Source organism: Eubalaena glacialis, chromosome 9, assembly GCF_028564815.1.
Source record: "Eubalaena glacialis isolate mEubGla1 chromosome 9, mEubGla1.1.hap2.+ XY, whole genome shotgun sequence".
In the NCBI taxonomy this organism is placed as follows: domain Eukaryota; kingdom Metazoa; phylum Chordata; class Mammalia; order Artiodactyla; family Balaenidae; genus Eubalaena; species Eubalaena glacialis.
In genome coordinates this window covers 11,367,152-11,423,041 of record NC_083724.1, presented here as the reverse complement: position 1 = coordinate 11,423,041, position 55,890 = coordinate 11,367,152, and the positions used below count along the sequence as shown (strand labels likewise).

At 51.0% G+C, this 55,890-nt stretch overlaps 1 protein-coding gene and 1 non-coding gene across 2 annotated transcripts; both read left to right on the top strand.

Annotated features, from left to right (window-relative positions):
• Nucleotides 1–2,803: 2,803 nt before the first annotated feature.
• OLFML2A (olfactomedin like 2A) lies at nucleotides 2,804–30,037 on the top strand. Its single transcript, XM_061199944.1, has 8 exons — nucleotides 2,804–3,065; nucleotides 11,726–11,989; nucleotides 16,622–16,729; nucleotides 18,865–19,074; nucleotides 20,933–21,179; nucleotides 23,315–23,545; nucleotides 24,619–24,804; nucleotides 25,791–30,037. Exons 1-8 carry the CDS (start codon nucleotides 2,934–2,936, stop codon nucleotides 26,393–26,395), a joined length of 1,983 nt encoding a protein of 660 aa, XP_061055927.1. The 5' UTR covers nucleotides 2,804–2,933; the 3' UTR covers nucleotides 26,396–30,037.
• An 8,113-nt stretch (nucleotides 30,038–38,150) lies between these two features.
• On the top strand, nucleotides 38,151–38,254 carry LOC133098504 (U6 spliceosomal RNA). Its single transcript, XR_009702200.1, has one exon. It is a non-coding gene; the product is annotated as a U6 spliceosomal RNA (small nuclear RNA).
• Nucleotides 38,255–55,890: the final 17,636 nt, after the last annotated feature.

The following is a 55,890-nucleotide window of genomic DNA, read 5'->3' as shown; positions in this document are numbered from 1 at the left end:
AAGGAAAATATCTAAGGAGAATGAAGGATCTGGGGGTGGGGGGAGTGCTGAGGTCAGAGGTAGACAAACAACCTGTCAGAGCTACAGCTAAGAACAAGGAAGGTATGGGCTCCATCATGAGGGCCTTGTCCTGTGGTGGGAGAGACAGACACTAATCAAACAAAATAATCACATACCCACAATTACACGTAAGTGCTACGACTGAGAACACGCTTAGAAGTTCCTGGTGCTATGGGAGTGTGTGACAGGGCTCATTTTGGTCAGGGGCGGTGACCGGGGGATAATGAGCATTGAAGATGGAAGGATGAGTAGGAGTGAGTCACACTGGGTGGAGAGAGAGAGTTTCAGGGGGAAGGAACAGCCTGTTCAAAGGTCCCGAGGCCATGTTGAAACAGAAAATTCATTGTGACTGGAGCCTACCCAGGGACAGAGTGCAGGAGACAAGGGTGAAAAGGAGGAAGCCAGAGGAAACCATGGGGCCATGTGGGAGAACAGCCAGCAGGGGGGGCAGAGTTCTCTGATGACAGCAGCCTTGCTCTTCCAGGACCTAGCCAGAGAGTCCCAGCCAGGCTGCATGGGGAGAAAGGGCTGGGAAAGGGAACCCCCCCACCAGGTTCTGTTTGTTTTAAGTACATTTTGTCTATTATCTGAATAGATAGGAAACACATTGCAAAATTCCCAGGTTGCAAAAAAGTATTCAGTGAAAAGTAAGCCTTTCTCCTTACTGGATTCCCAGCAGCTGGCTCTCCTCCTTATCCATTAATTGTGTCCATTCCCAGATTGTGCACATAAGAACACACACCATATTTGTTTTGTACACTAATCTAGCCCTCCCCAGGGGATCTCTAGTTATGAAAGAAGCTAATTTGTACTGAACACCTACTGCACATGATTCTTTAATTCAACTGAGAGTTATGGACCACCTGACCTTGTGCTGAGCCAGTGGTTCTCAAATTTTAAATCCCCTGGAGGGCTGGTTAAAAACCACAGATTGGGGACTCCCCTGGTGGCGCAGTGGTTAAGAATCCGCCGGCAAATGCAGGGGTCACGGTTTCGATCCCTGGTTCGGGAACATCCCACATGCCGCGGAGCAACTAAGCCCGGGAGCCACAACTGCTGAAGCCCACACGCCTAGAGCCCGTGCTCTGCAACAAGAGAAGCCACCGCAATGAGAAGCCCGCGGACCTCAACAAAGAGTAGCCCCGCTCGCCCCAACTGGAGAAAGCCTGCGCGCAGCAATGAAGACCCAACGCAGCCAAAAAAAAAAAAAGAAAAGCAAATTGGATCATTTCACAGCCCTGATTTTAAAAAACCTTCTTTAAAACAAACAAACAGATTGTTGGGACTTCCCTGGCGATCCTGTGGCTAAGAATCCACGCTTCCACTGCAAGGGGCATGGGTTCGATCCCTGGAGAGGGAAATAAGATCCCAAAAGCCGCGCGGTGGGGCCAAAAAAAAAAAGAAAGAAACACACAGATGGTTGGGCCCCACCCCTGGAGGAGCTTCTGCTTCCTTAGGTCTGGGTTGAGGCCTTATATTTGCATTTCTAACCAGTTCCCAGGTGATGCTGAGGCTGCTGGTCCAGGGACCACACTTTGAGAACCACTGAGCTGGCTGCTTGTGGACGAAGTATGTGGACAGGAAGGCCTTATTCCTCTCCCACAAGAGAAGGCATGAACAGACACAAAGAAACACATACCAACAATATAGTTCATAAAGTGATAGATTCCATGAGGAAAATGAAGAGGATGGAGGAGTGAAGGAAGGGGAAGTGCTGGAAAGTAAGGATAGGGTAGGCGTGGAAGGTAGCAACACTGGAGGGCACAAATCAGTGTCCCTTTTTGAGCAGTTGAAGTTTACAAAGCCAGGCAAACACACACAAGAGGAGCCTTCTTGGGCTCAGGGGAGGGGTAATCTACAGACGTAGTGAGGAGCGGTTAGAAAAGGGGGTCCACTCCCCCTCCCCCCCACCCCCCCACGGCGTGCACAGAGGCAGAAGGACTTGCAGAAGTGACTGAGACGTCCGCGGTGAGATCCGAGGGCAAATCCGAGAGAGGAGAGTTGGAGAAGGGGGCGTGATCAAGAGCCGTCGATTCTGAGAGGGTAGAGACGTGCCGCTTTGGGTTGGGTTGCAGGAGGGCCCAGAGACCCCAACGAGGCATTTCCATAGTGAGACTGAAGACCCCTGGAGCGAGGGGATGAGCAGGGAATTTGAGGATTGGCGACCGCAGATGGCTCCTCGGGAAAGTTTTGTTGCCCAGGAAGCGGAGAAACGAGGCGCTCCCTCAGGCGGATGGGGAGGGTGTTTAAAAGGTTGGAGGTGCTGGAGTTTAGTTGGGGGTTGATGGGAGGGATCTCGGAGGGAGGAAGAAATGGAACATGCAGGAGAGAGGCGTCTGAGCCTTGAGAAGGGTAGAGCTGGCAGGGTCTGGGTGTTTAGACAGCTCAAAGGTTCGCCTGCCCTGGAAACATCACTCATCTGAAATTTACAACCAACTCCAAAAGGAAAGCACTGTTTTCCCCATTTAACAGACGAGGAAACTGAAGCTCAAAGAGGTGAAGAGACACGTCCAAGGTCCCACATCTCAAAGAACAGGACCTCACTCGGTGTAGGGAGTCCGCGCTCCTCTCACTGCCCCCGCTGCTCCTGCGGGCTCCGAACAAGACCCTTTTTTGTCTCCTTGCAGGGATGCCCTTTGGAGAGCCGCCCAATGGCAAAGAGGCCCGGCTGAGAGCGGGCCCGCGGGGTGGGGTGCCCCCCCTTCATCCTAGCTCCGCCCCCAGCGGCGCGGGAGGGGGCGCGGGGCGGGGAGCAGCGGGCAGACGCGGGGCGCGCGGGACGGGTAGAGCTGGCGGCGGCGCCCGGCTAGCAGTGCGGCCCGCGCTTGCCGGCCTCCGCGCCCACTGTCCGTGCCCGCCTTGCCCGTCCCGCCATGGCCGCAGCCGCCCTCCCGCCCCGGCCTCGGCCCGGGCCTGGGCCCCGGCCTGGGCCCCGGCCACTGCCTCTGCTCCTGCTGCCTCTGCTGCTGCTGCTGCGTGCCAGCCCGGTGCGCGCTGACAGTAAGGTACGTGCGGCCCTCCGACCCGGGCGCAGCTCGGCGTGTAGCCTGGCGCGAGGGGGCGCTGTGGCTGGGGGTGCGGGCTAAGCATGATGTCTGGGCCAGGAACAGAGGACCCAGAGAGGGAAGACTTAACAGGGAGGCCGCAGGGGCAGGGACCCCGGGAGAGGAGCTCGTGGGGGAAGAAGGGCTGGAGATAGATGGCAAGGGTGCTTGGGACCCCGAGCCTCTGGAAGGGGCGCTGGACACAGTCCAGTGCGGGGAGGAGGTCAGTACTGAAACCCCGGGCCAGGGAGAAGGGACGCTGGGAGCTTAAAGGCGGCCCAGACAGGGAGATGCAATCCCCAGCCTAGGGAGGGGATTCCCGGGAGCGCTGGGCAGGGGCAGCCTGGCGATCTGGCTCAAAGTTTCCATGGGAGGCTGACCCACGTGGGGACAGACCCCTGGGTAACTGCTACCTAGCGACTCCTAGGTTTGCAGCAGGACCTGGGCCAAGGCTTTCAGGCCATACGGGGGACCCAATGAACCCAGCTGGGCTGGCCACTCTCCTGACCTCTGGTGTTCCTGCCAGAGATCTGATGCACCCTCCAGAAGACACGGTGTCTCCAGAAGTGACTGAGCTGTTCTCAGTTATGGCTGAAAGGATCTGCTCTGGTGTCCGGCAGACCTGGGTTCAAATCCTGCCTCCATCTCTCAGCTAGGTGACCTTGGGCCTTTATGATCTCTAGATTAGTGAGATCAGGCCTGGATAATGCTTAGCACCACTCTGGCACCTAGTGGGTGTCCAATAAATGATACTGTGATTTTAAAATCTTACCACAGAGACCCCAAAAGGGAGTGTGATCCAGAATGTAGAGAGGAGAAGCACTTAGGGTCAGTCAGAGCAGGGACCTCTTGAGGATGTTCTAGAAATGACCCGGTGAGGACTGGGTTGGGACTGGGGGCAAGTGAGAGGCAGGAGGGAGGTACTGCAGAGCATGAGAGTAAGAGTGACTTCTCTTGATGTCTCTCCAGCCTCTTTCCTGGGTAGGAGGTGAGGCTGCCCTGTCCACAGGCAGGTAAAGGGCAGAGGTCACTAGCCACATGGTAAGTATATGAGCAGTGGGCACTGGCAGACCTTCAGCCTGAAGATTCAGCTCAGGGTATGCAAACAAGTGAGCTGCAGTCCTAACCACGTGCTCCAAAGACAAGGAGGGAATGAGTATCATTCCCATTTTACAGATGGGGAAATTAGGATGTATAGAAAGACAGCTAGCTTGTGGATCAAAAAACCTGGGTTCTGGCCCTTTGTTGTTTTTTGTCTGTGTGACTGTGGGCAAGTCACTGACTGTTTCTGGACCTCAGTCCCCCCATCTGAAAAACATTGTCTCCCCAACTTCCCTTCCATATAGGGCCTTCTAGGATTCCCTGACCTGGCTCAGGTAGGGGAACAAGTGAGCAAAAAACCCCAGATAATCTGGTCAGCACTCTGCCACCTCTCATCTCTCTGGCTGGGAGGAATATTTGGTCTCGGGCATCCTCTGAGCCATGCAGAGGGCTGTAGAGGTTGTGGGGGAGGGCTCGCATTCAAAGCAAAGCAAAGACAAAGAAAACCCAACACCCTGTTTATGTAGTGAGTCAGCCAAACACTTGCTAGGTTGGGGGGGTGTGTGTGTGTTTATTTGTCCCAGGGCAAGCTGGGGCTGGTGGGGTGGGGAGGCACATCCTAGAGTTTGGAGGATGAAGCAGCTGGGGGATTCAGCACAGCCCTCCCCCAGACACCTCCCACCCCACACCACTCAGCCAGCTGGGAAAAATAAAAATCAAGTGATGGGTGAATTTACTCTGCATTCCTCAGCACAGCCGGACTCCTGCTGGCTCTGGAGAGAGAGCTGTTTTCATTATCACCCTCCCTCCCCCAACAATCCTCCTTCCTCTTCAAGCCTGTCCTATTTTCTGAGGGTGAGGGGAGAGCCCTTTGGAAGGCCAGTCTGGGACTTGAAATCTATCTAGGGCCCTAAAGGGTTAAGTTGGCCCCTCCTCAGACTTCCTGCTCCTGGGCGGTCCAGCCTCGCCTTCTGCCCAGTACTTTCAGGGGTACAGGGGCAGCTCAACCCCAGTACTCACCAAGGAACTCTGTGGTCTTGGCCAGCTCCTCACTCAGTGTGTTTTAATTTTGTGTTTATAACAAGGTCTCTCCTAAGCAGGACTTGGGGTTTCCATCTAAGGAAGTGCTTTGCCCATCTTGGGAGTGGGAGAAGGAGTTCACAGCTTCCCTGGCATATCTGAGGGACTGCCCAGTGTGAAGGTTAGGGTGGACAGACGGGTAACCACATGAAACCCAGTCACAGCACGAGAGACCTCTGGGAACCTGCTTTTTGCTGCGTGTCCTAGGAATGTGGCTGAGAATTCCCCATCTCTACCTCAGTTTCCCCATCTGTGAAAGGGCTGCTGGCACCTCATGTTCCCCATGCATCCTGGGGTGGGAAGGGGGTCTTTGGTCAGCCCTGCTGCTGATCAGAGGCCCGAAGACAGTGGGGAGGCCAAGGCCTGTGGGAGCTGGGCCAGGGGAGCAGGAGGGGCTAGCACAGGCAGGCGGTGGTGTCCCAGGCTGGATCAGATGTTCCAGGCCAGGCCGGTCCCGAAGGCTTAGGTGTTGCTGCCCCTCCAGTCAGGGAGTTTCTGCCTGTGGGTGTAACTGGAAACAGGCTCCAGAGCAGGCAAGGGCTGCACAGTGATGGAGTCCTCCTTCTGCACACAAAGAGTGTGGGACCGAGTGAGGCCCCACGGGGTCTCTCTGCAGGGAAGGTCTTGCTCCATCTCTCCTATTGGCTGGGGCATGCGAAGAGCATCCTGGCTGCCAAGCCCCCTGCCCAGGATTTACATTCAGGATCTCACACAACACTCTAAGACTTCAGTGCTCCCTCCCCATTTGACAGACTTGAACACTGAAGCTCAAAAGAGTCAGGTTGGGGCTGCTGAAAAGTCCAAGATAGGGAACTTGGGGAGTTTGGAGATCCCTGGGGCTCCAGGATTCTCAGCCTTTAGTGGGCATCCAAATACCTGGGGAGCCTGAGAGAGTCTGAGTGAAGGGATGTAGAGTAAGGACAGGGCATCTGCATTTTCCAAGTCATTCCACCCCAGGTAATTCTGAGGCACATCCCCTAGTTGAGAACTCATGGAGGTTTGTGGAGCAAGAGAATAACAGATCATCAAAAAGGAGCTTTTGGAAGGTTAATCCAGCAGAGAGGAGGCTCCTGTATTGCCCAGGTAGCAGTTGATGCAACCTGAGCTCGGGCTGCGGCCGGGAAGTAGAGACCAAGAGACTGAGATAGGAGATATTTAGAATGAAGCATCCATTGGAAGAACGTGACTGATGGGTTCCAGAGTAAGAAGGAGGCTCAGAGACCTGGGTTGGGCAGGAAGGTAGGTAGACACGGGTTTGGGAGAAGATGCTGGGCCCAGTTTTGGATGGATTAAGTTTGGGGTACCTTTGGGGTGTATCCAGAGGGAGGTGTCCAGCTGACCATGGGCTCTAGGGGAGGTCTTTCCCTGCAGGAGGACATGGAAACTGCCTCTCAGTGAATCTGGGCTGGCCATGAGAGAATAGGGAAGATTCAACCTCAAGGTGACACAATTTGAAACTGTTCTGTTTCTAGAACATTTTATCGGTTGAACCCCCTCTTCCCCATTCTGGCCAGATTTATCCATCTCTCTTCAGAAATATCAAGTACACCTTCTCGCCATCTTATTGTGGAATTTCCTTGCAAATTGCTAGGGAACTTTTTAAGCACAAGCCACCCACACTTCTGGGGGCTTTGGCAGCAGTGTGTGCTGAGCAAGCCTGCAGGGAGGGATGGGGGGCTGAGGCAGCAACTCCAGCCCTCAGGCCAAGGGCAAGGTGGGTCAGGCCCAGTGGGAGCCCCATTTCCCCTGCCCCACCAAGACCTGATCCAGGGCCAACATCTCTATCCCAGCTCATTTGCTGGTGGAGAAGCCCTTGCCTGGTGATTATTGGTGGTCATAGGAGGAAGAGCATGTGAACTAAATTTTGGAGTCAGCCTGTGCTGTGTGACCCTGGGCAAGCCCCTCATCTTCTCTGATGCTCAGATTTCTCCTCTCCAAGGTGGGGTTGTGGTGAGAGCAAAGAGGTAGAAAATTATGTACAAACGTGAGGGAGGGTTATTGGGAGCAACTTCAGTAGCAAGTAGACAGCAGTTGTTCTATGCCAGGCACTCTGCATGCATTGACTCATTTTAGCCTCAGGACAAGCTTATGAGGAAAGGACTGTTATCCTCCCCATTTTACAGAGGAGGAAGCTGAGGCTCAGAGGGGTCAAGGTCATGCGGGGAGGACACGTGGGAGCTGGGATTTGAGCCCAGGCCTGGCTCCTTTCCATGGTGCTCTGCCTCCTCCAGTCAAGCAGCACAGGACATAGTAACCACAGGAGGTAGGGGCCTGCCTGGGCTCCTGGCAGCCGTGGCTGGAGCAGAGGCCCTCTTCCGACTCCATTCCTGACTCCTGGCCTGTGTCAGGGCCTTGGCCGCCCCCATCAGGACGTAGCACCTCATCTGAGGAGGGAAGGAATGTTGCAGTCTGATGTGGAGGCCGCTGCTGGTGGGGATGGGCGTTGGATTATGGGTGAGTCCTGAGGAAGAGGCCTCTCTGGCCTGGCCACACAGAACACACCCACATCCCCTCACTGGGCTCTTACCCCCACCTGGGGGAGTGGGTGGGGCTGGCTAGGGGTTCCAGCAGAGCCGGGAAGGGGGCCCAGAAGTCTCAAAGAGAAGGCAGGCTTACGGTAGTAGCAGCGATCTAAAGAATGTACAGCATCCGAGCCTGGCTGTCCGCGTTCACAGACGGGGAGAATTGCCCAGCAGGGCCCAGGGTACACTTTGCCCACAGACAACCCAGGACAAAGCTTCCACCCGTAGCCACCTCCTTCCCCACCCTCCGCAGCCTCCAGGGGACAAGTCTACCCACCCTGGGCTCTGATCCCCTTGAACGAGTCATTTGATGGCTCCAGGGCTATTTCCTCATCTGGAGGACACTGCTAAGAATATCTACCAATGCACCCACGTGGAGAAACAAAGGGAAAAACAAGCCCCTGTCAGGATTCTTGGTGGTAATAATAACAACTACAACATATTCCTGGTATTCCGTCTCTCAGTTCTCACACAGTCCTTTGTTGGGTACGCACTAGCAGTACCCTCATTTTACAGATGAGGAAACTGAGGCACAGAGAAGTTAAGTAATCTACCCAAGAGCACACAGCTGTAGGTGGCCCATGGCTGTGTTCCTAACCACTGCCCCACACTTCCCCAGCACTCAGTGAGTTCTCAGTAAATGTCTCCTCCCTGGGCTCTGCACCCCAGGCTTGCTTCCTCCACCCACCGTCTGAGCACAAAGCAGCCTGAGTGAGTGTCCCGTGATGCAGATCTGACCCTGGCTCTCTCCTACTTAAAACCCTTCATGAATGGATAAAGAAGATGTGGCACATATATACAATGGAATATTACTCAGCCATAAAAAGAAACGAAATGGAGTTATTTGTAGTGAGGTGGATGGAGTTAGAGTCTGTCATACAGAGTGAAGTAAGTCAGAAAGAAAAACAAATACAGTATGCTAACACATATATATGGAATCTAAGGGGAAAAAAAGGTCATGAAGAACCTAGTGGCAAGACGGGAATAAAGACACAGACCTACTAGAGAATGGACTTGAGGATATGGGGAGGAGGAAGGGTAAGATGTGACAAAGAGAGAGAGTGGCATGGACATATATTCACTACCAAACGTAAAATAGATAGCTAGTGGGAAGCAACCGCATAGCACAGAGAGATCAGCTCTGTGCTTTGTGACCACCTAGAGGTGTGGGATAGGGAGGGCGGGAGGGAGGGAGATGCAAGAGGGAAGAGATATGGGAACATATGTATATGTATAACTGATTCACTTTGTTATAAAGCAGAAACTAACAAAGAAAACAAAAAACAAACAAACAAAAAAAACCCTTCATGAATCCCCCGAATTTTCAGGAATAAGTCCAGATCCTCAGCCAACTTTCAGGGCCCTCCACGAGCGGGCTCTGCCACCCCCAGCCTTAGCTCCTGCCACCCAGGCTCTCTGCAGGCACCAGCCAGAGTCAACCTCCTCCAAGCCCCCAAAGTGCCAGGCCCTTGCTTGTCTTTGCATATATGACTTGCTCTCCCTGGAATGCTCTACTCGTGCTTAGAGATGTCCCCTGGGGTGCCCTCCTCTGAGCAGTCTTCATGGGTGTCTTTTTCTGTGAACTCAGAGCTCACTATATCAGCTTCTCTCATGGCTGAGAAGGTCAAGGATGTACCTCTATTTCTTCTGCACCTCCAGCTATCACCCAGAGTCTGGCTGAGGCCAGGGTTTCAAACAGGTGTCTGAGGGCTCAGAGCAGAAATGGAGTGCCTGCTGCCCTTCCCCAGAGGGCACTGGGACACTCATGGGGGCTGGGCTTGGCAGAAAGCCCAAGGGAGCCTTGAACTCACCTGGGTCCTGGCGGCTTCAGTGAGAGCTTAGTAGCCATGAGGCCTGCGGTGTTGGTTTGTTGATTGAGCCATAAATAGCTGTGTCCTGAGAGCCTGGAAGCCCAGGATGGGCTGGCTGAACCAGCTAGGGCAGTGGCTGGCTGGGGCTCCGAGAGCCCGGCTGGTGTGTGAGGGCAAGGTAGGCTGGAGGCGGTGACTGAGTCTGGCACCTACCGCTGATCTCACCAAGCTGACTCTTGCAGGCACAAAGTCCTGCTGCCCCAGGGACCAGTGACCACACTTAGACACTGGATATGTGGCCTCCCAGGGTGGGATCGAAGGAAAAGGGAGGAGGGAAGGGAAACCACTAAATGGAGGTCATGTATCTCATTTGAGCCTCACCATGAGGAGGCCGGGTATGGAGAGTCATCCATTTTACCACTGAGGGAATGAGGCTCAGAGAGGTTATGTAACCTGTTTAAGGTCACACAGGATTTGGGGAAACAGATTTGTAGCAGAAGCAGCATAAACCACTGATTTCTATCTGGAGGCAGATATCCAAAGCTGGATGTTCCCAGGTGAAGCTGTGTGAACTTGTGACTTCACCTCTCTGAGCCTCTGTTTCTTTAGCTGTATTAATAATGGCTCACAGTTAAGACACACTCACTATTGCTTAGGCTCTGTTCTTTACCTATATTAACTCATTTAATCATCACGACAACTCCGTGAGGCAGGAGCCCTTTTTACAAATGAGGAAACAGAGGCACAGAAAAATTGGGTTGCCCACAATCTCACAGTTACTGGCCTAGGCTCCAGACACCATGCTCTTAGCCCTGTGCTCTAGAGTGTCTGTAAAATACGGGCTTGTTTATCCAACAGATATTTCCAGGGCTCCTACTCTCAGCCAAGCAGGCACTGTTCTGGGGATATAGGAGGGAACTAGACAAAGTCCCTGCCTCTAAAGGTGCCTTCAGTAGAGTAGGGGAGACAAAAAATAAGAAAACACAGATATGATATTTCAGATGGTAGTACGTGCAATAAAGAAAAGCAAAGCCACTAGATAAGGGGACAGAGAGAAATGGGAGGTGTGTGGTCAGGGAAGGCTTCTCAGAGGAGGTAATGTGTAAGTTAATGTGAGGGAATGAACTCAGGGAATATGAGGGATAGGGGTTTCAGGATGAGGGTACCAAATTCGCAAAGGCCCCTGAGGCTGGAGTGGAGTGAAGGAAAGAGTGGCAAAAGGAGGGCCTTGAGGGAGGGTGTCAGCTCACATAGGCCTTGAAGGCCAGGCTAAGGACTTTGGAGGTAACGATACCCCCCCATACACAGATATTATTAAAGGGTGTAACGCACCCGAAACCTGGGATGTAACAAGTGCTCCGTAAAAGGTCTCCATTCATATTTTTTTACTATTGTGGCAAAATACACATAACATAAAATTTACCACTTTAACCATTTGAAAGTGTACAACTCAGTGGCATTTATGTAGTACATTCATAATGCTGTGCAACCATCACCACTACCTAGATCCAGAACATTTTCATCACTCCAAAAGGAAACCGTGTACCCATTAAGCAAACACTCTCCATTTGCTCCTCTCTCTACATCCTGGGAACCACTAATCTGCTTTTTCTCTCTATGGATTTGCCTATTCTGGATATTAATATAAGTGGCTCTTTCATTTAGTATAATATTTTTCAAGGTTCATCCTTGTTGTAGCATGTATCAGTACTTCATTCCTTTTTATGGCTGAGTCATATTCCATTGTGGGGCTATACCACACCTTGTTTATGCATTGATCAGTTGATGGACCTTTGGGTTGTTTCTACCTTGTGGTTATTGTGAATGGTGCTGCTGTGAACATTGCTGTACAAGTCCTTGCTTTAACACCTGTTTTCAATTGTTTAGGTATATACCCAGGGGAGTAGAATTATTGGGTCACGTGGTAATTTCATGTTTAACTTATTAAGAAACAGCCAAACTGTTTGTCACAGCGGCCATTACTCTTTTCATTGTTGTTATTATTATAAGGCTTCTATTTCCTTGTAAGGAAATTTGTTTCCTTCTCAGCCACTCTAATGGTGCCCCCAAAGGCCAGGGGGGCCGGATCCTGCTACCTGTCCCTCCCTCGCCTTCTCTCCCCCTCCCTCCAGCGCTGGCCTTCGGCTCACCGGGGCCCCTCTTGCAGGTGTTCGGCGACGTGGACCAGGTGCGCATGACCTCGGAGGGCTCCGACTGCCGCTGCAAGTGCATCATGCGGCCGCTGAGCAAGGACGCGTGCAGCCGGGTGCGCAGCGGGCGGGCGCGCGTGGAGGACTTCTACACAGTAGAGACTGTGAGCTCCGGCACCGACTGCCGCTGCTCCTGCACCGCGCCGCCCTCCTCGCTCAACCCCTGCGAGAACGAGTGGAAGATGGAGAAACTCAAGAAACAGGCACCCGAGCTCCTCAAGGTAGACTTTCTGGAGTAAAGGCCGGGATGGGACCCCACTCCTGCGTGAACACCTAGCATAGGCTGGCGCCGGCTGTCCCTCCAATGAAAAGGCCACACGTTCTAAGGCAGGGGTAGTTCTCATCCCATTTCACAGGTGAGGAAACAGAGGCTCCCTGAGAGGAAACCAATTCCTGCCTAAGACCATTCGGCCAGTCAGTGATGGAGGCAGCATCCTTTGGCTAGCTTACCTGGATAGAACCCTTTACCATCTAGTAGCATCTATCCCAGTGTCCTGTGTTTTACCCAAACCAGGTCATCTGTCAGCACCTCCATGTAGCATTTTGTGGCATTTGATTGTTTTTTATGTAATAACGTTTCCCATACTCGCGTACCACCTTCGTGCCAGACATTGTGCTGAGCTCTTTTCTTTTTTTTAACATTATTTCTCTAAATTCTTAAACCATTTTGTGAAGTATGGGATCTTTGTCCTCATTTTATAGGCAAGAAAACTGAGGCTTGGAGAAGTTAGGTAACTGGCCCAAGCTCTCACATAATGACACGCAGCCACAAGTCTATACCATATTTTTATGTAAATTTTGTGCTTATAATCCCCTCCCCCCACCCCACCATAGGAAGAATAGAAAGAGGCACCACCTCTAGGTGCCACAGCCCTGTGCCGGGCCCACCACCAGGACCCGTGGCTTGGATAGGCATGTGCAGGGAGACCGCAGTCCCCCATCCAGCCTGGCACCTTCGTGCCATTCACACCATGCGCCACTTCGTGCTTGGCGGGCCTGGTGGGGCTGGGATGTGAACTCAGGGCCTGCTGTGTCCAAAGCATGTGTTCTAAATCACCCTGCTCTCCTGTCTTCCTTTCTGTAATAGCCAGATAATTTGGTGGCTTTTGAGAGGATCCTTTTCTTTTATAATTTCTTCCAAACATGTGTCTATTTTGCCCTTTTCGTGTCAAGAACTGTGAAGTTGACTGAGATGTTACCCTACTTGTAAGCTAACAAGTTAGCCTGCTAGTTTCATGGATGCTGGCAGTAGACACGAGCCAGAGACAAAGGACTTTATTACTCACAGTCGCCAGAGTGTCTCCACTTTCTTGCACTGGTTCTCCCACTCACTTCCCACGGGGTGATGCAGTGAGGCCCAGATAATACCTGCACACACAGTGGGATGTTTTCCAAGAGAGGAGCCCCAACTTAGAGAATCCAGATCTCTTATAATGAGCACCAAGCACACCTTCCCTGCTCCAGAGGGAAACACTCTCTGGATGCTCCAAGGCTGTTCACTCTGCAACAAGATGGCCTGGAACAAGGACAGTCAGTGCCTCTGCAGGCAAGACATGCAGAAAAGCAAGAGGCCTGGGAAGAACTGTCTCCCAACATTTGGCTAAAAATGTTTTCTTTAAATTTAACTTTAGTTTTATTTTTGTAACTACTGGATGGATACCAAAACTCTTGAAGTTGGAGGTGGTGTTTGAATTTTAGGCCAAGTGGCCTCTTGACAACTTGGCAGTTCCTGGACCACACTGTCTCCCAAACCCAGTAGGGCCCTGCAGACTCCAGGCACTGAAGCCATAGGCCAGTCTTCAGTTACAGGGACAAAACCAACTTTTGCTCAAATCCACTTCTCAACAACTGAATTGTAAGCATACTTGACATGAGGATAGACAAAACCTTCTCCTAAATGCTGGCTAATTTAATCCTTGCTACAGCCCTTTGGAGAGGGAACTTATATTCCCAGCTTTACTTGGGGGAGGAATCTGAGGCCCAGAGAGGAACTGTGACTTGCCTAACATAACACAGCAAGAAATTTGAATCCAGGAATTCTCTGCTGTGTCCCCTTGCCCAGTGGAGAGGTCACTGGGCAGTTCTCTCAGCCGGGAGCTGTCCCTTCAGTGCACAGCAGCCATGGGGGGTTTTACTCAGCCTTATAGGACTGGACTGGGGCAGTGGTGGGATTAACCCAGCAGGAGGGGTCGTAGGAGGAACACAGAGAAGATACTCTGCCTCCTTGATACTGTAGAAGTATAAGTGAGTACCCGACAGGTACCCAGTGAGCCCCAAGAGGAGAAGTGGACAGAGGCAGTAGGAGACAGAGCTGAGGCCCCTCTCATTTGGCTTGGCTCCCCCTCCCTCAGTGGGCAGCCCCCCCCGGGAGAGGAGGTTAGGGGAAGCCACTGTGGAGGGGAACAGGGCAACCCACCCTATACCTGCCCCTTGTCTCTACCCCAACCCTTCCCCTCAAGCTAAGAACTGCAGCTGTGATTTAGCCTTAGTTGCATGGCTCTGAGGAGAAAGAATGGCATTCTAGATCCCCTTTCTTGGGGGCGTGTCTCTCACCTCTTCACTCCTTTTCCTTCTGGATATGAATTTGGCATGGCCCCACCCTTGAGGAATTCCAGTCCTATGGGGACACAGCTCCTGACCCCAGTAATGGCAGTGCAGTCAGTGCTGGGCCAATGGACGTCCCAGGGACTGTGGGAACCCAGAGGAGGAGGTAACATTACAGCTGGGCTTTGAGGGATGTGTAGGAGTCCCTCAAGTGAGCAGAAATAAGAACATTCTGGGGGAGAGTAAGTGGAGTGGGTGTGACCCAGGGTGCCCCCCTGCCCTCTCTCTGCCCCAGCCCCACTAGCCACGTGTCAATTCCACACTGTACTTCTCAAACTATATGTGGTGAAAGACCAGTTTTTTAAAAAATCTGTCAAGCACTGGGAATTCCTTGGCAATCCAGTGGTTGGGACTTGGCGCTCTCATTCCCAGGGGCCCAGGTTTGATCCCTGATCAGGGAACTAAAATCCTGCAAGCCATGTGGCTCAGTCAAAAAAAAATCTGTCAAGAACCAACACTCTTGTAAAATACTATAAAAATGAATTGTTAGGAAAATGAATTGGAATAGAAACAGACACGCAAAATACAAGTCCAGTGTTGTATTATTAGAGTCCACAGATGATATAAAATTTCTCTGTCAAATGGCTCTGAAAGTTTATAAAAGCCTACGCTCGCTTTTTGTAATTATTTTATCACAGACTGGTAACGAGCAGCTTGGACTTGTGCTGGTCCGCAGACTATATTTTGAGTTGCTCGGCTCAAACACACCATGTGTCTTCACACCTCCAGCTCTTTGCACGAGCTGTTCCCTTTGCCTGGAATGTCCTTCTCCGGCCATCGTTGTCTAATTTGTGCTCCTCCTTCAGAGCTCAGTTCAAACAAAACTTCCTGCTGGCAGACTTTACTAAACCACACACACTCCCAGACAAGGTCAGTGCCCCGTCGTTAATGACCTGGGCACCTGTGTGTGTTCCCACCTGCATTCCCTGATCCAGGCACCTCTGTGTTACTCTGCACTCCTTGACAGCCTGTAAAGGACCATGAAGGCTCGTGTCTGTATTGTCATCACTGTCCTTAATGCCTGGCCCAGAATGAGCATTTGCTGAGGCCGAAGAAGGTGGCAGGGGCAGATCAAGAAGGGCTTGAATGCCAGGGTCAGGAGATGAGTAGCCACACTTGGGCAGTGGGGAGCCACAGCAAGTAATCTAGCAGCGGAGAGACCCATGGTCAAAGCTGTGCTTTGGGAAGCCAGTTTTGGTGGCCATGAAGGCAGCAGAAGTGAAGCTAGGAGGTCCCATTTAGCCGCCTGGAATAGTAATCATCATTGCTGGTATTCATGAAGGCCTTGCTGTGTGCCCATTCTGAGCTGAGCCCTATCCAGACGGCACTGCTCCGTTCCACAACCTTGCTGCCCATTTCACAGAGAAGGAAGCTGAGGCCCAGGAGAGTCTCCGTGCATGGTTCTCACACTGAACTCCACAGAGCCCTGGGGTACCATGCAACCCCTCGGAGTCTGAACAAGGTTGTAGGGGAGCAGAGAAGACTCGAGGCCCTATCCCTGCTTCCACCAGAGCCCCCCACCCCCTTTTTCTGTTCTAGAGATCAAAGTCTATTCAGAGAAGAACTCTCTGGCTTAAAACAGCTTGAACACCCCTGGGAGAGTGGGAGTAAAACTGTGTTGGAAACAGCTGGCCAAGGCCAGACAGGAGCACCAGCATGCTCAGGCCCTGAGAATGCATACAGGGGGTGGGCTGGAGGAACCGCCCACTAGAAGCAAGGGAAAGCTGATTTCCCAACCGGCTCCTTGTGCCAAGGTTTCCCTGACACTCTCGCTGGCATCTTGGCCACTCTAGCTAGGATGCTGGGTTACTAGATGCCCACACCAATCAGGCATTGCCTACAGGCTGTCCCAGGAGGATGTAGACTCCCAGGCACCTTGGTGGGCAAAGTGGCTCTTTGAAGGGAGTCACAGATGCAGACTGTTAAAAGGGAGGCACATGGAAGCCAAGGCTGGGCACAAGAAACAGAAGCAGGGATCCAGGGGATGTGGATGGAGCTCCCCCAGTGTCCACTACACACCTCGTGGGGTTGTTCAGGATTAAGTGCAATGGCTCATTCAAGCCCCTATACAGTGTCTGCCATATGGAAGTGCTCAAAAGAGCTTTTCTTGTGATTATGAGCAGGCTGGGTCTAGTCAAGCAGACCATTCTGAGGCTCTGGGGTTCACGCTCTGGTGGGGCTCCTTTTGCACCCTCTGTGCCTGGCCGCGTGCTGTGCCTTTTCCCTAACCCTCACCTTTCCCCGGGCAGCTGCAGTCCATGGTGGATCTCCTGGAGGGCACCTTGTACAGCATGGACCTGATGAAGGTGCACGCCTATGTCCACAAGGTGGCTTCCCAGATGAACACGCTGGAAGAGGTAAGGGCAGGGCTCGAAACAGAGGCCAGGCTGGTGCAGTGCTGGCGGCCAAGGGCAGTGTCCAAGGGGGCCTAGGCAATTCTGTCTGGACCCTGGTGGCTGTTAGAAGCTGGACTCCTGCAGGGAGCTGGGAGAAGGAGATGCAGGCCACAGGGTCCAGCCTTTGAGGAAGAAGTCTGACTGGGGCTCAAGGGCCTGTAGGAAGCTGGAAGGCTGGGTGGAGAAACTGAGGCACCTGCTGGTTGTATGAAAGAGGTGCAGAGGGGGCTGAAACTTGCAGCCGCCCTCAGTTCACCAAGACCAGGGCCCATATATTGCACAAGTCTGGGGCAACCATTCGCATGAAACGCCAGCATTGTGCAGGACTGGCCAAGCCCACGGGGGCCAGGCTCGAGGTCGCATGGCTGTTCAAGGACCCACCTACCATGGAGGCAGAGGTGCTAAGTGTCTTCTCCTGGTCGGGGCAAATGTGCTGGAGGGCTGGGCGGGTGGCTGATACTGCCCCCTGAGGACAGGGACAGAGTTGAGTGACCCTGGAGGTTCAGGCTGCAGGTTTGAGGTTTGCATCTCTGCTGGCACAGCCTGTCCTCCGCCTGTTTCCTGCATCCGGTCCCTGCTGGGCTGCTGGGAGCCTGGGGATATGCAGCTGCCAGGAGGGGCGTGAAGGCTTCCTTTCCCAGCTTCCTTTCCACAGGGAGGGGGGCACCTGGGTATCCTGTGCCCCACGAGAGGAGATTAACCCCTTACTCACCCCAAAGTTGGGGTCACAGTGGCTTTAATTATTCAAAAAGTGTTTGGTGAGTATCTCTTATGTGCCAGGCCCATGCCAGCATGGGAGAATGGTAACAGTTGTTGAATTTCTACTGTGCACCAGTATTTCCTGTGCATCTAGTACATGCCAGGCTCTCCTGTTGTTGGTTCTACAGTTAGCCTCCTTTGACCTCTCCTCTGGTAATCTTAGGAAATGTTAACTCACTTCACGCAACTATGAGCCAGACAATCTGGAGGGTATGTCTGCAGAGCCTGGAACAAACCAGAAATGATTTCTGCAGCCACAAGGAAATGATTTTTAAATTATCTTCTGTTTTGCATTATCTGTGCTTTGCTTCTGTTCACTAAGTGATAGCTATGAAAAAAAAAGAAAAAGTTTTTGCTAACACTGGGAGGAGGCAGAGAGAACAGCCTCACTGCGGAGAAGATGGCTCCCTCTGCCTAAGGGAAAAACATCGCAGGAGGTCAGGCAACAATTTGGGGTCCCAGCTTCCTTCTGCTTTCTTCCCTTACACCAGTGGTTCTCAACCGGGGGTGATTTTGCTCCCCAGGGGACAGCTGGCACTATCTGGAGGCACTTCTGGTTGTCGCAGTTTGGGGGAGGTGGGTGGCGGATGCTATCGGTCCTAGTGGGCAGAGGCCAGGGATGCTGCTAAACATCCTACAGTGCGCAGGACAGCCCTACAGCACCCAAATGTCAGTAGTGCTGAGGTTGAGAAACCTGCCTTACACAGTGTGCCTTCTGTCCACCCTGTGATCCAGGTGGGAGTGGGGCTAGGGGCTGCTAAAGCCAGGCAGAGTCCCCAGCAGTAGGGAGACAGTGAGGCAGGGCAGGAGAACAAGAGGAAGAGTAAAGGTGGGGCTTGGTGCGGTGGGAGGAGCCAAGCCTGCCCAGGAGAGAGGTCGGAGACTTGGAGACTAGGAAGGGATCAGAGACCATAGCAAAACCCCACAGAGTTCCAGTGTTTGAGTATTTTATAAAAAAGAGGTATTTATGTATTACTTGCGAAATTAAAAGGTAATTTTAAAGTAGCAAAAGATTGGTAGCAACTGAAAAGGTAGATCCATAAGGGACTGGCTAAATACATTTTGGCCTATACATACAGTGGCAAACTGTGTGGCCAGTAAAAGGTATGGGGAGCGCTATATATACAGATATGCAAGAGTTCCCAAAATAGGCTCAAATGAGAAAGCAAAGGGCAAAGGAAAGAAAGGCAGGGAGGAAGGGAGGGAACGCCCCACCCGTTCCCCCAGGCCCTGCTCAGGAGACTGGGCAGCAAAGCCTGATGGCAGAAGCTGGGGTGTCCACCAGGGCTGGGGACAGTCAGAGGAGGCTGGAAAGCTCTTGGGTCCCGCCCCCACAGAGTATCAAGGCCAACCTGAGCCAGGAGAACGAGGTGGTGAGGGAGAGCATGCGCCACTTCAGGGAGCAGCTGAGGCACTACGAGAACCACTCAGCCATCATGATGAGCATCAAGAAGGAGCTCTCCAGCCTGGGCCTCCAGCTGCTGCAGAAGGACGCGGCCACGGCGCCCGCCGCTGCCCCAGCCCCCAGGCCTGGCAGTAAGGCTCAGGTGAGGCCAGGGCTCTTGTGACGGGCCAGAAGGTGGGTGGGCAGGGAGCACGGCGTGCCAGGACCTCGGCCCTGAGGGCCAGCTGGGTGGGGCTTCGGGGCCGCGGGATGGGGCCGAGGGCTGGCACAGCGGGGGAGTCCGTGGCAGGGCGGGGGCAGGGGGTGCCTGCTGCTCAGTGAGCCGTCAACACAGCTGAACTGGGAGCAGACGTGGGGCTCCAGCCCTCGGAGCTGGAGTATTCTCCAGCAGTATTCTCACTCCTGGTTCCAGACTAGTGGGGACAAGGTTGTAGAGATGACCCTCCCTGCCTGGTCCTGGGGGACCAGGTCGGCTGCGGCAAAACCACTTCTAACCTCCCCTGCTGCGGCTGGGCCCCTGGCTGGGTCAGGCCTGCTCATGGGTAGGTGGGCAATGCCTCGGGGACCCCAGCCGACTAATACCACTTCATCAGACCCATCCTGGGGTGGAGAACTCCTGCAGCAAACACCCAGCCTTCCATATTCAAACTCAGCGCACAAAGTGAGCAAAGGCCCTCACCAGGCTGAGCCACCCGACACACAACACATCTTCGGGCAGATTTGAAAAAGGCCCTCCTGTAGGCAGACATGCTGCAGAAAAGGCTCTCCCACAGGCCAGATAAATTAGAAGGAGGAGCCCCCTTTGGGTGGATAAATTGTACAAAGCCTCCTTCCTGTGACAGACACGTACCAGGGTGTGTGGCTTGGCAAATGGAGTACAGACTAGACTTCAGTCCCATTCGTGCCCCTTTGACCATTTCCACGTGCAGGATACAGCCCACCACTCCCACAGCGGCCTTGTGTTTTGGTGAGTGGAGGAAAAAGGGAGCTGACTTCTTCGCAGACATTATCTCAGTTAATCTCATAGCCACCTGCGAGGAGGGATGCTCGTTGCCAGCGTGGCAGATGAAGAACGCGGAGCGGGGTCACTCAGAGAAGGTGGCTGTGTTGGAACCCGGGCCTGCCTGACAGCCGAGCCCATGCTCTTCCTCTCCACCCCTCAGCCTCCGTGCTGACATTTTGACAATGGGGCTATTTGTGTCTGCAGCAGGGACCACCTAGATGCTGATAAAGCAGGGAGGAAGCCTAGTGCTTCGGCCCGGAGCTGGCTTCCTGCTCATTCGTGTGCCAATTCCACAGTAAGAATGAATCCTGTTTGGGCAGTGGCACAGAAGGTCTAGATCCTGTACTTGCTGTATCTCCTAGAGATCCTGCCTAACAATGGGTGATGTCACAGGCCCTAGGTTCTTGTGCCAAGCCAGCATCAGAGGCATTTAAAAGGAAGCAAAAATAACAAAATTCACAAAATTTTAGAAACAGCATGCCCTAAGGTCAATGCCCCGGTGACCAACCATCCCAGTTTGCCCAGGACTGAAGGAAGGGTTTCCCAGGATACAGGACTTTCAGTGCTAACACTGGGAAAGTTCCAGGCACACTGTGATGAATTGGTCACCCTGCCTTGGGGCCTGAGAACCTCTCCCTGCCCACACACAAAGACCAATGAGTGAGAGAGACAGGGATGGGAAGCTGACCTCCCCAGGGAGCAGACCGTTGTAGTCTACCCCCAGGGGGGAGTGTACAGGAGTTGGGAAGTAGAACAGGAATCTAACCTATCAGGCTGGGCTTCAAGCCTGTAGGGGAGCTAGAGAGCTGAGTAGGGAAACTGAGGCACACCCCAGTCATGGATGTAACTATGGGAGGAAAGCTGTGACTTCATGAGCACCTGGAACGTGGGGCCAGGAGCAACATGGCCATTACCAGCCCCCACGTGCTGAGCCTCCTGACGCCCCACAACATCCCTTCTACCATCCTCCAAATCTGAGACTTCCCTTCTCCCCCAGGACACAGCTGGAGGGAAAGGCAAAGACAACAACAAATATGGCAGCATGCAGAAGAGCTTTGTAGACAAGGGCCTCCCAAAACCTCCTAAGGAGAAGCTGCTGAAAGTGGAGAAGCTGAAGAAGGAGGGCAAGGGCAGATTCCCCCAGACCACAGCCAAGCCCCGGGCCCTGGCCCAGCAGCAGGCTGTGATCCGAGGCATCACCTACTACAAGGCGGGCAGAAAGGAGATGACCGAGGCCATGGCTGGTGAGTTAGAGGAAGAGTGGAACCTTGGGGAGTGGGGGCCCCTACAGGGACCCAGGGTCTTCTCTACAGTCAGACTGCCCCAGATCTCAGCTCCATGGGTTACCTGTTGGTGCCCTTTGCTCGTCCATACAATGGGATAATCCCACTCCTGGGCGATGAAATGATCAAATCAACACAAAGGGCCACTCAGTTCCTCTCCAGTAGTTATAGCTGTCTCCACCCTCACTGGCCTTTTCCTTCTTCATTGAAAGATGTGCGGAAGGTTCACTATGTACGTGCTGTACCTTCCAGACTTTCTGCCTAACACGGAGCTCACAGTCTAGTGGGAAAAAGCATACCCATAACCAGGCAGCTGCCTCTGGTGGGCGGGCAAACGCAGGGACCAGACCAGTGTTCTGGGAAGTGACCTGGGGCCTTTGAGGCACCTCCCATTTCCAGACTGGCCTTGGGGTGGATGGCCTCTCCAGCACCTCCCACTCTTTTCCCCCCAAAGAAGAGCCCACAGACTCTTGTATCTTTCTTACAGCTCCCTGCCCGATCACAGTGAAGGACAACAAAATAATGAACCGAGAAACAAGAGACAAAAGTTCCAAGAGTACCCAAATTTCTGGGCCATCCCCACTGGTGTGACTCCTGATTCTTCCTCTGAGCCCCTCCCCAGATGCCTGCTCTCCTCTGATGTCCCTGAGAGGTGTCCCAAGCCTGCTCCCCCTTCCAGGGTCCTGCTGACCCCCTCCTCCAGTGAGGTTCTCTGCCCAGCCCATGCCCAAGGGGGCCAGGGGTAGAACTGTGAGGGACCAGTCTCCCAAGAGCCCCCTCAATTCTTGGCCTCTCAGGGCTCAGGGGCCTCTTCTCCCAGCTTCTGGTGCCAGCTGCTGGCTCTGAGTCCTGCCAGGTCAGCCTAGCCACGGCATAGAGCCTCTGACCCCTGGCCAGGGCTCTGCCCAGGAACAGCTGCAGGCATCTGACTCTGCCAGTGAGGGCCGTGGGAACAAGCCCCTGCCCTGGCAGGCTGCCGAGGCTGGGCCCCACTGAGGCCTGCTGACCAGAGGGGATGCCCTCGTTCCCGAGAGACTCCAGGGGCTGCTCCACAGCAGGGCCTGGCTAAACCCCATGCAAAGAGGAAGCCCAGCAGGGAGAGAAAAGGAAGAAGTCAGGTGATTGTCTTGGAGTCAAGGGGCCTCAGTGCATCTCTGGGGGCCACACCATCACGGTAACAACAGCACCATTCCTTTGTCTCTGGCATCACAGCTTGCTGAGTCCTTTCACACATGCTGTTGCACTTGATCCAGCAGAGGAAACAAGCTCAGAGAGGTGAAGTGACAGCCTCCAGGTTTCACGGCGAGTTAGTGGGACTGGAGCCCAGAAGCTGAGGAGTTTTTGTCCCCTGCTCTTTGCCACTGAATCTTTCCCTACCCAGACCCCATCCATTCCAGCCCAGGAAAGCGTGGGTCAGGGATGACCCAGAGATGGCCCCAAACCAGTCCCACGGAGCTGAAAAAGTCCTCCCATCAGCAAAGCCCGTGCCAGCAGGAGTGGAAGAAGTGGGGGAGGGATGCCAAGAAAGCTGAGAGATGGGAGATAGGAGATGAACGAGGGGGCAAAGGCAGAGAACTGGGGTCCAGAGGTGACGGGAAGCTGGCTGCACCTGCCCTTCCCTACCTGGAGTGGCAAATCCTGGGTGAGAGAAACTAGAGGGTGTTTCCAGGGGAGCGGACTAGGAGAAAGTCTGTAAAATGGGAGCAAGGGTTTCTGCCTCCTGGAATTGGATCCAGGAAATGAAAGGGGTCTCACATCTGGCACCTCATATTTGCCAGGATCTGTGCAAATGTCTTGTACACATTTTCCTCTAATCAACACAACAGCTTGACGTGGTAGACCTCATGACTCATTTCACGTAAGGGGAAGACGAGGCCCACCGAGGCAGGGGACTTGGCCGAGGCCACTCATCTGAGGGGGCTATAGCCAGTCTGCTGACCATGAAGCCTTCCCCACCTCCCACTTTTCGAGGCCTTTCACTCCTTAGGGGCCACCCGCACCTCTCCCCCATGGCCCCAGCGCTGGGACCCGGTGGGCCTGGACCCCGGGCAGTGGCAGTGCTGCTAGGATGTGAGCACAGGGTCTTCTCTCCACAGACAACGCCCTCAAGGGCACTTCCTGGCTGGAGCAGCTGCCGCCCCGGGTGGAGGGCAGGCAGCCCGAGCCCAACTCAGCAGAGCGTGACGAGACTGGGCCCAGGGCCTCTGAGGGAGCGGACTTGGCCCCTGGCACCCCTGCCTCGGATCCCACCCCCACCCCTACCCTGACTCCCATCACCAGTCCCCTGCCCACCACGCCACCTTCACGCCCAGAAGTCCCCAGCCAAGGTGAGTAAGCCTCACAGGGGTCAGCAAACTACAGCCCGTGGGCCAAACACAGCCTATAGCCTGTTTTTGTACAGCCCTTGAGCTAAGAATGGTTTTTACATTTTTTAAGGGTTGTTAAAGAATATGGGACAGAAGTATGTGGTCTGGAAAGTCTAAAATGTTTGCTATCTAATCTTTACAGATCAGATCTTGACAACATTTACAGTGAAACAGGTAGTGTTTCCAACAAATTCTTCTTAAAACGTCACCTAGAACCCCATCATCAAATCCAGCAACTATTTTCACTTCTGTATTTCCTCTGTCTAGTCTTTGGCCCTGTTTTTATCTCCACGTTTATAGTTTTGGCTTGTGTCTTAGGTAGAAATCTTCCTCATTAAATCATCGATCGAGCCCGTCCTTCTGGAGGGCATCTTGGCTACCTGTGATGACAAGACAAAACCATTCCCTACTTTGGTCCACGTGCATTCCACTTCTAGGAATCTCTTTCCTAAAGGATCCATCAGATATGTGAACAACAGCTGCAGCTTAACTGGTTTCCTTGCAGCCTATTTCTAATGTCAGAAAACTGAAAATAATCTGAAGGTCTAACACTGAGGGGACTGGTTAAATAAATTCAAGGGCACAGCTGTCTGGCGGCCTGGTGGAACCTTGAGATCACATCATTAAAAGGCCATTTAATGATGTGAGAGGTTGCTCAGTGGAAGGAAAAAACAGGATACCTAAAACTGTATATTCAGAAGAATCATGGTTTTTTTTTAAGTATGTCTGCATGGCTATACATGCAGAGAAAAAAAAGGAAAGGAAGGAAATACAACATGTTTAAAAATTTCTTTGAATAATAGAATTTTGAATGATTTTTATTTTCTCCATTCTCCTTTTCTGAATATTCTGTGTATTCTACAATGATCAGACATTGCTTTGATCATGAAGAAAGAAAAAAGAAATAAATAAGGCTGCAAACAAAACCTCAGGAGGGATTTAAGTTAAGACCCAGATAACGTTCCCAGGACTGTTGCTCTGGCTCAGCATCTGTGGGTCTGTGTACCAAATGCTGCACCCCTTGCTCCCCACAGGCAGAGAGGCGAGCTGCGAGGGCACCCTCCGGGCCGTGGACCCCCCTGTGAGACACCACAGCTATGGGCGCCATGAGGGAGCCTGGATGAAGGACCCCGCTGCGAGGGATGACAAGATCTATGTCACCAACTACTACTATGGAAACAGCCTGGTGGAATTCCGCAACCTGGAAAACTTCAAGCAAGGTCAGGGACCCCTGTGATGGGAAAGGGGCAGGTGTGGGTAGCCTAGGGAGGGTCCCCCAGGGAGACTTGGCCCTCCTTTGCCTTGTGGTTTCCTGTGGTCCAGACTTCCCCTGCCTGGCCTAGCTCCGAATGGTCAGCCACCCCAAGAAGAGGAGTCTGGGGGCACCCCCTATGTGCTGGCCCCAGGCCAGAAGCTGGAATGCAACAGCAAACAAGATGGACGTGGTCTTGCCCTCATGAGTGTAATTTACTGTCAAGGGTAACAATACTTAGAATTTCCACTTGTTGAGTGCTTATTATGTGCTAATCACCAGTGTGTATCAGCTCACGGTATCTTTGAGGTGGGGGTTATCACCCTGTTTTACAGATGAGCAGAGCCCCAGGCCTTACAGGACCTTCAGGTCTGGGCAGGGAAGGGCAGAAATTTGGTTATCAGATCTGGAACATGATGAGGGGAAAGGGTCATTTAGACATGAGCTGCCCTCCAGAAATGCACAATCTGATGTGCATGGCAAAGGCTTCAAGAAACAATTTCAATATAGTGCTAGAGGGAGGCCTCGGGGGCTATGGGAACCCAGCCTGGAGATCAGGGAAGACTTCCCAGAGGAGGTGATGCTGAGGCATTCCCCAGGCAGATAGGATGGGAAATGGCAGTCTAGGCAGAGGGAGCAGCATGGGCAAACGCCCTGAAACAAAGCACAGGGGCTGGTATCAGCCTGTGTCTAAATCCTGGCTGTGCTGTTCCACAACCAGTGACCTTGAACCCTCTGAGCCTGTTCTCTCCCCGGCAAATGGGATAATAATAGTACCTCCTTCATGGGACTGTCTTGATGGGATCAGATAACTGGCCCAGCTCCAGGCCCATAGCTCACTCAGTATCCTTGCTGGGCCACCCAAGAGCCCTGGTCCCTGGCCTCCCTGGTCCCTGGGGTGGGCTGGGTTTTTTTCGGGAAGCTCCGGTGTGACCTTCCGCCCTCCACACGCAGGCCGCTGGAGTAACATGTACAAGCTGCCCTACAACTGGATCGGCACAGGCCACGTGGTGTACCAGGGCGCCTTCTACTACAACCGCGCCTTCACCAAGAACATCATCAAGTACGACCTGCGGCAGCGCTTCGTGGCCTCCTGGGCGCTGCTGCCCGACGCGGTGTACGAGGACACCACACCCTGGAAGTGGCGCGGCCACTCGGACATTGACTTCGCCGTGGACGAGAGCGGCCTGTGGGTCATCTATCCCGCTGCGGATGACCACCACGAGGCCCAGTCCGAGGTGATCGTGCTGAGCCGCCTGGACCCCGGCGACCTGTCGGTGCACCGTGAGACTACGTGGAAGACGCGGCTGCGGCGAAACTCCTACGGGAACTGCTTCCTGGTGTGCGGCATCCTGTACGCCGTGGACACCTACAACCAGCGGGAGGGCCACGTGGCCTACGCCTTCGACACGCACACGGGCACCGACGCCCGCCCGCAGCTGCCCTTCCTCAACGAGCACGCCTACACCACCCAGATTGACTACAACCCCAAGGAGCGGGTGCTCTACGCCTGGGACAACGGTCACCAGCTCACCTACACCCTCCACTTCGTGGTCTGAGCGGGACCTGGGCTCACAGGAGAGGAGTGGCCTCCTCCTGTGGCCATGGGGGGCATGGGGGGCTCCCCACAGCGACTCCTGCAAGGGACTCCCTCAGCAAATATTTACTGGGGCCAGGCCTGGAGCTAGGTGCTAGGCAGTGGGCACAGCCAGCGTCAAGCTTCCTCAGCACGCAGTGGAGTAATAATCACTTCCACTTGCACAACACTGCCAAGAGCTTCATGTGCACTAACCCACTTAATCCTCCTGACACCCTTGGAGGTAAAGACAGTTAAGCCCATTTAACAGGTGAGGAGATTGAGGCCTCACTTTGGATCCGGCAGGCCCATTTTACAGATGAGACCTGACCATGCTCTACCCTAACCTCTCCCCTACCTCCAACCCTCTCCCTTCTCCCCTCATTTCTCTTGTTCTCTCAAGTCTATGTCCCTTCCCCGGGGCTACTCAAAACCAGAGGCCTTTGGGACCAACACACTAGTGTTGGGTGGAGGCCCAGCTCTGCGTGCCACCCCAGGCCCCTGTTCTGATGGAGCTGTTGGTGGCCCTGGGGCTTTGGGCCCTTTGGCTAATGGCCTAATGTCCTTGTTCCATGCCTTGGGCCAGCCCCCCATCCCCACCCCACCCGCTGTCTGACCACATTCCAAACCACCACAGTCACCCAGCCACTGAGCAGAAACCACACCCTGAGAAAAAATACCAGCCCCCGTTCCAAGACCCCCCCCCCACCGTACTCATTTTTATTTTCTCTTATTCTTCATCAGTGCCGTCATTTGTTTCTGCAGCAGCAGCTGAGAAGGCTGCAGGCAACTGCCTGCCAGCAGCAACTCTACCAGGGTGGGGAACTGGGCCAGGCCCCGAGGCTCCCTCTCCACCCAGAAGTGCTGGCTTTGGCCACATACCCAGGCTGTGGCACCTCTCCCCAGTCCCTCCCAGAGCCTTTGCGCCTGGGGTCCACCTCGTCCTTTCTCTCTGTGCCTTTGAACCCACAACCTATACGCACTCAGGGATACCTCCAGGTCTGCCACGAGCAAGACCCTAGGCCTGAGGCTGGGTGGCACCAGGATGAACAGGTTTCTTCTTCCTTGTCAGTCCTAACCTGGTCATTTGGTGGGCTGGCCTGGGGGACCGGGGAAGGCTGAGATCTGGGCAACCAGGTCCAGAGGAGGCTTCGGACCTTCTGGGTGCAGGGAGGAGTCAGAGGTGGAAGCTGGGAGGGAAGGAGAAAGGGATCTGTGGATCAGACTTTTCCTGGTTTCAGAGATAATGGTGCCAGGGCTACCCCGAGCCCAGGACTTGGGGCTGAGGGTGCACAGGTGGGCTCCCCCGAGCCTCAGACCCAGCAGCCCCGGGGACAAGACCGTCAGGCCTGCCCCTCATCTGCTTTGAACAGTATTTTTAGAACTGGTAGAAGTTCTCCTGTCTGACTCCCTATATCTACAAAGGAGAAATAGGCCCAGAAAGGTTTAGAGAATGGCTCAGGGCCACAGTGGGAACAGGACCCAGCTGATCTCCTTCCAGAAGGGCTTTGTCTTTATCCTTTATTCTCCATGCTCAGAGGCAGCTAGGCAATAGACCACCCAGCACCCAAGTTATCCCAACACCTCTGAGGGGTATTTACTGCTGATCTCTACACAACCCCGGACCCTGCTTCTGTCATTCTGTCCCCATGCCAGCTCCCAGGTATCTGTATATATGAACACCCAGCTGCCATGTTGGGAAATTCAGCTGCATACCCAAGAGTGTAAAGAAATGCATTTTGTGCAGAATACATTTCTTTCAGGCATTGTCAGGTGATGTTGTTTTGTTTAAGCCGTAACTCACCCCCGAAGTAAAGGGGAATGATGACGCCCAGCCAAGCAAGGCCTGACTCATAGTGGTGGACATATCCAGCCTCCCCCGCCCAACTGAACTCTGAGGGCTCCACTTACAGACTCTTCAGGGGCTGCAAGTCCCAGCGTTTCCCTTGGCCCTGGGTGTGGGTTTTAGAAGACTCTGTCTTTCGTGATATCACAGCCCAACCACGTGAGAAATGTTCAGGCTTCTCTTTCCCCATTAGTCTTAGAAAAGGGAAAGTTAGAATGGACCAATTTTGGAAAAGGACAGGCAAAATAGTTTTCTCGGGGAGAGGATGCTGGCTGCAGCCTCTAAACATTCACTAAGCCCCTTCTGCTTTCAGGCCCTTGTATGTGGGTTATGCTGTAGGTACAATTATTTTCCTCATTTTACAGGTAGTCAAACTGGAGCCCAGAGAGGTTAAGTGGAGGCAGAGTCAAGTGGAAAGCCAGGTTTCCAAATCAGTAATAAAACCTGAGCATCAACAGTGGGCTAAGCAAGCCATGTGCATATTCTTGCATCTTTACAACAATGGAAGGTATGTACTCTGAGTGTGTCCATTTTACAGATGAGGAAACTGAGGTGAAGGGACTTACCCAAGCACAGCAGCTTAGCCTGTAGCACAGTCAGGTTTTCAGGGCTGGTCAGCACATGTTCTTTGCCAACTCTGTCACTCCAGCAGCAGCTCCAGAAATGGTGGTCATTGCTTTTAACCAGTGTAGCCAAGCCACGAATTGCATCTACATAGGAGACCCAAGAAGGAGGTTGGGGTCAGTTTATAAAGAGCCTTGAATGCCAAACCAGAGAAAAGGAAATTCTAAGACAACTGGATTTTGTTCTATCGGTGACGGGAAGCAGGGAAGAGTTTTTGTTGTGGGATTTATTACAGTTGGTAACAGGTACTTCAAACAAAGAAGGAGAGGGCTAGCTTTTCCTACCAACCTCAGCTGTGACAGCAAAGGAAGTTGTCTCCGGTGTTTCTGAACAACATGCTACGTGAAGGGGCTTTGGCTGCCACCTTTGAGTCCTCCCAAGAGATTTCTAGACCTTAATATTTAATTTGCTCTGTCTGGGAGGCAGCCCTAAAGGTGAGGCTGGGGGGTTTTCCTGGGAATGACTTGAGGACTACTGAAAGCCCGTATGTTCTAAAGCACCTTTTCCTCCATGACAGCATTGGAAACCACTCTGGTGACAGGAGGACACAGCACTGGATGGTTGTCAGGGAGCCCTGGATAGGAGTTAGGGAGTACTAGGTTAGAATCCAGCTATGCTTCTGACATGCTGCACAGACGGGACAGATGTCAACTCCCTTTTATGGCTGAAGACCTGCAGCTTAGTGAGGACAAAGGGCAGCTGAGGGCCCAAGCAGTACCCTCCTAGAGCTAGAAGTCACCTTTACATACATTATCACTAATCCACCCAGGAACCCCAAGGTTGGCATTACTTTTCCCTATTACAGGGAGTGAACCTCAAGTTCAGAAACATTAAGCAACCTGCTCAGGGTCACGAATCTAACAAGTAGTAGAGTCAAGAGTTGAACCAGGTCTGTTTTTACACCAAAGCCCAAAACTAACTGTTGTTAGGAATTTTGTAACCAGTCAGGTTTTCTTCTTTGCTTTGGCTACTGGGAAGCTCAAAGTCAAATTTGAGATTATTTTTAACAATTGTACTGGGTCTCCTACTGGACTCTGACTTCATTCTGGCTTTCTGCTTTAACCTTTACCCTGATCTCTTCATTTTTATTATATTGTATTTTATCTATTTTTGTAAACTGCCACAATACCTTTTTTTTGCAACGAGGTGGAATATACCTAAATAAATACGTGATCAAAAGCTTGATTTAAAAGTCTTGACTAAATGCTATGGTCTGCATCCTTATCATAACACAGACATTTAATAACTTTAAAACAATACTTTGTTATGAGAATCGGCCTTGTTGCTAGAAACTGATCTGGATAATGAACTAAGGCAGAAGAATCCAACTCAGGCTGACAACCAGGTCCCTCCCAGTGAAGAGGAGAAGCAAGCCATTCCCAAAGGTATGCAGACACTACCTTGCAGCCCCACCTTCAGCTGCAGAGAGAGAATCCCAGGGAGGGAGCCTTGAGCATCACTTAGTCCCATGTTCTCAAACTTCAGTCATTCATGTACAGACCCTCTTTGTGATTTTTGTCATTTTCCTTTACCATCTTCAGTATAGTTCACTATTTCTTTTTTCAATCATTTCATTCTTTTTACTAAAATAATTTTATTTCAAAGGGAAGCTTTATAACCTGTCAGCAAAAACGAAAACAAAAAATCTTAAAAAAATTTTTTTAAGAAGGAATATTACAATAGTAAAAAGAAAGCCAGTGACCACAAACACAAGCTGACCGGGATGCGACACTGAGAACAAGCAGCACTGTTGCATCCCACTGGACACCGTGCCTGTGAGGCTGGCCAAAGCGCTTTGTGAAAAAGGAAGTTTAGCAAATGCTCAGGGCACATAAAGGGCAAACCAGCAGCAAGTGGATATTGTCCTTGATGTAATCAGAGGGATGGGATTGGAAGGGAATAGCTTCTCCCATGTGACTTAACGGCCCTTCACATGGTGGCTTAGGTACCTCCAAGGAGTTCTCAAACCACTGATGGGTGACTTGGATTTAGACTAGCTTCCCAAACACACACACACACACACACACATATGCACACACACACACTCATTCAGCCAGGCCTTCCCTCCCCGGCCTCCCCCAGCTACAGGCCAGCCTCGGCAGAGCCCCTGCCTTGCCTGGTAGCTGGGCACTGTCCCTGTGGCCCTGGGCAATGACGAGGGTCCCAATCCCCACAGTACAGACAGGTCAGAAGCACAATGCCACTCCTGCCATGGCAGAGGCTGATGGGAACATGTCCCTCTCACAACTCAGACTCCACTAGGGCTGACCCTAGTCCCAAGCAAGCCAAACATGGCTGGGTTTTAGGTAATCTGGACCATGGCCTCCCCTCTCTGACCCCTCACCAGCACCAGTCCCATCTGCTCTCCACCCCATCCTCCCCAGCCTTTGCATCAGCTTTGCATCCCTCTGCCTGGTACACTGGTGCCTGCACCTGTGCATGGTTGCCTCCCTCTGGTCATTCAGGTCTCAGCTTCCCCAGGGAAACTGTCCTTCAATGCTGAGTCTAAAGTCGTCCCCATCAGGCTTCCCTGATGGCGCAGTGGTTAAGAATCCGCCTGCCAATGCAGGGGACACGGGTTCAAGCCCTGGTCCAGGAAGATCCCACATGCCGCGGAGCAACTAAGCCCATGCGCCACAACTACTGAGCCTGTGCTCTAGAGCCTGCGAGCCACAACTACTGAGCCCGCGTGCCACAACTACTGAAGCCCGCGCGCCTAGAGTCCATGCTCCTCAACAAGAGAAGCCACCGCAATGAGAAGCCCGCATGCCACAACGAAGAGTAGCCCCTGCTCCCTGCAACTAGAGAAAGCCTGTGCGCAGCAACGAAGACCCAAAGCAGCCAAAAATAAATAAATAAAATAAATTTTTAAAAAAATTTTTAAAATAAATAAAGTCTTTCCCATCACAAGCCCTCTCGTCTCTTCACTAGCAGGTATTTATTTATTAGTTTTCCTGCTTAGGGCCTGTCTCCTGTCACTGGAGTCTGAGCTCCATGAAAGCAGAGCTTGCTCCCTACTTGTTCATCAGCACCCAGAAGACCCCCAACAAATGTCTGCAAATAACCGAGTGATCTGTCTCAGAACCTTGGGCGAGTTCATGAACAGTCTGCTGAGCAAGCCACCCTTGGTTCCGAGGTCATGGCCACTGAATGGGCCACACTTCTTTCATTTTATTCGTGCAGCATATTTGTTGAGGCCGCCTCTAAGTCAGGTTCCAGGCAGAAATCTCTAGACTGCAATCTCAGATCACTAAGGTTGGAGAGCAGATGGGATATTTCCAGTGACTCTCTCCATCTTGAAATTCTATGAAAATGAGAAAACCCATCTTCAGGAAAAAATACTCCACCTAAACACCCCATCCTGGGCTGCAGCCAGGGACCTGGGCAGCAAAAAAAACTGTGGCATTTCTGTTGTCTGTGGCAATAATACTCTCACGTGCCAGGCACACAGCTCTGAACCCCAGTTCAGTGTTTGAGGCAGCTCAATGGCCAACAGAGGCCAGAGGCTGTAGAGTTCAGTGAGCTTAGGCTGACCCTTACTAGCTTGGTTGACAGCATGACCTGCCAGAAAGAGCAGTGACAAGGCTTGTGCGGTCTTGTAAGCCCTAAGCGTGATGCCCAATACAGAGTGGGTGTTCAGGAAGCAGTAGCTACTGTTGCCATTGTAACCAGTTAATTCCCTGCTCAGAGGATCTGCCAGCATTGTAACCAGTTAATTCCCTGCTCAGAGGATCTGCCAGCTCTCCTGGCAGGTCTGTGTCATGCACCGCAGGCTATCCAATGTGACTGATGCCTGTGTGCCAGCCTCGGGGGCACCAAGCTGAGCAAGGCTCACCCCTCCCCTTGAGAACCTGCTGGGAGGTGGGGAAGCCAGATGTAGCCGCACGCACATGGTGTTCTTGGTGGTTTGAGAGCCGAGAGCCTGAGGTCTCCGTGCCTTGCCAAGGAGTGTGGGCTGCTGCTGGAAACACAGAGGTGCCAGCACCTCCCAACCTGACTCCCTGTCAGAGTGAAGAGCCTCCTCTGGTCCCCTCTTGATGTGGTCCTCAAAGGGGACCTCTCTCTGCCCTCTAGATTTTCTCCCTAGGACTTTAACTCCTAAAATTTCCCCTTGGCAGGTGGGAAACAAAGAAATAACAATAACTGTCTATAGGATAGATATAGATATCTACAGCGTCCGGGTGTGTGCTCCGTGCCAGGCGCAGTGCCGAGTCTTTTTGTTTTGTATTTATTTTTGGCTGCGTTGGGTCTTCGTTGCTGCACGTGGGCTTTCTCTAGTTGCGGAGAGCGGGGGCTACTCTTCGTTGCGGTGCGTGGGCTTCTCATTGTGGTGGCTTCTCTTGTTGCAGAGCACGGGCTCTAGGCACGCGAGCTTCAGTAGTTGTGGCACGTGGGCTTCAGTAGTTGTGGCTCGCGGGCTCTAGAGCGCAGGCTCAGTAGCTGTGGCGCATGGGCTTAGTTGCTCCGCGGCATGTGGGATCTTCCCAGACCAGGGCTTGAACCCGTGTCCCCTGCCTTGGCAGGCGGATTCTTAACCACTGCACCACCAGGGAAGCCCAGTGCCGAGTCTTTACAGCATCGTCCCATTGAATCCTCCCAGTGACCCCACAAAATAGGTACCGTTGCTGTCCACATTTCACAAATGGGGAAACTGGGGCACCAACTGCTATGTCACGTGTTCAAGGTCACACAGCTGCGGCACCACCCTCTCAAAACACCGCACTGGTGGTTCTCAAACCCAGATCCCTTGAGAATCACTGCCAATGCCCAGGTGCCACCCCAGAACAACAGACCATGGCCTCTGGGGGCGAGGACTGAGATTTGGTCTGTTTTTAAAGCTGCCCAGGAGATCGTGCCATGCATTCAGGTTTGAGGGCCCCCGCCCTTCACCCTCCCACTGCTCAGAAGGAGCACCCCCGGCGTGATGGGGAGATCTGTCAGTTGCCAGGCTGCACCTAGGGAAGCACTCTCCTCCCGGCTGCCCCAGAAGAAGAGGGAGAGAGAGCAGGCCTTAGCCTGGCATGTCAGCCATTTCTCCCCAACAGGGTGACTGCGGGTGGGGGGGGGAACTCCTAGGGCACAGAGCACAAAGGCTCCCTCTGCTCCCAGGCAGGGCCCAGACGCCACCCCGCCCACTGGGCCCAGTCTAAGCTCTGCCCACAGCTGGGGCCAGCCCCTCGACCCCCTACATTCCAACAGGGACCCCATGAGGCAGGAACAGACAGGGCTTTCAGGATGCATGCCTGCCAGGGGGGATGGATTATTACCCCCCTGCTATGGCAGAATTATCTGCCATGAGCTCAGGGTGGCATTTCACGTGCCAAAGGTTGGCTGGCCCTGCCCTGGCCCTGGCCGCTTGGCTCCGGGGCCCTCATTCCGACTGTGCAAGGACAGAAACTTTATTCTCTTCCACTGCAAGAGGCCTCCGCCCCTCACCATCTGTGCAGCATCCCCCTCAGTGATCCCCCTGCCCCCACCCAGGGGCCAGGGCCTCCCTTCTCCATGGCTCAACACAGAGCGGATTAGATAGGGTGATTCCAAAGTCAAGTTTCCCAGGTCCTTTTAAGCCAGGGATTTTATTGACAGGGAAAGCCATTGTTACCAAGATGTCCATGTCCCACCCCAACCTGTCCTGCTTTCTGCATGAGGCCCTGACAGATTCGAACAGCTGCTGCAGCTGGAACAAGCTTCTTGTGGAAGGAGCCAGGGCTTTGGGAGCCAGACAGCCCTTGGTTTGAATCCCAGTTCTGCCACCTACCACCTGTGGAACTTGGGCACTCTACCTGAAGTCTCTGGTCTCAGTTTCCTCCTCTGTAAAATGGGGATGACAACCTTGATCTTCCAGGAATGTTGTGAGGTTGAAATGAGCTAATGGATGTGCAAAAGCACTGAGTGGGAGCATAGAGGGTGTACAGCAGGGCAAGGCACAATGCACCACGAGGGACCTCAAAGACTGACTTGGGGTATCACCCTCGGTCTGACCCCCAGGGCCTCAGGTCGGGCCAGACCCAAAGTGAGTTGTCGGCAAACGCGAGCATATCCTCAAACTGATGCTCTTCCTTGCCTTCTCTAACAGAGAGTGGAGAGGGCAAATGTCTTTCATCCAGTGAGCCTACTTGGATTGATTGGTAGTGGTCGTCTATGGGAGCTGCCCACCCAGGCCCAGGACAAGGGAGGACAGTGAGGGATTAGCAATGTTTGCCATGAGAACAAGAAGTTTGGGTGGTGAGATGTATGCTACGTTTGCCGTTTCTGTTATAGAACAAGGTCTAAATGATACTTCTCGTTCTAGTTTTTGCCTGGATTTGTGTAACAGCCTCTACATTGATCTTTCTGCTTGTCCCTTCCTACCCTCTGATCTTCAACTTCAGCTTCTAGAGTGAATTTTCTAAAATGAAAATCTGACCATTTCACTCCATTACCTGTCACTGTCCCATGGCTCCTCCCATTGCACTGAGGATCCCAGGGGTGGCTTTTAAGGCCTCCCTCCATCCACCTTCTCAGACTCATCCATGGCCACTCACTTCCAAATATCCCAACCTCGAGCCCCATAGGTCTGAGGGCCTTCAAGAACCAAGATGTGAGGATCCGAAGCAGCTTGGAAAGTCAAACCCAAAACCCTGTGCCCAGACTCACAAGATCAGGTCAAGATCAGAGGGGTAGCCAGAGAGTTCACTGCATTTACCACCAGTGAGTTTAACAAACCAGAGGGAGCTGGTAAACTTCCAATGGACCCTGAAGTGCAGTTTAGCAAAGCTGTCACCTGCTCACCCTTAACCACACTGATGGGATTAGTCCTGAGTCGCCCCTGCAGAGGGGAATTTACACTGCTCTGTCTCCTGATTGCCCATTCCAAGACAAATCTCCTTGGCAGCCAGACACAGGGTAGAGGCTTCCAGGCACCGCTGGGTCCAAAGCTTTCTAATCCAGGGTCCAGGCATGTATGAGGGCCCTTGCCCCACAGAAGGCCAGTGGGGTTCCTCCTCATTCCCTCTCAGTTCCAACTCTTGCTATTCCCCTGAAGACAATCAGATATTTCAGCCTTTCAATTTCACAAACTCCTACCCTATGCTCCTGCTCTGGCCAGGTACGGAGATGAGCCTTGGGGATTCAGAGATGGCGCAATGCAAAAGTGTTCAGTGGACATTGTCAATGAGCCAGACAGGAAGGGTTGATGGTCAGGGCGCATAACCAGCGCCACATGGCTGAGGAATGAGGAACTCATAAACAAATCTCCATTTGTTTCTAAAAGATTGCGATGTCGACTAAAATGCTAAGGAAGAGTCTAGACTTGCTGAAGAGGCAAGCATATGAATGAGTTCCTTGAGGGAAAATAGCTTCTTTAAAGAAAAGAATCCAAACAGGTTTTTTTTTTTTTCTTTCTTTTTTTCTGTTTAACTTTTTACTTTGAAATAATGACAAAGTTATAGAAAAATTAGAAGAGTAGCACAAATAACTCCTAAATACTCTTCCCCTTGATTCACCAATTATTCACATTTTGTGACATTTGCTTTGTCATTCTATGTACAGCTTTTTTCTGAACACTTGAGGGTAAGTTGCAAATATGATGCCCCTTTTCCCCTAAATACTTCAGTGTATATTGCCTAAGAACATGAACATTCAGATAACCACAGTACAATTAGCAAAATCAGGAAATTTAGAGTTGACATAAAATTATATCTAATCTACAGGTCTTATACAAATTTGGTGAAGCTTAGAGCAGTTTTTTTTCCAGTTCAGGATCCAATCCAGAATAACACATCACATTTAAGTCTCCCTTAACTCTAGAACAGTTCCCCAGCCTTCCTTTGTCTTCCATGACATTGCCATTTTTGAAGAGTACAGGTCATTTATTTTGTAAAATACTCCTCGATTTTCATTTCTCAGAGATTTCCTCATGATTAGATTCAGGCTATGCATTTGGGGCAGAGATACCACAGAAATGATACTATGTCTTTCTCCATACATCATATTAAGAAGCACTTGATGTCAATTTGCCCTATTACTGGTGATGGTTACTTTGATCACTTGGCTAAGGTGGTGTCCACCAGTTTTATATACTGTACAATCACTATTTTCTCTTTATAATTAATAAGTAATTTGCACGGGAGTACTTTGATGCTATATAAATATTTTATTTCTCATCAAGTTTTCACCCTCTAATTTTAGCATCTTAATTTTTATCTACATTAATTATTTCTCTGATGATTGCAAAATTGTGACTTAAAAATTTCTATTATTATGAGTCAGCGTTCTACTGAAAGAAGAGCTTACAGTATACATACATACAGTGGATGATGGGCACATGAATTCTTATCTTATTCAATGGGTTATAATTCATTACTATTATTGGGACTTCCCTGGGGGCCCAGTGGTTAAGAAGCCGCCTGTCAATGCCGAGGACATGGGTTCGATCCCTGGTCCGGGAAGATTCCACATGCCGCGGAGCAACTAAGCCCATATGCCACAACTACTGAGCCCGTGTGCCACAACTACTGAAGCCCGCACGCCTAGAGCCCGTGCTCCACAACAAGAGAAGCCACTGCAATGAGAAGCCTGTGCACCGCAACTAGAGAAAGCCCGTGTGCAGCAACAAAGACCCAACACAGCCAAAAATAAATAAATTTAAAAATTCATTACTATTATTATTTACTTGATAACCAAATTGTTCCAGATTTGGCCAGTGAGAGCTCATTCAAGGTGGCTGCTATGTCCTTTTGATGTGTCTCTCTTGTTCATTGAGCACTTCCTTATTTTCTGACACAAAAGGATGCTCTAGACTCATCCTATATTTTCTCTGGCCTTGCCCAGGAACCAGCCATTTCTTCTAGCAGCTCTGGTTTCCCCAGGGGAGGATGGTATTATGGTATTTAGAAGCAAGGAGCTGGGCACAGCTGGGCTCACTGTTCGCAGGGTATCATTGCTTCTAGGTCCTCTCAGTGGATAGAACTAGGAAACACATACACATATAAATATAAATCCAAGAGTTCATACTGATGCCTCCAGTTCCCATCCAATACCACAGCGTTCTTCCTGGCCTTCCCCATTTCCTATTTGTATGTCCCTTCTACAACAGTGAGAAACCTGTCTCTCAACATCCTCAATATATTTCACCTTTTACTCAGTCTGCCAATGCACAGAGACTAGTTTCAGAATTAGTCACTATGAAAAACAAGCCCATTAGGTAGAGTTCAGTATTTGTTTGCAATTCTTTTTATCTTTAGACTGAGGGTATATATCAAAGTTCTGTGTTCAAAAGTTACTTGGGGTGCTTGCAGTACAGATACTAAAATTGGAACAATACAGAGAAGATTAGCATGGCTCCTGCACAAGGATGACCAAAAAATAGTTACTTAAATTAGTCCTTTTTTTCACTTCAGTGTGGTTTGTTATTCATTTGAAACATAATTCAGTAATTTATAGGGCTTCACTGGTGGCGCAGTGGTTAAGAATCTGCCTGCCAATGCAGGGTACATGGGTTCGAGCCCTGGTCCAGGAAGATCCCGCATGCCACAGAGCAACAAAGCCCATAAACCACAACTACCGAGCCCGCGTGCCACAACTACTGAAGCCCGCGCACTTAGAGCCCGTGCTCTGCAAGAGGAGAAGCCACCGCAATGAGAAGCCCGCGCGCTGCAACGAAGAGTAGCCCCCGCTCGCCGCAACTAGAGAAAGCCGCACAGCAACGAAGCCTCAATGCAGCCAAAAATAAATAAAATTTAAAAAAATAATAATAATAGTAATTTATAAATACAGAGCTACTTCATTAGAGATTTTTATTTCTTTCCATAGCTTGTTTTAGTTCTCTTATAAATAACATGTAACTAAATTTTCTTTTCCCCACTTTTTTCAGCTTGTCTTCTTGTTGTTTTTGTTTTATTTTTTTATTTTTATTTTTTTTAAATTAATTAATTTATTTATTTATTTTTGGCTGTGTTGGGTCTTCGTTTCTGTGCGAGGCCTTTCTCTAGTTGTAGTGAGGGGGGGCCACTCTTCATCGTGGTGCGCGGGCCTCTCACTGTCGCGGCCTCTCTTGTTGCAGAGCACAGGCTCCAGAGGCGCAGGCTCAGTAGTTGTGGCTCACGGGCCTAGTTGCTCCGCGGCATGTGGGATCTTCCCAGACCAGGGCTCGAACCCGTGTCCCCTGCATTGGCAGGCAGATTCTCAACCACTGCGCCACCAGGGAAGCCCTGTTTTTGTTTTAATAAAGGAAATTAACCCATTTACATGTATAGTGAAAGCTAATATGTCTGGTCTTTTTCCTGACATCTTGTTTGTGTTATTTCTTTAATATGGATGGGAGAGAATTAGGAGACCCTTGTATCTGTCAGAGCCCAGCACCTGGTCTGGAGCGTAGCAATGCTCAGCAGATATTTGTGGAATGTTGGCTGGAAGCTCAACAAGTGACTTCCCCTTGTACCTGGATAGATCGACACAGGGTCTTGACCTTACTGTGATTATAACGATGACTATGGCAGTAGTTACCATTAAGTTGAATAATTATGAAAAGTCTTAGCAAAGGGCTTGGATGGGGTGATCACTGAATAAACTGCACCTGCTATTGATTGAGCATTGACTAAGAACCAGGCATGGTGCTCCATTATCTTATTTAATCCTCCCAATAATCCCATTTTACAGATGGGGAAACCTGGGGTTTAGAGAGTCATTTGTTCTTATACCTAGGAAGCAGTCAAGTTGGGATCTGAATCCAGACCTGACTTCAAAATCCACACTTTATCCACCACATGTCCCAGCCTCTACAAATGCAAAGACAAACACATACAGAGTCAGCTAATTCCAGGAACTCTGAAGCTGTTGCTCACAAGGTCAAAGATTCCTTAGCTGGACCCAACTGCCAGCCAGTCCCCTGGAAACCCACAGCTGGAATAGAGGCCAATCCCAGGAAGTCAGGTCCATAAGGGTATAAGGAAACGCTCCTTTGTTGGACTTAAAACATTTGGCCAGAGTATGGGAAACGAACATTCTCATGCTCTGCTAGTGGAAGCATAATGACAGCCAACATTAATGAGAACTTATTCTGGGCCAGGCCCTTTACACTGGGATTTTTCAACCTCAGCACTGTTGACATTTGGGACTGGATCATTCTTTGTTGGGGTGGGGAGCACTGCCCTGTGCATTGTAGGATGTTCAGCAGCATCCCTAACCTCTACCCACCAGATGTTAGTAGCACCCCACCCCAGTCGTGACAACCAAAAATCTCTCCAGACATTGCCAAATATCCCCTTGGGGGCGGGCAAAGTCACCCCAGTTGAGAACCACTGCTTTACATGTATTACACTAATTTAATTCTCACAACAAACTGATGAGATTGGTACTTTCATTATCCCCATTCTACAGATAAGGAAACTGAGGCACAGACAAGTTAAATTCCTACCAATAATGAGCATAGAGTAGGGATTAAAATCCAAGTAGCTGGAGTCCAGAGGCCACAGTGCTTCATTGTAGTGGCCAGCCTATCTGATCTGACCTTTCCAGAGAACAGTTCGGCAGAATATTAAAAAAAAGTAAACATGCATACCATTTAGCCCACAGTCCCATGTCTAGGACTTTAAAGAAATGTACACACAAAGCTGTCATCTCATTGTTTACACTCAACGAAAAGCTGGAAGTGTGGTAAAGACCCATCTGGAGGGGACTAGCCTGCCTTCCTTCTGGGCCTGAGCACTGAGCTTGAGCCAGGCATAATTTTTTAACCACGTGATTTATTCTGCAGACAATAAAAAGGGTCATGCAGATTTGTACTGACAAAGAAAGATGTCCTTGATACTGGATTGAAATAAAAAAATTTAAAACCCACATATATAGTATGGTTTTACTTCTGTAAAGTTTTATGTACATATAGCAAGGGGGGAAAGTGCCATTTGTAACAAGAGGTGATTACAGTAGCTCTTGCACTCGTTTAGAATATTATCTGATGGGATGCTTGGCGTGAGAGGAAGGCCAGTCACAAAAGGCCACATATTGTACGATTCCATTTATATGAAATGTCAGAATAGGCAAATCCATAGAGACAGAAGGATCAGTGTTTGCCAGGGCCTAAAGAGAGGGGGACAGGGGAGTGACAGCTAATGGGTATGGGATTTCTTTATAGGGTGACAAAAAATGTTCTGGAATAAGATAGTGATGACGGTCCCACAACCTTGTGAATATACTAAAAGCCAGCGAATTGTACGCTTTAAAAGGATGAATGTTATAGTATGTGAATAATGCTTCAGTAAAACAGATTTTGACAGGGAGAAATTGACAAATCCAAAGCAATGATTAGGAAGCCAGTGACACAATAGAGAATCTATTCCCCCAGGGATCCAGAGGACTATTGGAGGGGGCATTTCCCCCAGTGCGTGGAAAGAGGAGCTGAAATTAGTTGACTGTTGAAGGGTGCCTGGACAACTTGGGGACGGCTGGGGCTGACACGTGGCTTCCGAATACACAAATGTGTACCTGCTTCTCCTGCTTCTCTTTACATTACTCTGAGTTCAAGTTCCAATAGCCTCTTGAGTTAGAGGCTACTCCCTTTAACAGGCTTTAGTGGCACCAAAGGATAAAGCTCTAGCCACCCCCCCCCATCAACTCCATCAGCCCCCACTCCCACCCTAGGAAGCCCACAGTCCAGGTAAAAACAATGTGCTCATCTCGTTACATAATCACTGTGGGATAAACCCTTCCCCCTTCACTTCCAACTAGATCGACACCCCTGAAAACCCAACTCAAAATCACTTCAACAACATGGGGACTTGTTTTCCTTGCATAACAAGAAGTCCTGGGCATGGCAGTCCAGGATTGTTTATTCAAAGGCTCAGTGACATCAGTAAGGACCCAGATTCTTGTCTTTTTTGCTTGGCTGCCCTCTCATCTTGTCTCATCCTCAAGGGTGCAAGATGGCTGCTGCAGTTCTGGATCACACCTTCACCATCAGTGTCCAGAGGCAGAAAACGGATTGGCTTGGTCCTTCTCAGAAGTTCTTCTGAAGTTCCTTCCCTCCTCATAGTCAGAGCTGGACCACATGGCCTGGCCGTACCCAACTACTGGCAAGGGACTGAGGACCACCGTGATCAGCTTAGACTCATCAGGATTTACCTGAGTAAAATAGTAACTTAGTGACCGGAGGGGTAGACGCCAGAACAAAACCCAGTCTCTGCAGCGATGGAGGAAGGGGAACAGGCAGCCAGCCATGGTGGCCACATCGGGATTCCTTCCCCACAGGCCTTGCCCTCTGCCTGGCATGCCTTTCTCAATCTCTCCAGGTTTACGTCTCCTCTTCCTTCACATCAGCTGGGCACCTCCTCCAGAAAGCCCTCCCTGTCCTCACTGGCTAGGTCAAAGAACCAGCATCCTCTTTGTAGCTCTGGCCATAGTTGCAACTAATTAATTACGTGTGTCATTATATTTGATTAAAATCTGTCCCACGGAGGCAGCTCCACCCTTTATCCCCAGGACCCAGTCAGAGCCTGGCACAGAGTAGGTACTCAGTAAACAGTTACTGGCTAGACAGATATATCAGTATGTTACAAGAAGCAGATGTGAAGTCTGGAAGATGATAGATATCAAGAGTTTTCTCTGAGTGGTGAGATATTTTATTAAAACATAACCCACACAGCAGAGTGCTGACATCTTAGGCGTAGCTTGATGACTATACAAATGAATACACTGGTGTAAGTAGCTGGGAGGTGTGATATGGAGTAATTTTCCCCTCTGTCCTTTTCTGGGTCGTTTAAACCTTTTTCAATCTTACAAGGGGCTGGGTTATTTTTACAAAAACAAAACTTTTATTTATTTATTTTTTTAACAAAGAAAACGTCATTTTCAACTATTCGGATGTGGAAGGAACCCATGGAGTGCTAAGAATTTCTTCTTCTCTTGTTTTATTTTCCCTCCCTCCTTCCCCTGACCTCGAAGCAGGGGCATCCTCTTTGATAACCTCTTCCTATCCTCCAGGGGATAGGTATGAATTTGTTACAAAGCCCTAAAGGCTGTGCTGGGCTCAGGAATAAAAGTGAGGCAAAAAGGTAAATTTCCATGAGAAAATTATACAGGTGTTTGTATTTTACTTTTCTTTTTCTCCAAAAGCAGGAATTTGGGAGATTCGAAACATCTGGCTCTTATAATAAAGAATTGGAATCTATTCTCAAAGAAACGCCCAGATTAATAACTTGTATGTGATGAAGCGTTCATTCACTCATTTGTTCATTCACTCATCTGTTCACTGGTGTCTGCTTCTGTGCCTGGTCCATCCCGAATGTGGGGAATACAGAGATGGATCAGATCTGGTGCCTGTCCCCAGGGAGATAGACACATTCACCACGAGCACTTCAAACTATGATTGGTGCTCTATGGTGGGAAGGCACAGTGTAGAGCAGAGGCTATCATCCAAGGAAAGGGGCATTTGAGATGGGTTTTGAAGAATACATATAAGTTTGCGAGGCAGAGAAGGAGTGGAAAGGCATTCCAGACAGAAGGAACAGCTGAGCCAAAGTACAGAGGCTGGGACAGCTTAGCTCATTGAATGCAGTGGTCAAGAGCATGGATGTATAGCCAGACTGCCTGCATTTGAGTCCTGCCTTACCCACCTCTTGCCTGTATGATCTTGAGCAAGCTTTTTACTCTTTCTATGCCTCAGTTTCTTCATCTATTAAGTAGAGACAATGACAGCACCTACCGCATGGGATTGATGAGGATAAACTCAGATAAACCACCTAAAGAGCTTAGACCATTCCCTAGGCAGGGTAGCCTTTGTAAATTGCTAGCTCCTGGTTTTGGTGCGATGGGTATTGGGCATGGGGGCGGTGAGACTGAGCTGAGACTGGAGAAGCTGGTGGGGGCCAGGGCGAGTTTTCAACAGGAGAATGACATGGTCAGATCAGGGTGCCTGCAGCGGGAGGGTGGGCTGGAGGGTGAGTAGAGTCCACACAGTAGTCAGAGCACAGTGGTGTGGCTGGGCCTCGCAGGGGCTGTGAGCACAGGGAAGGTGGAGGATTCAAGACAGTCTGTTGGGGCTGAATTGTGTCCCTTCAAAATTCAGATGTTGAAGTCTTAATTCCCAGTGCCTCAGAAGGTGACTGTATTTGGGGATAGGGCCTTTAAAGGTCATTAGGTAAAATGAGGTCATTAGAATGGGCTCTAACCCAATATCCACTGGTGTCCCCATAAGAAGAGATTAGGACAAGACAAGAACACAGGGGGGACCATGTAACAACACAGGGAGAAGGCAGCTACCTACAAGCCAAGGAGAGAAGCCTCAGAAGGAATCAACCCTGCGACACCTTGATCTCAGAATTCCAGCCCCCAGACAGTGAGAAAATAGATTTCTGTTGTTCACACTCCCTAGCCTGAGCTGTCGAGCTGTCATGGCCACCGGAGCAAACAATTGCAGAGTCCAGCCATAGAGTGGAGAGACTTGGGGGATGCCTAGATGTGGGAGCCAAGGGACAGAAAGGACAACCCCTGGATTCCGGCTGACACAAGAGGTGGAAAGAGCTACCATCACTGAGATGAGGTAGGTGTTGGGGAGAAGGAGGAGATGTGGGCCCCGTGCCAGCCTCCACCCCCTCCCATCTCCTGCCTCTTGGGCTCTGAGGACCCTGGCCCCAGGACCTGCAATGGCTCCACCAGTGCTTCAGGCTTGCCAGCTCCATGCCATGGTGACAGATGCTGTCATACCCCACCCCTGTGCAGCCTGGGTGGGGTACTGCCAGCTGGGCATTGCCTCAGTGTGAAGAAGTGGAAGGAAGGGAGGCCCAGCTAAGGCCCAGGCCCAGATAGGGCCTTCCTTCCAGGAAAACAGTCTGGTCACCAGGATACGGCTCATCACCTTGCAGATGGCCCAGCCCAAGATGCAGTTTACTTGGGCGCACTGGGTTATTGGGCATCTCTTTCACTCCTGGCAATAATAAGAGCACCTGCTACCCAGGTATTGCATGTCTCCCCAGGCTCAGAGGGGTGAAGTGACTTGTCTGGGGACACACAGATGGTGGGATAGGCCTGTCTCACACTGGAGCCCGTGCTCTTAACTGTTCTGATGGTACATTTCATTAAGTTTTCTCTCAAAGGGGGCTTGGGCGATCAACATTGGACTTTGTTAGTAACTTCTAGAGAGCATGGAGATCACATAAAGAGAAGTCATCTCTGAACATGTGTTTCTGAATTTTATGTGTTTTTTTTTTTTTTTTTAAAGATTTATTGATTGATTGATTGATTGCTATGTTGGGTCTTCGTTTCTGTGCTAGGGCTTTCTCTAGTTGCGGCAAGCAGGGGCCACTCTTCATCGCAGTGCGCGGGCCTCTCACTATCGTGGCCTCTCTTGTGGCGGAGCACAGGCTCCAGACGCGCAGGCTCAGTAGTTGTGGCTCACGGGCCCAGTTGCTCCGCGGCATGTGGGATCTTCCCAGACCAGGGCTCGAACCCGTGTCCCCTGCATTGGCAGGCAGATTCTCAACCACTGCGCCACCAGGGAAGCCCTGAATTTTATGTTTAAGAATATTTTTTAAGGAGGTTGCAAGGCTCATCTGCTACAAATATTTAAGTGTAAGAACTTGGAAGCCCTTGGAGGGAGGGAATAGTAATTACTGCAAAGCTCTCAGTCGGCATGAATGCCTGCCAATTCCCAGGCCATCTGGGGAGTCCAGGCCCTGCCCTAGACCAGCCCTTGGGGAGTCCCCCACCCCGTTAGAGGCCCCGGCCAAAGCCACTTCCTTGGACTCGGCTGAGCTCTGAGCCTGCCTGGGAGTTAGCCTGCTTCCGAGCTGTGGTTTTTGCCCTGATGTGCTAGGAGCCGTCCCATGGTCTGAGGTCTGGCTTTGGATGATTCCTTGCCTCCCAGGGGAGGCTAAGGGAGAACTGGGGCCTGCATGCAGTAGGTCCTGGGTTCAAATCCCATCTCTACTTCCTAAAAGTCCACAAGACTTGAGTGTGGGCTGTGGAGCCACACCCTGGATTAGAACCCAGTCTCGACCACTTTCCAGCCATGTGGCCGTGGGCAACTCATTTGCCTGTGCACTTTAATTTCCTTACCTCTCACATGAGGATTAGAATGGTTCTGACCTCACAGGCTGTGGAGAGCATTAAATGACACAGTATGTATAAAGTCCTTGGAACAGTGTCTGACACAGACTAAGTGCCCAGTAAATGTGGGATATTACTGTTACTGTGTCTTTGAACAGTGCCCTTTCACCTCCCTGAGCCTCAGTTTCCCCACCTGTAAAATGGGAATAATACTAGACCCTACCTCAGAGCACTGATGAGCAGATTAGATGAGATGATGCAAGGAAAACAGCACAGTACCTGGCAATTACTGAATGTTCAACAAATTGTTAGCAATTATATTTATTATCTCAAAGCCCTTCTGGGAGGCTCACACTCTGGAAAAGTTGCCTGAGAAGGTTTAAGGATTAAATTAGTGAGAAGAGAGGCAAAGCCATACCATTTAACAGTTTCTAGAGCAAGGGTGGCCAGCAGCCCCGGGGCACTGTAAACGCCTTGGTGAGTGGCACGGGATGGGCACAGGACACGGAACCATGGAGGGGCTGGAAAGCATCTTGTTTGGGTGCTGAGGCTGGAAGCTGGCAGCAGGGAATTCTGGGAGTGGAATGGGCTGGGAGGATGTCGGTTGTAAGCCTGAGGGACTGCACTAGGGGGGCAGACTGCCAAGGCCAAGGGTGGGGTGGGGTGTGGCAGCCTGGAATCTGAGCCTGTGGGTGGGAGGGGGCATGGTTTCAATCTGGCCACAAGCTCAGGCAGGTCCCTGCCCCTCTGAGCTGCACTTCCTCATCTGTTAAGTGGGGCCAGTGATGCACTGAATGACTCAAGGCACACTTGTGCGCTCCATTGCACGCGCATGGTAGGGACTCAATTACAGGGTTGTTAGTACAACCTGGAAGCCTGGTCAGGTGTGGGGAGAAGCTAGTGACTGATCCACCTGACTGCACCTGAGACAGTCCACAGGCAGGTGGCAGAGGGTGCAGGACCCCCGAGCCTGGCGTTACAGTATCTTGGGCTTCCCTCTGCTGCTCCCTTGGCAGGCTAAGACCTGGATGGTTTCCCTCGGGTCCTAAATGGGGAAGCAGATTTCCCAGCCTAGTCGTGGGACTGGTCCTGATGCCAGTGGGCACTGGAGAGGGGCCCTGTGGGTGAGGCTGTCCTCCAAGTGCCTTCTGTACACTCCCCACGCCCTGCAAACTACTTCCTGAGACTCGCTCAGGGCCCTTTCTCCCCCCAGCTGGTCAGGATCATCACACCTTCTTCCCTAGGGCCTAAGCTGTGGGTCTCTCTGTGCTGGGAGTTCTGCCTGTAGCCTCACTCCCCTCCCAGCTCTGAGACCATGACCTCCAGTCACAGGAGCCCTGTTGGGGCTTGGCACACGGTCACACTCTGTCCTCTGGGGGGATGCATTCTGTAGACTTTTATTAATAACAACAATAGTTTTGCACTTTCTGTGTGCCACGCACTAAACTAAGCTCTCACTTGCATTGAGAATGAACAATGGGGGCTTCCCTGGTGGCGCAGTGGTTAAGAATCCGCCTGCCAATGCAGGAGACACAGTTTCAAGCTCTGGCCAGGGAAAATCCCACACGCTGCAGAGCAACTAAACCCGTGAGCCACAACTACTGAGCCTGCGCTCTAGAGCCTGCGAGCCACAACTGCTGAAGCCCACGCGCCTAGAGCCCGTGCTCCGCAACAAGAGAAGCCACCGCAATAGAAGCCTGCGCACCGCAAAGAAGAGTAGCCCCCACTCGCCGCAACTAGAGAAAGCCCACGCACGGCAACAAAGACCCAACGCAGCCAAAATTTAATTAATTAATTATTTATTTAAAAAAGAAAATGAACAATGACCCTGTGAGGTGGACTCCATGATCCCATTCCTAGGCTCAGAACCATCCCATATCTCACCCAGCATCACGCAGTGGCGGGTCCAACCAGGGCAGACTGATACTGGCTGTTCCTTATGCAGGAACCACACTGTCTTTGTGGAAAGAGCACTGGTTTAGGTGTCTATAGGCCTGAGCTCTGCCTCAGGTGACCTTGGACAGCTTTCCAACAGCTGAGATGAGCCCTGCCCTGCCTCCCCTAGATGGGATCATGGATAACAAATATTACCCCCTGTATCAGTCGTGGTTCTTCAGAGAAACAGAACCAATAGGATAATCTATGTCTATGCCTATGTCTATATCTATATCTGTGTCTATATCTATATCTATGTCTATATCTGTATCTTTCTAAGGAATTTGTTCATGCAATTGAAATTCGTAGGGCAAGCTGGCAGGCTGGTAACTCAGGTAGAATTTGATGTTGCAGTTTTGTGGCAGAATTTCTTCTCTGGAAACGTATTTTGCTCTTAAGACCTTCAACTGATTGGAGGAGGAACACCCACGTCATTGAGGGTAATCTTCAGTGACTTAAAGTCAACTAATTGTAGAAGTCAGTGTTAACCACATCTACGACACACCTTCAAAGCCATAACTAGATTAGAGTTTGGTGTTACAGCCTAGCCAAGTTGACACATAAGACTGACCATCACATCCCCAATTCATATCCAGGGAAACTGAGGTCCAGAGAGGTGAACAAGCAGCCCAGATCCCATAGATACAACTGGGAAAGTGGGAAATAGGATCCTTGTCCACATATATGTCTATGTTAACATCTTTAGGGAGTAGGATTTCAGGTGATTTTTACTTTTTTCTTTATATCTTTCTTACTGTCTAGTATTTTTTTAATTGTACATGGATAACTTTTATAATCACAAAAAAAAGTAAATAATTTTCACTTTGAAAAAAATGAGATTTTCTGAGACTATATCATCCTAGGTGGATAAAACATTTAAAAAAAACCAGTTATTAAAAACAGTGACAAGTCTACAACTGATTATCCAAAGACTCAGAAAAAAAGCATAGATAGATGAAACAAATGTAACCAGAGCTTAGCTAATGGTGATTCTAGGTGGAAGATAAATGGATGCTCATTGAATATACTTGGACATTTTCTGTGAGCTTTATTGTTCAAAATAAATACTTGGTTGGGAGGGGGATTTCAAAATAACTGGAGAGCGGGAGTAAGTGTCGACATAAATGGGCCATACAGTCATTACCAACCTAGGTGACGGATATGTGGGGAAAGACTTCAGATTTCAAAAAGTTAAGAGTACGGGCTGTAATTTTTAGGGCAACCACTAAAAGTGCAAACTTTCCAAATGATTAGAAGGAAAAATAGATAATCGGAGTAAGATAAGAAAGGAGAGAAAAAGGAAATGTATAACAAACAAGAAAAATAGAAAGCACAAAAGAAGAAGGTGGATTTAAATACCCAGGTAACTCGGGAATTACATTAAGTGTGAATGGACTAGATGATCCAACTAAGAGTCACCTCTAAAAACAAAGGATATAGCAAGGCCAAAAATAAAGATACACCATGAAAATAACAACCAAAAGAAAACCGGCATAGCTATATCAATAGCAGACAAAACACACTTGAAGGCCAAAATCACTACTAGAAATAATGACATTTTATAATGACAAGAGGTTTGATTTGTCCATAAAATTAGCAATTTAAAAACTATATGCACCTAATAAAGTAACTTCAAAATATATAACACAAGTAGTAGAAGAAATACAAGGAGAGACAAGACAAACTTCACAGTCATAACGGGAGATTGTAACATATTTTCCTCAGTAATTTATAGAAAAAGCAGGGAAAAAAAAATCAGTGAGAATCTAGAAGATTGAACAATATTAAGAAACCTGATCTAATGGATCCATCTGGATCGCAGCAGTCACACTTCCAGAAGGCACTGCCTTTGCAAGGACAATGCAACATCTGCAAACAAATGACCACATACTGGGCCACAAAGCGAGGGACTGAAATCATTCTGAGCATGCATTCAACCTAGAAATCAATTACATAAAGGATAACTAGAAAATCCCCACACATCTGGAAATTACGAAACACACTTCAAACATAAAATCATTAGGAAAACCTTAAAAATGGGCAAAGGTAGGGAGACCCACTCGGAGCCTGGGGGAGGGGAACCTGCCTAGGAACCTCATCACTTTTGTTTGTGGGGACAATGGGATGTGTGGCCATCTGGCCCCATTATTCCTGAGTGGTTTTTCAAAGCCAGCACTTATTGAGCACCTAGTGTGAGCCAGGTCTGTGTGCTCTCTCCTGATTTCTCACCAGGAACTTCTGTGGCAGGTCCCCATTCCATAGAGGACCAAGCTGAAGCTTGAAGAGGTCAAGTGACTCACCCAAAGTCACTCAGCTATAAAGCAGCCCAGGGTTGTCAGATCCCATGATTGTAATTACCTATGAGGCTGGTAGGATATACTCCTGTTTTTCAGATGAGGAAACTGAGGCTTATGGCATAAAGCCAGTAAGTGATAGGATTTGAACTGGGGATTTGAGCCCCGGTCTAACTGGGTGTTAAGCCTTTACAGAGTGGGAAACTGAGGGAGGGCTGCTGGGACTTGCATGGGAATGCACGGCTGGGGGTGACTGGAGACTGGGATTCAGGCCTGAGCTTCTGGAAAGGGAAACAAGTCTGAGAGGAAATGACCGCAAATGCCTCCCACCCGGACCCAGACAGGAAGGGAAGGACAATGCCCCAGACAGACTGAAGGAGAGGGCTTCTCACCCCCTAGCCCTGGGGCTGACAGGATTCCATTATCGTGAGGTCTCAGGGGCGGGGGCAGCTGAGCAAACAGCAGTCCTCTGGCAAGACACAAAATGGCCATTGAGGAAGGTTGGGGCCTTGGGGGAGCAGGCTGGGGGGGGGCACGGCTGCTGTGACCAGCCCCTAGGTGGAGGAGGGAAGTGCTGCCTGCAGGGCATCCCAGCCACCAACCCTCTCAACGTATTGATGAGGAAGCCAAGACACTGGCCTGGGATCACACTGAAGGTCAGCCGCCAGCACTCTGGCCGTGGGGTGAAGGACTCAGCGGCCCCCTGTGGGCGCCAGTGCGCTGTTCCCGGCATGAGCAGGTGAGCCCAGGAAGCCACAAGTTGCCTATAGTTAATCCTGGAGCTCCAGCTCCCGGTGGCCAAGAGCAGACCTAGCCCAGAGAGGCCCGACAAGGAGCCCAAGGTCACACAGCAAGTGGAGGCTGCTAGTCTCTCCCTGCCCTGCCAGAGCTGCTCCTGCTTTCTGGCCAGAGCTCCATTTCCCACTCCACCCCTGTCTCCCAACCCCCATGTACCAGCTGTCTTCTCGGAGGGCAGCACAAGGCTGGTCAGATTTCCACAGGGCATGTGGTTGCCAGGTGTGGCTGAGACAGTTGGCAGGGCAGGTGGGCAGAAGGGGCTGTAGCTGCAGGAGGCTCCAGCTGGGATCGGCTGCTCCACACTTGCTCTGGGCTGCCTGGGAGGCAGGCACTCCGGGGTATGCCAGACCCTGGGTCTGCATCCTGACTCTGCCCCTGAAGCTGGCTGGTAATCCTGGCTTTGAGTCTCTTCCTCTTCCAGGCCCTCGAGTTCCCCATGTGCACACATACTCACCCTATGTGATGAAGTAACACGGTATGCGGTGTGCATAGCGTGGTGCCTGCTGGCATTGTGATGATTGGGTTATTATTATTATAATTACCTCCTGGTGGCCTGAGGAGGAAAGGTCAGGAGGCCTGTGGGCCATGTGACTCCCAGAGTTCAGTTCTTCCTCTCGGGCAGCCAGCACTCGCTTCCTAAAGCCCAGTGTGGTCCACCCCCTTGTCCCTGCTGAATGCCTCTCACTGCTCCCCAAGCGCAGTCCACAAATATTGTGAAATTAGAGTCATTCTGGCTGGAGTGGGGCCAGGGGCCCAGAATTCCATCCCTGGGTCTCCTCCTCCCGACCTTTCACCCCATGAAGGAGTTCTGAGGCTCCTTCTTGCACCCTCTGGGTTCCATAACATCTACTTTGAGAACCACTGGCCTGGCAATGTGTTCCAAGCCCCTTAGTCTGGCATTCAAGGTGCATTTCCTGCACCTCTCCTCAGCTTCTCATTCCTGTTTCCTGTGGATGTCCCCCCAGTTGCCCAGTGCCCCCCACACCCCATTCCTGCCTCCCAGATCCTCTCCCTGTTTTGCAGCTGGCAGATACCTCCTTAACTCCAGAGGCCTAGAAGCCTACAGTCTCGGCCCAGAAGATGTCCCTCGCTGCCCGAAGGGGGCCAATCCCTCCTCCCTGAGCTTCTTGGGCCCGGCAAAGCTCAGGAGCAGGCTCAGAGGGGTTGACGGGCAGGATTCAGCAAGAGCCAGAGGGAGGGATCTAGGTGAGAGGAAGGCAATTGGGGTGGAGGACAGAAACAAAGAAGGAAGGAAGGAAAGGGGAGAGGAAGAGGAGGGGAGCATGCCCCATCCCCCTTCCTGCCCTGAGGCAAAGCCCATTGTTCCCAGCTCCAGTGGGGAGGAGGATTCCAGGATCCTCATTTTAGGGCCCAAGGTGGGCCACCAGCCCAGGAGACCAGGGGACAGAGGATAGGAGCCACCACCCATCCTGAGGCTCTTGCCCTCAGTCCTCTGGGTAAAGCATCAGGCCAGATCTCACTGGTGGACTCAAAGAGGTAGGACAGGGTTTAGTCTAACTCAGTGAGCAGAACCGTGGCCATGGCTGTCCTGCCGAGGCTGTCGGGCCGACCCGCCTGGGTGCTGTGTGTTCCACCTCTCAGGGCTCCACTCCCAGATGATCTGCCTTCCTGAGCTACTTCCCAGGGTAGGGTCATGTCCCCCCAAAACCCCAGGAGGTGGAAATAGGTCCACTAGATGCTGACCTTGGTCTGCTACCTTCACAGATGCCCCAGAGCCTGAGCCAGCCTCACCCTTGTCTCCAACTCTCCTCCCCCAGAGCCAGGATAGACACAGGGAGACCAAGGAGCTGGGCACCAACTTCATCTGGATCCTCGCTATGCAGGGCCCAGGGGAGGCTGAACCCTGCTGGGTTAGGGATGGGCATCCAGGAGGACTTGGGCAAGTGTCTCAAAGTCTCACCATTAATTTGGTCCTGAGCAAACAAATCCTGCATGCCTTTTCCCTGGGCATCCATGCAAGCACCTGGTGCTTCAACATCTACTGAGCCCTTAGTTTAGGCCTGATCCATGCTAGTCTTAGGAGCCCCCCAGAGCTGGCCCTGGCACCGCGGAGAGGGCAGTGGGGCCAGTGGAAACAGCTCAAATGGCCTCTGACTTCAGATAGCTTGGGCTTGAGTTCCAGCTCTGTCTCCTTCTCATGCTAAGGCCAAGGCCTAGGGCAAAAAAACACAACCCTATTTCCCCATCTGTGAAATGGAGGTGAGGCTTCCCAGCAGATAGGGTCATTGTAAAAAAATCACATGAAATGAGAGCTGTGAAAGGAAAACCAAAGCTGTACTGATGGAGAGTATATATGATATATATAATGTAGCCATTGATTTATTCATTCACCTATTCATTCATTCGGAAAGCATCTCCAAGACCTCCTCTGGGCCCATCCTGAGCACAGCTATGAATCATTGGCTTGCAGTCAGTGTGGCTCGGCAGAAGGGACTTGGGTTCAGGACCCAGGCCTGGCGTCCATTCTGGTTCTACTGTCCACCAACCACGTGATCTTGGGTAAGTTACTTCCCCACTCCAACTCTCGTCTCCTCATCTGCAAAAAATGGGATTGTACCCCATTCTGAAGATTGATTGAGATCAGTCGCCCCAAGTAGGCCATCAAGTGCTGGGAGTTTCATCCCTTCCTCTACCTCTCCCCTGAATTTTGTTGGGTTGGGACTAATTTCTTCTGGATCCAGTGAGAGGGCAGTAAGTGGGGTTTGACCCCAGGCTGCAATCTGGGGAGACAGAGGGGGTGATTGAGGCTTGAAGGGGCACAATCATACAAGAAGTTATTGGTAACCACTGAGAAATAAGCAGCCATTTCCTGAGCACCTATTACATGCAAGGTCCCAGGCCAGGCGCTCTATTTACTTTGCCTCATTTAACTGGGCAACACCTCCCTTCACAGAGCCCCTTGGACCAAGCATCACTGTCTCCACTTTACAGAGGGAAAACAGGGCTCAAAGGAGAAGTCACTAGAAGGACACCCACCCCCAAACTGTTCACAGCCATTCCCTTTAAGGAGTGAGGCTGGAGGCAGTAGGTAGTGAGCGGACACTTGTGTTATTTTTTAGCGATATATATATACGTATATATGGCAGCCGGCATGTAATTTAAAACATTTTTTAAAAATTAAAAACATTGGTTTGTGTGCTAGGAATAAAATTGTATAGAAGTGTGACGGGGGGACTTTCCTGGTGGTCCAGTGGTAAAGAATCCGCCTTGTGATGCAGGGGATGCGGGTTCGATCCCTGGTCGGGGAACTAAGATCCCACATGCCGCTGGGCAACTAAGCCCGCGCGCCACAACTATTGAGCTCACTCGCCTCAAGGAGAGAGCCCATGTACCGCAAACTACAGAGCCCATGTGCCCTGGAGCCTGCACACTACAACTAGAGAAGAGAAAACCTGCACGTCACAACTAGAGAGAAGCCCGCGTGCCGCAACGAAGATCGCGCCTGCTGCAACGAAAGATCTCACTAAGACCAGACACAGCCGAAAAAGAAAAAAAGAAAAAAAAGAAAATGAAAAAAGAAAATAAATAAATATTAAAAAAAAAAAAATGTGACAGGGCCCAGAAGAGGCACAGAGGAGTGAGACCCAGGTTCAATGCCCTGTGTCAGCTGCAGGACCTGGGCCTGTCCCTTCCATCTCGGCAACAACCCCGGGATCATGGTGGGGCCATAAGCCACCCCAAATTGGCGTAATTGAAGGCACAGGCCTCACCCGAAGAATAACAGTGGCAGCAACACTGGGGGCTTGGGACAATGAGTGACTCTCCTGTCCTCAGGCTAGTCTTTAACATTGTTGTGTCCGGGATGTTTTAAGAATTAAAAAAAATTAAAGAAATGAAATAGCATAAAAGTCCTCTCTGGCTGGGCTGTGGCCCAGACTCCACAAGCTGCATGGGCCTGTCACAGAGGCCCTGCCCAGCTGTACACCCGGCCCACCACATTCCGTCTTCATCTGGACCTGGCATCAGGAGGGTGGTGTGTTCGAGAACTCCACGGTGCTCGTCCCAGGGCCTCAGAGGTTTCTCCGTCTCTGTAAGAGTCACTGGAACATGGGAGAGGGCCCAGGGGCCTGTGGGCAAGAGTCGCTGAACACAAGAGCTTGGAGCGCAGGCCACACCAGCTGTGGGGCCACAGCCCACGCTGGTGACAGGGGGTGGTGGTCAGGCCCCCTGAGCGTCTCAGGTTCCTTCTGGCACCTGGGTCACTTTGCTACCCAAACAGGAAAAAAGTCTTAGAAAAAAACACACTAAAAATATAACAAGGTAAATAAAACCAAGTCTCTAGATCTAGCAAATTGTACCCCAAGAGAGCCCGAGTGGAAGGTGTGACTGACACTACAGAGGCCAGAAGCCAGGAGAGAAGAAAGCACCATCATCCCACTTTTTTAGAAAGGATGAGTCCCCCAGTCATGGACCAGCTAGCCCATTATTAATTGCGAAGAAATTCTGGACGGATTATTTGGTAATGATTTGAGAGCACTCAGAAAAGGAAGTGGTGACCAGAAATGCCAAAAAGGGTCACTGGGAATTAAATCAAATTGCTCTTGCCTCTCTGCTTTAATAACAGGGCCAATTGCACCCAATCCAGATATATTAATACCTGGGTTTCTGTAAGACCTGGCAGTTCGTCTATGTATCTTTGGGGCTACAGCGGAAAAATGTGGACTCACGATGTAATAATGCTTTAGTAACAGCTGACCAACCCGGAGCACTTACTACGTGCAGGATACTATTCCAAGCACTTTGCATGTATTAACTCAATCCTCAAAGCAAACCTTACAAGATGAGTATTAATCATCCTCATCGTAAACATGAGGAAAACGAAGCACCGAACAGTTAGGTAACTTGCCCTAGGTCACTGCTGGTAGGTGATGAAGTCAAATTTGAATACAGCTGTCTGGTCTGGCCCCTGAGCCCACAGGTGCACAGCTGATTTTAAACTGA

Bases quoted from the DNA above. Each gene is read 5' to 3' on its own strand.
- OLFML2A (XM_061199944.1), top strand. From the start codon at position 2,934: ATGGCCGCAGCCGCCCTCCCGCCCCGGCCTCGGCCCGGGCCTGGGCCC. The intron at 3,066-11,725 runs GTACGTGCGGCC...CCCCTCTTGCAG, and splicing joins CGGTGCGCGCTGACAGTAAG to GTGTTCGGCGACGTGGACCA. The intron at 21,180-23,314 runs GTGAGTTAGAGG...TTCTCTCCACAG, and splicing joins GATGACCGAGGCCATGGCTG to ACAACGCCCTCAAGGGCACT.